Consider the following 72,089-nt stretch of genomic DNA (forward strand, 5'->3'; position numbering starts at 1 on the left):
GTGTAATAGGTAACCTTCCAAATTAATCTTGTAATTATAATTAAATAAAATACCATAAATATTTTATTGGATAGAGTTTGTGAAGGAAAAACATAATTGGTTGAAGTAGGTGGGGGAGGTGCTATATACATAACGCCGGAGACCAAAATTGGGTGGGGGTGGGGTGGGGGTTTGGGGTGCTATGTGGCATCCATAATGCCTCACTACGCATGGTTTAAATATCAACCGGACTGGTTGTGATATTATTGTGGTGATCATCCGGCCTAATCTCCACAACCGATTTTTAATGCCTTAGGTCTATAACATGCTATCATCTAACCATGTCATGTTTAAATCTCCCCATCTTTATGTTCAGTAATACATAAACTCCGGATCTATAAATCCTTTAGACGCCTTCTCTTCGTGTAGAATTACTGTTATTAATTCCTCAGTGGCTTGATTGTGTGATCATTTTTGTGGCTTGAAATCGAAAGCTAAATATGATTAATTAGTTAAAGGTAGTTTAATGTGTGTGTTTGTAATAGTTGTACAAGTTTCTTATTCCATGCATGAAATACATATTTGTAGCACCCAACTTAATATTTGATTTAACTTTTGGTAGTTGGTACCGTGATTATTTTCTCCTTCCATCTTTATTTTATTATTAGTTCCATAACAACAAACTCAAAAAGATGTTAATTTTATATTATATATTCAATGGTCTTCGTTTAAAGATCCTTCTGATCGAATGAGTCTTGGTTAAATGAATATGTACCAGTTCTTCCACAGATAACGTGCACCTACATGGATGACAATAAAGATATCTACCCTCATATCATAGAACATTACATTTAATTTCCTAACCCAAAATTTAAGGAGCACTTTTCGTAAATGCCATTTTGTGAGTGTTTTGTGACCGGTTTAGGCTTAAACTTTGTTTGCGAATGACTTTTGTGACCACGTTTTCAACCAACTACTCTTAGCGACCGCAATTCGGCCAGAAAGAGCATATGATATGGTTAGGTTACGTTATCTCTGCAAGAACCAAGACCTATCCATTATAATGTGTCAAGATAAATTAATATCTTGTTCCATAACTTTGGAGAAAATGGCCTCGGCAAGCTCTTCGATGAAATCAGGGTTTCTTTTTAACGAATTAGCCATATTTTCAACAAACACCTCATCAAATTTCTGCACATCCGTTTTGTGTTCTTTCTCCACGCTTGATTTGTGGTTGTGTTCCCCTTCATAGATCACGACTAGAAGGTCGGCATCATCCACACTTCTTTGTACCTGAAATTGAAGTCCACTACATTTAGTTGTCTTGAAATATTGATCAGTAGATCAAAATGTTATTAAAACACACCTAGAAACGTTTATTGATGGATGTATATCCATTTAACTATTTAAGTTTTTTTTAAATGACCAATAAACATAGAATGTCTAGGTACTTCGTACGGGGTGACCCAATGGCAAAAGACCACTGCCAGCCATACAGAACCCTTAAGCGCCTTCAAGTTATCTCCAGTTCCAGAGAAAACCAACTCGTCCGAAGGCCCACTGGTGGTAACATGCTAACGTATAAACCATATATGGTTTTCCATATGTACATATGGACATATAAATGTAGCAGATATGCATATATACCTATAAACCACATATGTCCAGATTGATCCGAAGGGCGTCCAGTTTAATCCTTAAGCACGTCCATACAAATTACACCATATATTGTTTACCAATATATGGCTTATATATGATCGAACTTAAGGAAGCATGTGTAATTTGTATAAACCAACCATATATGATTTTTACATATGGACGCCCTTCATGATCGACTGGAGATTACAAAGATCTCAGTCTTCCTTTACGAGGCCACCCATGTTCCCCCAAAGTGTTGTAATTGGAGATTGAACTTGGGTCTCCGTTGATAAATCCATGCTTACTACACAACATTAGAAATGACAAATTTAAGTTGTTAGCAGTTTTTATTGTTATCATGTCATAATTTTAGTTTATTTAAACGAGGTTAAATAGACTATTGATAGACATACAACCTTCTTTTTGACTGGGCAGGATGGTGCAAAAGAACACTTGTAATAAGCTCTAGGAGAAGGGTTATCTTTGGTCACTTTCTGCCCATACTTTCTCCATTGATATCCATCTTCTACGACCTACACAACACATTCAACAAAACCTAAATTTCGTTACATATATATATAACTAAAAATCTTTAGTTTTTGCCAGTTACGTCTTTAAGGGGTTAGAGATAGAAAACTAGTGAAATTTGGATTCGAACATGAGACCTTGCTAAAGGACTCGAGCGCTCATCATTGTGCTACCCTTTAAAGATTGTAAAAGAAAATCATGATAACATGTAAAGTACCATGCTTTTTTCAGACGGATCTGTCCGTCTATAAACTTGTGAGATGCCGTTGTTTTGCCTTTTCAACGATGCTTGATGATGATACTCCTTGCTTCCGCTTGTGTTGCACTGATCGACACACTCACTAAACTTTCTTTTGACAGAATTAGATGTCAGTAAATCATGGTCTCTTATTAATTTGTTTACTTGATTTTCGAGGAAATTGTTGTTGTCCCAAACAAGTGTTAGCATCTCCTTTAGCTTCTTGTTCTCTAAGCACATATTTTTGTTTAGCTCTCCAACCGAATCATCATTGATATTCTGATATTTGTATACATACAATGATACAAAACACATATAATACCTAGATATACATATGTATAAACCATATATATACATGCTAAATATTTGTGAGTTGTGTAAGAAGTTGTGCATTAAGTGCATCTTTTTCTGAATCCACTAACATAAATTGATGTTGTGCATTAGTAATTAAGTTATTAATAACTTTGTAAAGCGGACACTTATTTTTCGCATACTTCTCACGAATATATAGCTTAAATTTGTATTTGATTCGGATTCACTAAATATTGATGTGATCGATTTGCATAGACCGGATTGAGATATACTTACATGGATATTATCAGTTTTGTGAAAGGGGGTGACGTTAAGATCAATACCATGAGAAGTCTCCACCATTGTTATTAACCAAGTCTTGTGTTGGTCAAGATAATGAAGAACCCAAGAAGGATATCTTGAAGTTTTTATAGAAAGATATGGATAACAAGTCAAGGTCTTCTTTTCCTTTTTTTTAAAGGTGCTTAGCTATAGGGGATTGGATTGGGATGCACATGGAGAAAGTTCCAGGAAATTACGAGATAGTATATATTTATTGTAAGAAAAGAACTTGTTAGTGCGTGTATACGGCATGCATAGGGTGGTATTAAATAAGAAGAATTTTTGTTTTATTGGTAACCCGGCACAAACAAACTTCGATTGAACTTATTCCGGCCAATGGTGTTGGAGATGGCTCATCGAACTCTATCATTTTAGTTTTTGGATTCAGTTTTACGATTTATGGGTTTAGCCGGTAGAGTTTAACACTATGATTTTAGCTTTAGAGTTTAGGTTTACAGTTTAAGGAGTCGATTACACACCACTGGAAGCCTGGAATGAGTTCAATCAGAATTCAGTTGAGTCAGTTTCAATCCAAAACAAAAATCACTCGTAACATACCTAGATAAAATAGACTTTTTAGATAATCATTTCCCTATATATAATAGGGTTCTTCGGAAAAACATTTTTTTCCTAAAAAGTGTAAAACCGCTCTTGTAGCGATGCATAGCAAATAGTTTATTTTGGATAGAAGGCTTATGTGTGTTTTATGTCAACTTCTACACGTCAATGTATCTTGATTTTCAAGGATCTAGTTTCTTTAAACATATCAAACGATTCTCATCTTCATATTGGTGGATTATATCGTTTGTGAGAATAATGAAACTGGATCATACCTTCTTCCGCGAGAATTGCTAGGAGTGTTTTCAAAACATTACAATGTTTTATTATTCATTTCATCTTAAAAAAGTCTTTTCATTTGTTGAATAAACCCATATATTAAACGGGTATAGTTATACAAAATAATATAATCTGTTAACACATACAGTCGACAATATATATCTTTAAAAGATGAACTTTAACGTGACATTTATAAATTATGTTAAGTTAAATTTTGGAACATTTCTTTTGAATTGTCCTCATTTTTATGTAATAGACAAAAATCAATTCATTCAACGTGCCAAAGATGATGATGATACCGCACCACCACCAACAACGTCGCCATTGTCATCCTCCATCAATAATAACCTTTGGGAAGGGAATACATATAGTATAATATAGTCATCAACCGGATTTTATGAGAGAGAATACATAACTATCATGAACTGCTATTTTAAAAGAAATTTATATATTTGTCTTTCAAAGCTCCAGAAAGATGAGATCTTCGAATGGCCACGATCAACCCAAAATTTAACATATGATTAAGCTTTAGACTTTGCTAAATCGTAGACAACTTATTATATATAAATTTATTAAATGTTTAATTTAAAGTCTTTATCATATAAATTATTGATTAAACTTTTTAGTTTCACGTTTATGAAGCAATGACAAAGACGAAATTTACAACGTACATGTTAGTCAAAAGAAAAAAAGAAAGTTTATTATTTACACCCTAGAACCCTAGATAACAAAATAGCACGAATGGCATGACGTCAGAATATTCATCACCGGTGACGTATAATTAACGATGACATATACCCGCACTTTTATTTCCTAACAACCAAACTATATTATAGAATAAAATTTACATACACATAGGTTGGAAACACGTAACTATTGTGTAAAGATAAAAGATATTAACTCTCCTTCTCAACTAAAGTTGTAAACTTTTTATAGCGAAATATAATATAGAATCTTACGAAATAGTTATGGAGGATATGAATGTGATTGATAATGAGGTGTGAATTTGAAATTGATTGCTAACGAGAACATGAACTGAATTTGACTCTTGATTAACAATCGTAAATGAATATGCGTAGGACTGGAATGAATATTGTGGAAGAATAAATTTTGAATTTGATGAAATTTGATTTTCAAAATACAAGCTTGGACTTTTGAATCCGATGAAGTTTAGTGCATGCATATACATAACTAGAGTAATTATTTAATCACAAATAGAGTAAGAACATCCACAATGTTAAACATTCAAAAACCGTCACATCAGATGTCAAACTTTATCTCAAAAAACTCTTATTTTCACACGTAACACCAAATCTCCATAAACTCATTAAAAAATTATTAAAATTATATATATATATATGTGTGTGTGTGTGTGTGTGATGTGAGAAAGTGAGAGCGGGGGCCACCTTTACGTCCGCTCGTCCGTCTGTAGCAACAAACCCTCCCCAGCCAGACCTCCTTCCACAACGCTTCCCTCTCGCTCGTTGCTTGGCCACATCCTCCTGACCTCTAGGTCGTAGCCCGTTGTGGCTCCTATAAGTGTTTGCATAGTTAGAGTAAGGCTATATTTGGTATGGTGTAACAAATAGATATGAAGTGGAATGGCGAGGAAATTAATAAATGGAGAATAAAATGAAATATATCATTACCATTAATTGTCTTGTTTGGTTAGCTTATGGAAATATTATAAGTATTTTATGTTATTTGGTATGCACAAACAGACGCATAATAGAATACAAATGACAAAAAATATCCCACCTCAAAAAAAAAATGACAATGGCGACGACGGTGTTGGTGGTTAGGAGGAGGCGGCGACAACGGTGGTGTCAAGAAAGTCATAAGAAAGAAGACTAGAATGGAAAAAGAAAGAGTAATTTGCGAATGAATAGTTTTGATGAAATATGATTCATTGTGTAATCGTTGTTTTCATTTCATTGACCCACTAAACACTTTTTTTATTTCATTCCCATCATTCAATTCCGTTTGTCATTTATATGTACCAAACACTACCTAATTATTTTTATAACTAGAGTAGTTATTTAATCATAACTTATTGATTGCTTGTATAACTAGAACAATTATTTGATCAAAACTAGAGTAAATGTTTGCGTAACTAAAGTAATTATATAATTAAATTGTGAACTAGAGTAATTAAGTTGTTTAACTACCATATTTGTTTGTAGTGTTATAAACTTATAATTTCTAATATAGAGTAATTATTTTCATAAGTAGGGTAAATATAAAACAATAGTAATTACTTTATTTAACTAGAGCTTTGTTATATCAATTGATCGAGCAGACTTTATTATATACATTTTGACACGTGTCCCTTTTATCTTTGATTTGTGCACTTTGTACAAAATATGTTATTTGTATTTTATCCAAACACGTATTATATAGACTAAATTGCAGTTTGGGGCGGGAATAACATGCGCCCCTCCCGAGAAAAATGAATTGTTTGGCCTTATTTTATTTAAATAAAACTGAAATATATGTTATATAAAGAGAGAAAAATAAATGTTTGTCTTTATTTAATTAAATTTCAAAGAAATTCATTGCTAATATGATTTTTTTATTCTTTTCTTGTCAAATGGCCAAATGAATAGAAACTATTTGATCGTTCGTCCAAAAGTCGATGCATGTTCGATGGTTTTTTCTAGGAGTACACGTAGATCAAGATGAAAAGTCGATGCATGTTACGAGTTTTCTACTTGTACATGCATGTTGATCAATATTGAAACCATGATCGTTTTACGTGTTGAATCTTTTAGACTTATGACTTGAATACTTGTGTTTGGATGTCTCTCGTTAGTCAATATTCCTTTTATAAAAAGAAGGATATTAAGACTATAAACCATGATCCATTATGAACTAGTGGCATTTAACTAACTAATATTTAATATATATTATATAAGATATTAAATCATTAAATTAGTAATTTCAAAATGTGACAATGCTTACAACACCGGCCAACCAAGGTATTTCTTTGTAAGTTGTAACTATTCAAAATGTTTGTGAGGAACTTTATACATGCGTGTTTACTATCTAACCATTGTGTGTGAAATCATTTCCTCATTTAAAAAAATATTTTATTATGAACACAACTCCGTTCTCATTAATATTTACATTGGAATATTGGGAAGTAAAGTTATATTTTGTTGAAAATGACCAAAAAATTAGTGACAGTAATTAATGTAACAATATAGAAATAACTTGAGAAATAATGATGATAATAATAGTCAGTGGCGGATTCAGAAACTTTTGTCAGTGGGGGTAAAATAAATGTATCATGTTAGAATGTGTAATTCATAATGGGTCCAGTAAAAAAAATTATAATGAACGGTAACAAACGAAATTCCCACAATTATGACACTAAAAGAAGTGATAGAACAATTTGACAAAGCTAAATTGAGTGAATATTGGCTAACAAAGTACAACAAACACAAAAGAATATATAGTTCAACAACCTGCGATTTAAATGCCAATATAAATTCAATTGGATACAAATTAAAAAATAGTAAAGTATAAAACAATTGCAAATGAAAAACAATTGAAGGGTGGCAGTTGAGGGAACAAAAATTGAAGGGGTCTATTTTGATTGGACCTATTGGACCTAGTTTTTAAAAAATACCATATTATTGGGCTAAAGTTGAGTGGGGGTATGTCCTCCCCCTGGGCTTAACATGTATCCGCCAGTGATAATAGTGTTAATAAAAACAATATCAAAAGTATATATAACAATATTAACTAGATAAATTAGTCTTTTATCATACAAATGGTACAAAACAATATGGATAATTGGTTTCTGGTCATGACATAATTGTAATTATATTTTTCAGGTTCCCCCGCCTTTTCAAAACGTTGATAACTTTTTGTACGACATTATTTAAAAAAAAAACAAAAAACTACACCATAAGATTAAGCATTGTTTTATTTTAAATCATGTGATGTGAGTATAACATTTGTAGTTATGTTCACGGGTGATTAGTGTAACTTATGCATAATTTAAGTCTATATTTACAATTATGTCACCGTGTGGATTGATTGGATACATTTAGGTCATCGCGTTGAAATTAATGATGGATGTTCTCTTATACCTTTTGTATCGTAAGATATTATTGTACAATTACTACACCCATATTAACTTAATATTAACTAGACAAAAACCCACCGCATTACGGCGGCATAGTTACGTAAACTCGGTAGGTATCAGTTAACTTCGTTACAACATCAACACTAAATCAATCACAATAATTTTGTGAACGTTCAAAACGGTAATGGCACACGTACAACTTATAATCAATATGACACAAATTTGGTTGGTGTCAGTTAGATTCGTTAAGATACCGACACTAACTCAAAAGTGAATTAGTAGACACCAGTAGCATCACTTATGTAGCTTATGATACAAAAATATAACATATTTAAAAGTCGTTAAAGCAATATTTATTCGATGGGTGAAACCCGAGTGTTAATAAAACCAGTATATTGTGGTGATGAGTCGACGTAAATTAAGTAAATCCAAATAACAAATTCGTCAAATTAAAATATCTAATATAAAATAATAAAAAATGTAATATAAAAAAAAGTAGCAAATGCAAAATATTGCCATACAAGCCTCGAAAGTGGATCTAACACTTTCCAAGCAAAAGCTATATGCGAATGAAAACAGCTAAATTCAATATGCGACGCCAAGCTGAAATCTATACATACTATTAAAACAAACAACAATTTTCACTTGTCAGCATTCTAGACCATCCACATTAATGGCACATTAATGGCACATCAATGCCACCTCACCAATTTCTTTCATACTAATGCAAACTCATCATCTAACTTATATTTAAACAATAACATTTCTTAATTTTTTACTCTAATCATGTTTTTCTTTCTTTCTCTAATAGCTAGATCTTCTTTCATCCTCTCCCATATTCCGGCCAATCCAAATCTATATCTTTATTAATTATTTTCCGTTAAGTTTCTATTATGTATTAAATTCCGATTGTTGATATATGTATTTCCGGCAATATTATATTTCTTCTGGTTATTGTTTCCTCTAATCTTTTTATGTTTCTTTTAATTGTTAACTCATTTTATTAAAATCAGTTCAGGGTTTTAATAAAGAAAGGCGATGTCTACAATTTTTGGACGTGTCATGTTTTTCCGGTAAGTATTGACGGTAATTTTTTCCGGTTATGTGTTATACTTATAACAATGATTGTTTTATATTTATTAGTATTTTTTAATTTTCCGTGTTCTTTTGTTTGACATGCTGTGAATCTATGTTCTAGATCAAAATTATGTTCATCCATCGACGGTATCAAAATCGGAGATTCCATGGTTAAAAACCATATTTATTATTTTCCGGTAAGACATTCAATTTTTCCGGTTACAAATTAAAAATCAAATATTCCATAATATCAACATTAATATTCTACTTTTTAATTTCAGGTCAATGCCAAGACTAATAGATGTTCATTTCTCTGGAAATTCTCCAAAAAAATCCGACATACCATGGTCATTGTCACAATATCGTTTTTCTGGTTACATCTTTTAAATTTTCCGGTTATTAACTATAATTCAAAAAACCATAATATGAATATTAATTTTCTATATTTCAGGTTATTTTCCGACTCATATAATATGATTTCACAATTGATCAAGACTTTATAAGATGTATTTTTATTATATTATCATGTATAGATTTTCTTTTTTGAATATTCATGTATTTCAATATTTCAATTTCATAAATTGTAGTTAAAGCTAAATATTAATCTATAGCTTGATGTATATTTTGTTTTCCGGCGCCTTAATAAATGACACAATTAACTATTCCATTAATTTGAATTATTTAGTTTGATTTTCCTAATTTATGGTCATAACAGAATTCCCATTTTATATGCATTGCCTTTCTCAATTAACTATTTCCTAATTTTGTTGCTTGATACAATTTGTTTCATTCACATTTCATACCCAATTTATTTCCTTAATTTTTAAAGAAAACCGATTAAGGTAACACCACTAACTTAATTATGTAGTTGATTACTTTAATTTTTTTAGTTTCATTGTTTACTTTGTGTTTTCTATTTAAGTTATTTGTTTAGTTATAACTAGAAACTTCCAAACCATACAATAAACTTCTATAATCGTGTATTTTGTTTGTCAAGTTGTGAAGGTAATTTGTTTTATTGGTGAAATTTTGAAGAAGTTGATGTTTAGTAAATTTGACTCCGACATGTTTAGATCTTCTTTTGGTCTCCCCTTTTTATGTGTATATTTAGTTTGTCTTAGTTTAAGTTTGTATTAAGACAATATGAATGGTCAATAATTTGGTTACTAAGTTATGTTTATTATGTGTGTGTGTGTTTAATATGACAGTGAATAATTTAATGATTTTGATGACCAGTTTGTTGCATTTTTTTTAATGCATATGAATTTTATAAGATTGTGTTTATAAAATTATGTTAAATTTTATGATTTTCTAAATGTTTTCTTTTGAAATTTTATATTGTCTATATTTATATGGTAATTATTACATTCACACATTTTGTTTTTAGTTTTACATAATCTTCTAGATATTAATGTTAGCATAAACTCATTATGAAATACATTAACATTTTAGTTTAATACTTAATTAATCAGGTTGCATGGTTTGTTTTGTTTTTCAGGTTCTATAGCAAAATGCTTTTGTTTTTGGACGGAAAATTTTGAAGTTCATACTGGGATAATACGATTTAAATAGTTTCATAAATTTGTTAATATAGACAAGTTTGTGTAACTATTAACTTTTTATTTGACAATGTTACTGTCTAATATTTTGTTTAGGCCATCATAATGTTAATATATGGTTGTCTGTTTATAAAATTTTATGATTGTCTATATTGATTTTGTTATTTATCTATTTTCAACCCGTGTGTAATACGGGTACTATCCTAGTATGTAATAATATAAAATATGAAAATAAGTGTTTAATAGTATATAAGATAAAATAAAGTATTTGATGTTGCGTTTCATTTTTTTAATGACCATTTGAATCACTGACAGACCATTAATTCACCTGCTATCTTATTCCGTACTCATGTGAAAACCCATACATGTAAGAAAACCTCCAGGTCCAACCTGGAATCCCATATTTTTTTATTTTATTTTTTTCCCAAGTGGTACGTGAACCTAAACTTTTTTTTAAATAAAGTATTTGAGTGTCTCACTTTAACAACTTGGGCCGGGATCATTGACGTATCCGATATTACGTGACCCCACATCTGGAATTAATTTATACAGAAATCATGAAATACCAATATTTAAATTTTTTGAAGGGTTTACTTTCTATAAACGTGTAAACTGTAAAGTATAAATAATAAGGGTATGTTTGGTTGAAAGGAATGGAATAAAGGGGGGATTGAATGGGAGAAGGAATGGAATGAACAAAGGAATGAAATGGATCATTACCATTCCTTTGTATTGTTTGGTTAACATATGGGAATGAAATGAATAATTAATTTATGTTGTTTGGTATCCAAAAATTTTTTTAGGAATAAAATAGAAATAATAAAAATATTCCTATACCAAAATATATATATTTTTATGAAAAAAAAACTGGAATGGTGACTGTGGTGGTAGCTCTGGAGATGAAAATGGTGGTGGCGGGGGCGACGGTGGAGACGGTGGTGGTGGTGGCGGTCAGGCCACGGGGGTGGTGGTTATGGTGGTGGTGGTCAAGCGATGGTAGCATTAGTAGTATTGGCGATGGTAGGGTGGTGATGACAGTGGTGGTGGCCAGGCAGTGATAGTGGTGGTGGCCAGGCAGTGGTCGGGTGGCGACGGTGACAATGGTTGCTGTGGTTATGGCGACGATGGTGGCGGTGGTAGCTTTGGTGGTAATGTGGTGGTGGTGGAGGTGATGGCGAAGGTGGTGGTCAGGTGGTTGTGGCGGCAACGGTGGTGGCGACGGAGGTGGTGGTGGTGACGGTGGCGGAGGTGGTCAGATGATGGTGGTGGTGGCGGTGGTTGTTAGATGATGGTTTTGTTGCGAAAGTAAGTTGAAGGAGAAATGAAATGAAAAAAAAGAAGGGGGGTGAGAAGGAATGGTTTTGATGGAATGGGATTCCATGTGTAATGGATGATTTCATTCAATTGTGCAACCAAACACCTCTTATTTCATTCTCACGTAATGAATCATTCCATTCCATCTGTCATTACTGCATAACAAACGCTACCCTTAAAACAATATAATTGAAGTTTCTCTCTTTGGGCCCATTTAATTATTTCTCTTTCTCTTTGTTCACAGAAAGGCCTAACCGGTAAAGCCCAACTTTCACAATTAAAGCATCCCTTTCTTCGTCTCATTAAAGGTATTCATAATTTTCTTTATTTGTCTCGTTACAATTGTTTATTTTTTCAAATTTATTAAATAATTTCTAAGTTACTCATAAACACACAACTAACGTTAATTAACGATATTGATGAACCCAATTTTCAAGAACAATATTGTCATTTGGTAAGCAAAAAAAGTAATCATTCAATCTACCTTGAACTTTGTGTTTTTTCAAACCATAACACTTTTAATAGGACGGAAGGAGTAAAACGGTTTCACCTACTTATGCATCAACATTTGTACAATAAGCATAACATATTTATATGTACCATATTAAGACCAAATTACAACTTTTATCATGTAAATTAAAATTTTCTCACTTTTAGTCTTTTACCTTAACATTCATGCATGAAATTTGTACAATAAGCATAACATATTTATTTGTATTATATTAAGACTAAATAACAGTTTTTATCATGTAAATAAAAGTTCCCGTTTTTCGTCTTTCACCTTAACATTCATTAAAATTACAAATTTTGTCTTGTATATTAAAAGTAGTCTCGCTTTTAGTCCTTTACCTTAACATTTGTCCAAAATCTCAATTAAGTGATACCGTGTGTCAAACATGTGATGGGCATAGGAAAAAAAATGATGCTACAAAAATAGTTATTATTTTGTAACTACGGTTCTTTTTTTTTTTTTGCTAACTAGACTGTAAATGTGGAAGAAAGAAAATAGCCTACTATTAGTTCTTAGACAAGAAGTATTAAAAAGCGCATTCATTTACATAAACATACAGATACACGTATACTACTATTCGCTTTCTATCACAATAATGAAGGAGACGAATCATTTGACGATGGATGTAAAACGAAAACTCGTATAATTTGTATTAGAATGCGGTTTCTGGGATGTCGAACATGTAACCATACTATGCAGCAAGAAGCTTCTTTATGTCCCTCTGCAACACAAAACAACAGTGAATTTGATAAAATTGACATAAATGGGAAAATTCCCATTTTCCTTTTAACGAGTCAAAAGAATAAAAAAATATCAAGAACAATGGATTAAATTTCGTAACTCGTTGCATAAAGTATTGCGTACGTACCTCGATCTGAAGAGGGGAGGTAGTAGGAGGATATCTTTCGACGACTTTCCCGTTTTTATCCACTAAAAACTTCTCAAAATTCCACTTCACCAAATCGCCCAAGAATCCTCCGCTACTTGACTTTAGAAACTGATAAATCGGGGCTGTAAACGGACCATTCACATCAATCTGAAACACACACACATGACATGATATTATATTAGTCCTTTGATAAGTCAGTTTATTTCATAAGTTTGAATATGTTCCAGAATAGAATAACTTTGAACAAAGTCATACATGGAAATAAGTAAAGAAAACCAACCTTGTCAAAGATTGGGAATTCTGCTTTGAACCTTGTACAAGCAAATTGTTTAATCTGATTGTTTGACCCGGGTTCTTGGAACCCGAACTGATTACAAGGGAATGCCAAGATTTCAAGTCCTGCATTTGAAGATTATTTACACTTATTTTCGTATGTTACATTATGTTAATTAACTTATGTTTCTGATCGATTATATGAAACTAATTATTGACAAGTTAATATGATAGCCTCGGATTTCATAGCCACTGACCTTGATCTTTGTACTTGTTATAGATTTGAGTGAGCTCGGAATAATTAGATGAAGTCAAACCACTGAAACGAAAGTAAACTTTAGGTTTAAAAGGTATCATTCATCTTAACTGCATTTAGTTTAATGAAAACTATTAGTAGAAACTACCATTGTGACGCTACATTGACGATTAATAGAACCTTGTCCTTGAATTTGGAAAGAGGGACATCCTTTCTATCAATATCCTGCATTTCAGAACAAATATACCAAAGAAAAAAAATTTGAAATTATAATTTGAATAAAACTTCTTTCACATTGTCAAACAAGAGATGCAAAGTCTATAGGGGCGTGCATAAAACTGAAAAAACTTAATCACCCCAACTGATATAACCGAACCGAAACAAACATTGATGGTTTGGTTTTATGTTTTTGTAAAAATCGAACTTTCGCTTCGGTTTTGGTTTTGCGTGTAATGAAACCGTAAAAACCAAACCGAACCAAACCAAACTTATTGATTCTCATTTTTTATTTGAATTTCAAGTAATTTGTAATAACTAAAGATCTATGCAGTCAATCTCGGTGGTATCTCGGTTATCAGTCCTCATGTGAAATATCGGTCAGAATCTCGGTACCGATAATATCGGTGATGTTGACCGATATTTGGCCGATATTGACCGATATTTCACCGATATATCACCGATATTCCCGATATCAGTGTTTTAAGTCTTAATTCAACTTTTAGTGTTTAATGTTGGTGGTTTGAGTCTTAAACGGTTCCTACTTGCTACAATTGTAAGTGTTTTGCAACTTGCAAAAGGATAATTTGTTAATATTAGGAGAGTATACTGAATTGTTAGTGTTAAAGTGCTATATATATAAATTTTGTATGATATTAAAATTACCGATATCCCATCGATATCTCACCGCGATAACTGATATCTCAAATATCGATCCTTGACCGATATCCGATATTTTTCCGCATTAACAGCTTAGCTAAAGATATCGTTTAACCCAAATACTTTAGCCCAAAAGTAAAATAATCAAATAAATTATTAACAAACAAAAAAAATTAGGCAAAAAATATCTTATTTATGGCCAACTTCTTTTTTTGTCCAAAACATTTTCAAGCCTGAAAAAATAGAAACCAAACCCAACTCAACTAAAACCGAAAAAATCAAAACCAAAAAAAAAAAAAAAACTGGAATTTTGGTTCATGGTTCGGTTTTAGCCAAAAACTGAACCGAATTATGCATATTGCACACTCCGTAATAATTGGAACACACATGTATCTTCATTACAATATAACATAATTCTATTAACTTTTTTGGGAAATTAAGGAAAATAGGCTCAATAAAACGAATGCAATTATAGACGAATCTTGCAAACTTCTGAAGAAATCTTTATTAAAATATCCAATTCACCAGAAAATGGAAGCAAATTAAAGAAAAAACTAAACATACATGAACAAACATATAGGCTAAAATTAAGTACCTTTACAGTAAAATCATAAATACTCTTTCCAGTGGCAGCAGTAGCAAAAACCCCAAATTCCGATTTTCGAGAATCCAACGAAAACCCAGTAAAAAATCCCAGCTTTTAAAGCAAACCCATGTTGCAAAAACCCAGAATTTGATGACCCGAGTAAAGATTTAACAGACCCAGTTGAAGAAGGTAACTGGGTTCGGTTGAATTTAGAGAAATTGAAACATGTGGGAGTGAAATTGAAGGAGCAAGGTACGGATGCCATTGTTGGTTGCGTGGTTAATGAAATTGAGAAGAAGATGAAGGTGGGTTTAGGGGTTTTAATGGAATGAATTGGGGGTTTTGGTGGAATGCTTTAAAATGGAACTTGCTGGTTTGGACATAATATTAGATTGTGAAGAGGGGCCAGAGACAGGACATCCATAAGCAATGAACGGCGGTGAAGATGACAACTCGTAGAAAGAAAAGCTGTTTCTAGATAACTTGCTAAATTTTGTTGTTAACTGTTGTGACGAGACTTTAAACATCAACTTGGTGTTTGGCCTGGCTTTTTTAACAAAGCTCATAATTTTTTTTCTTTTTTTACAAAATAAGTTTAATTTGGTGTTTGGTTTAGCTTTTTAAGCTTATGCTTATTAGCTTTATATAAGCTCATTTGAAGAAGCTTATTTGAAGATGGTTTTTTAGCTTATTTGATTAAGCTTATTTGTTTAAGGGTGTAAATTACTCATTTGTCCTCAAATGGTGGTGGATTAGTAATTATTACTATAACAAATTAAAGAATGTTGGATTTAACAACTTATTAAGACACATAATTAACTTGTAGAATATAAGCTAATTCAAACACTTAAAAAAAGCTTATCAAACAATAGAAAAAAAGCTATAAGCTAATTTTATATATAAACATAAGCTTTAAAATAAAAGCTAGGCCAAACACCCCCTTAAAACAGTATATCATTACCACGTAGGTGGTAGAGTTTTAACTAACAAATGGGGAGGTTTGTGGAAAGGGCGGGCGGAGGGGAGGTATGGGTGGCGATGTGGAGCTAGGTCTACGAATCATGGTTTATGTGGAAGGATCTCCACCAGGTAGAAACTACAAGATTATCCCAAGAACGCCTTCGGCTTTCAAACAGACCTGGATGTGGGGGCACCATCTCTCTCTCATACATATATACATATTATTACAAAACAAGTATATTATTTTTTATTAATGGAGTTTGTGGAGGTTTGATGTTGTAGAAAAAAGTGAAGGTTTTTTAAAAAGGTTTGTAATATGATGTGGCGGTTTGTGAAGTTCTAGCGTTGTCGGCGCTCTAACACACCTTTACACCGCGTTGCGGTTTAAAGCCCGTTACCATGTTAAAGTCCCACTATTTTCTTTTTAAAGCATTTGGGCCTCACAATTTCTTTGTTAAAGCCCCGCTACCATTTTCCACTTTACCACCCGGGTCTTAACGTCCCGACCATGTTGAAGCCCCATAACAACCAGTCTTAACTCTTAAGTTTATCTTTTTTACTTTAGATATTGTATTATTGTTATTGCTATTATGTGGTAATTCAACACATGTCGATCTACTGAAACATTAGAACAAGGATCGGAGTATAAAGACTTGAACGAGTTGAATATATGTGATAAGGACATGTTAACCCGTTTTTGCTCGCTGTAGATATGTACATCTAGTGTAGAAGCAATCTGTCAGTTGTAATGATATGGCATATCGTTCTCTTCGTGAACCAAATTATGTTACTTAGTTGTTTGTAAATGGTTATGTTGTTATTTGTGTGTCGTATATGTTGAGGTTGATTGGTTTCTCGGTGTTCTTAGATATCTAAGTTCTAACTATCCGTTTTATAGGACATATACTCTGAACCGATGTTTGTATCAAAAGAAACAGACCACCTTTCTAAACTTATTTCGTACCATCACGTTTATAAGGTCAAAAATCAAAATAATAGCTATACAATATCACAATTCCAAGAATAGTAAATTTTTGTTTACATATATGAATGTTTAACAAGGTTATGTCTATGTAACTTTCTAATTAAAGATAAGAATTCATATTACAAGTTATGTTAACAAATCCAGAGCTTAGTTGTATTCATTTAATCTAATATTTGCAATCTAAGTTGTTATTCGTGTATGTTTATTTGTATTTACCACAATCAATTACCATATCAGGTTTTACATAGTCATCCAATCAGCTAAAATCACACACCAATCGTTAAATCTATGGACAACCTACTTACCATGCCTAAATTAGGCGAAAAGGGCTTTTGATTTTCTTATCTTTGATCGGTATTCGATGTTGATCAATATGATGTAACCACTGTAGTTGATGTAAACATCGAGTTCTTATGCTACATACTAAAATAGTTTATGTTCAACTGAAACCGTTTGATAGTTCCATTCGATCTAGCCATAAAACACTTGTTGACTTGTTTAAAGACATGAAACACACATGAGTGTTTCACAATAGAGGTTACTCTCTATTGTAACATTTTGCAAAACCAAGAGACGAGGTCTCACCCACCTGATATCTTTCTTTTCAACAACTTCGCTCTAAGCGCCCTTTAGCAATGGATTTGCAACCTTTTTCGAGCAACTTCTTGTTCTTGACGTTTTGCAGTTTGCATAGACATCCAACGAACGTTTCATTACAAGAGCACTCCAAAAGAGTGGAATTATGAAGCAAGCATACATACAACGATACAATAACATTCTTGTTCACCTTCAGAAATTTTCAAGTAAAAAAAAAGACAGAGAAAGTTATCATGTATAAACTCAAATCATAAAGAGAATCTATACGGGCCTAAACTCAAGGCACTGCACAGTAAGTCCTTGAAACCCCATGTCATAGCTGGATAAGCTAAGACGCGCAGAAGCCATTTTGATGGTAGGACGGGTTTGAAATTCGTGTACTTGTACTTCCATCCAACCATCGCTCCGCTGTTTTGGTAGGCCTTTCATTTTGGGCATATTCGATGGGTTCAAGGCTTTATTGTTAGCATTATAGCTGATAACTGGGGTTTGAGGAGTTCGTAAAAATATATTGTGAACTTCCTTAGGGTGTGAATCTTTATCAACCACTAGCACAGGAGGCGGGTTAACATGTTTGTAGCCTTCAGATAATTTGTAGACAAGGTGAACTCCATATGTTATTTGAGGTGATAACAGTTTGGATCTAAACTTGCAAAATATATCAAATTTGGGAAGGTTATACAATAATCAGCCACTTCTTCAAACCTGTAAAAGAACATATTGTGTAATAAACTGTTAGAATTGGATAACATGTATACCCAATAATGTTTTTTAAAGCAAGTGTTCGGTGTACTAGATTCCATCTCATATGTGTCACATGTTGATTAATTTTAACATGACGCCATTCTCAATTTTCTTTACACAGAAAAGGATAGGTAAAAGGACATATCGTGTAATAAAATGCTAGAAAACACACGCATACATATATAGATATATGGTTGGGTTCTTTTTAGAACTCAACAAAATTTAAGAACTCTTATCATATGTGCAAATAGACAAGTTAGATATCTAAGTAAGAGTAGTTTTATCATATATTATAATATTAATTATTTTAGAACTCTTAACAACCAATTATTTTATTTATATATTTTATATATCTATTATTATTTAAGAGTAGTTTTATCATATATTATATATTAATGTATCATTACATATATAAATCACAAGTTTATATATGTGCAAATAAACAAGTTAGATATCAATGTAATAACGGATTTACACAATTGTAAAAAAAAATTTACATACGTGTAGAAACGAATTTTTCCATAATTGTAATTATGAAGTTATGTATAAAACGTAGCAACACTACCCTCAAATAATATAGATATGTAAAAAAATATAAAAAAGATGGTTGTTAAGAATTCTTAAATTATTTAGGAGTTCATAAATGAACCTCCATCCTATATAGATATAATAATAGCATAAGCATATATATATATATGTGTGTGTGTGTGTGTGTGTGTGTGTAAGACTGGGCGTAGCGGGGCGCTTTTCCCACCCAAAACACCCCCTCCCCCCTCTGCCTTGAGGTGTTTGGATGTGGGGGGGCGCTTCCCACATAGCGCTATTGAGGGTTGTTGATGACTGGTCAGTCAAACATAGCTTTTGACAACGGCTAAAACTATAAAAAAAAATTAATTTTTTTAATATATAAACCACAACCCTCAACATAATTTTATAAATTCTCTCTACAATTCCTAAAAATCTCTATACTCAATCACAAAAATATGGATTATCCATCTTCCTCCGTAAAATCAACCGATATTTCGAGAATAACGAGCACACGACCAAGGAGGAGACGGCGGTTACGAGTGCAACTACGCTCGCAGCAAAGTATACGCAATATATTCATTCTTCTTCTCTCTCGATCTCGAGAAGAGACTATACTAAACGAGGCCGTGAGGGCGTGAACGATCGTTTGATGAAAGATTACTTCAATGACCCATCGAGATACAAGATATACAAAAATCCTAAGATTTTCCAACGTCGCTTTCGAATGTCAAAACATTTATTATTGCGCATTGCCGAAATTTGGAATGCGAGCTTGATTACTTTAAACAAAAAATGGGACGCCCGAGAGATGTTAGGATCCACCCATATCCAAAAGGTCACCTCAGCGCTACGCGCGCTTGCCTACGGAAATACAACCGACATCAACGACGAGTACTTAAATTTGGCGGAAACTTTTCGAAAAAATTATTTTACTTGCGTTTATTTGAATTTTTTTTAATTTTTATTTTATATAGGTATAATAAATCTATACGACGCACGTTATCTGAAAAGACCTACTTAGAACGACCTACACCAAATTTACTCGGTGCATAAAAGGAAACACGGTTTACCTGGTATGACTGGGAGTATAGATTGTATGCACCAGAAGTAGTCTAAATGTCCAACCGCAGGGTGAGGCCAATACACACGTGGTGACCAAATATCACCAACAATTAGCCTTCAAGTGATTGCTTCTTGCGACCTTTGGGTTTGATCGGCCTACTTTGGCAGCCCAAGGTCCAACAACGACATAAATGTTTTGAAGGCGTCGCCTGTGGTAGAGGATTACATCTCCGCTACCATACCAGTCGTATCGTTTTAAGCTAACGATAACTACTACCCCCACGGATACTATGGATACTATCTGGGAGACGAGATATATCTGGAATATTCGATTATCGTAAAAACGTTTGGAGACCCGATCAATGAAAAGAGAGAATATTTTAAGAAAGTACAAGTTCGCGAAAGGACATCGAGAGGTGTTTTGGGGTCTTCAACAACGTTGGCATTTTGTGAGAAATCCTTGTCGTTTATGGACATTAGGAAAAATGAGAGATGTTATGTATACGTATATCATATTGCATAATATGATTATCAAAGACGATGGGAGAGTAATATGTCAACATTATATATCGGGATGTTCCACAATTACCTCAAAACGACTTTGGAACAGAGACTGCATAATGATGAGTTGCGTTCTAGTGAGATACATAATTCGCTTATCGCGGATTTGATCCAACATGCTTGGTTAGATTGGATCATTCCAATCAAAGGTGAAAACGTAGCAGGCGAAGATGACGAAGAAGAAGATGAGGAAGGTGAAGACGAGTTTGATGGGGAAGAAGGTAAAGGTGACGAAGAAGGAGACAAGGAAAGTGAAGACGAAGACGACTACTATTTATTTTAAGTACTTTTTATTAATTTTTTCGTTTTTTTATTTTAATGTATTGTTTTAGTTTTAATGTAACTTGTTATGTCTATTTTATTTTTATTTAATGAAATGCGGTTTTGTTTCATTTTTATTAAAAAAATTAATAATAATAATAATAATAGGGCAATGATTGGGAGGGGCATTATCCACTACACCCGTTTTGTGTATAATGCCCCTATGGTGGCGTGGCGCCACATGGCGAACAACGCCCACATAGGGGCATTATCCACTACACATGGTCTAACATTGAGAACCTATGTTAACAAGCTCGCAAAACGTGCACATGTATACAAGAAAAGAGGATGAGAAGTAAGAAAATAACCTTGATTCAGCTAGATACGTCCATTTCCATTTGTCTTCTTCCAAAGCTTCTCTTGCTGACACCGTAACACATTTCTTACCATCTATGTCTAGAGAAAACCACTGTAAACAAATGAATATGAAAGTGCTTGTTTTAAAATCATGAGTATATCTGTATGCATCTTTAACATTGTTGATTTCAACTATGATAGAATGGATCATTCTGATCGAATTTACCTCTTCACCATCATTGATTGAAAATCCCCTGCAAAAAGTATAGTACAAATCCTCATTGGTTTCCCATTGCAAATCTAATTCTGACCAATTGATTATGTCTTCATAATCCACTGGCAATTTGTCTTTCCAATATGTGTCTTGGTTCGATATGGGCTGCATGTGAGCATTCTGTTGGGAATATTTTTCCAAAATAAAAATGTATTTTAATATTAAGTAACAAAATAGAGAAAAATATTTTTGGTTAAAATTTCCATCCCACATAACAGTAGTAAAGCTGATTGTGTTACTATCAAACAACGCTTGTTACTATATGTTTGGTGCTTGATTGTTGTAACGTCACAAGAAACCGGTTAGTCAATAATAACCAGACTGCTAAAAATCATGTAGTATCCTAACATGATTTAGTTATTTAGCAGAGTTCAACCTGCTTAACTATCACCAAAAAACAATTCAACTTAGTATGGCTGATTTAGGATAAATTCATCAAAGAGATCAGATAAGATTTTCTTTGTTTTTTAAACTGTTTTTTTCTCATAATCATAAATATGGTGGATGGAATTTAGTGTTGCTAGTGGTGATGAGATTGGAATTAAGACTATCGGTTGACAGTTGTCAGCTTTACCGTTCTGTCATTGTTAACGTTGATCCCTATAGGAGGAAGCATCTCCGGTTCAATTTCAGATATAATATCACTCAGACGATTTGGAGCATACAAAAGCATATCCAGTCTTTCACACAGCCTCTGGTATGCAAGTACAGTCTCAGGTTCATTCAGCCCATGATTTTTAAGTGCAGTGTCATATTCATTCAGCCTCTGATATATAAGTTCATTCTCAGATTCACTCGGACTATAATAATTAACTGCCAGATCGACTACACGTTCCATGACTTCGAAAGCAAGTGGCAATGCTGGCCCCTCTTCAGGCTCCTGAGTCTCAAGTAGTTCCGCAACACTTGGCATCGTTGGCCGTTTTTCTGCAAACATTTAAATGCAATGATCTATCTGTTGTTGGTTTTAGAGCATCAAATATATATAATCGCTTTCTTTCCACATAGGCACAAAATTAAGAGTTTGATCATTGCTATAACACTCACTTAACTATCAATTTTTCTTAAATGAAAACTAGAAACCCTAGAACCTGCTGAGGGGAAACAAAGGAAGGAAAACTTACAAATTAGAGTAGACCACTGACGAGCAGCGACGTACGGAAGAGGATCGGCGGATGGAGAAAGGCTAGCCGTGTGTTGTGCGGTGGAGACAAAGGCCAGGCGTCGAGTCTGAAGGAGGATGGATCAAAGACATCAGTCGGTACAAGACAGGAGACTTAGTCGTCCAATCCATTACATTACATTTCATTACATTGCATTATTAAAACTTCACAATCCGTAAACCTTTCATATTCTTTTTTTGTTTTTATCATTTTAGAACTATAAATATGTTCATTAAATTTCACACATTCATCTCATCTCCTGCACTTAAAATTATATATAAACTGACTTAGTTAAAAATAATAGATTTGATTTTATTAAAGATATAATATTATGATCATATTGATATAAGTAATGCATATTTTTAATCTCTATAATTTTAGGTAATTAATTATTTGATTAAGAGATTGATTGATATGTTATACTAACATAAATTTCACACTTCTCCCCACAACACCACCTTACCCCTTCCTCCCATCCCATCACGGCGCCTTCGATTATGTCTGCTTCCTTGCTTTCTGAGTCGCCCATTATCGTGGACGTTGATAGCGTGCTTGGGTGCATTAAATCTTTCCCTAAAGGGACTTCGTGTGGGCGGGACGGTTTGCGAGCCCAACACATTTTATATGCGTTGTTCGGAGAGGGGTCTCCGATTGCGGATGGTTTGCTCAAGGCTATCTCTGCGGTGGTTAATTTGTTTTTGGGGGGGAATGTGTCCTAAGGTGTTGGCAAAATTTGTTGCGTCTGCCCCACTTACGCCGTTGCTTAAACCGGACAATGGGATTAGACCTATTGCCGTTGGGGCCATTTGGAGGCGGTTGGTCTCTAAGGTGGCTATGAGGGGTGTCGGGAAGGAGATGACTAAATACCTCGGTGACTTTCAATTTGGGGTGGGAGTCTGATGCGTGCTGTGTAGCTTGTATAAAATATGATAGATTGGATATTTAGCTTTTGCACAAGATCGTGTTTTAAATTTATAAAAGTGATTTCTACAAAGACTAAACACACACAAAATAGGCAAGTGTACCTATCGTATATGTATAATAGTATTGGTAAGAACCAAGTATCGATCCGTGGACACAAAGGTTTCTAATAATAAATCGTTGTTTTACTTCAATCGGAGGTTTTAATCATTTTGAGGTTAATTTTTTGAACTTTTTATAAAATATAAATAATTATTTATATATAATATATATGTGACCAAGATAAGAAATTTTAAACGAATTGTTCAATTATACGAAGGTTACCATCTAAGATCAAGAATCCACTCCATTTTAGCGTTGATAATTAATATGTAGACATGTGATAAACTTACCGTAGCAATATATGATAGATAACTCCTTAACCCAAAGTGAGCATCTTTGGCACTAAGGAGATGATATGCGCATTTTAAAGTCCACCCTTTCCTAATGTCATACCATCTCAATGATGTCAATTTAAGTTGGCAAGTAGTTTTGTTAAGTAGAAAGATTAGGATTGACTTCAATTTCTCGAATACCAATTCTAACAACTTCGGATGATTGTAGTTCATCACACAACCTCACATTGGTTGATTTAAGTAGGTTATGATTACACATTCCATTAACATATGGTTTCTTTAGCTAATTTGATATCCTAAGCAAAGCCATTTTCAGATCACCAAGGTTTAGAAAAATACACCATAACTTAGATCTCATCATTTCTAAGTACAATATAAGGATCCATGTTTCGATAATGTATCAAAGTATTTATATCTTTCAAGAACATGAATCGATTATGAACGATTGCCAAAGAGATTGACAACCACCAACTTTGAATTAGTGATTTAAGATGGTGAAACATTTCTCATCAAAAGATAATTGTAATATAACCATGTACTTAACTAGACTACATCACATGTCTTGATTAATTATCAAGTAAAACAAAACTTCTTCAAAGATTTTAGAAGGTAAAAGGAGTTTAGCTCATAATGAGCATTATGATGAACATTAAGATGATTGATAATAACAAATACATGATTAAACTTAGAACAATCTAACCAAATGTAGATGAATCCTTCTTCTTAATAATGGGGATGATGGTTGATGATGATGATTAGTGGTGATGACCTCCAAACCTTCAAACTCTTCACTAGATCTTCAAGGTGAGTGTTAGTGTGTGTTTTTATAAGAGAGAATCGGATAGAAATCTTTTCAAGGCACACTTGATGAATGCAACATGAGCCAATATTTATAGACAATCTGGATGGTGAGGCACGACCCCGTGCTTGATGAGCACGACCCCGTGTATTTTTATGACATGTGCCAGATTTGTTTTGTCTTTTGTGTGAGCTGGCAACGGCCCCGTGGTTAGCAGGCACGGTCCCGTGCTTTTTAGTGACATGTGCTCAATTCTTCTTTGTCTTTTCTACATTCCCGTCCATGGCCCCGTGCATGCTGAGCACAGCCCCGTGCTTTTGTTCTTAGATTTTGTCTTTTCTTGTTCCATAAGCATGGGGGCGTGTTTCTTGAGACATGGGGGCGTGTTTCTTTCTTTTCTTGTGTTTTCTTCTGTTTTTCTTCGTCTTTTTGCTTGTTTCTTCGTTTGAGGTTTGGTTTCACCTGAAATTACGTTTTATTATGATAAGTAGCCTTTTATGCTATGTTATTAGATAGAAATTGCAGTTTTTAGAGATTATTTGATGCTGAAAAGATGTATATTTCTATGTACATCAGAATCCCCAGTGGGGCTGAGGCCGTGTTCCATAGCGCGAACAGGTTTCTAAATCAGTTTCATTCGGATGGGTCATTGGCTATGCTTACTGTCGATTTCTCCAATGCCTTCAACTTAGTAGATAGGACGACCTATCTACACGAGGTACGAAGTCGATGTCCTTCCATTTCTCTTTGGGTGGATTTTTTATATGGGTAGTCGGCTAGGTTATATGTGGGTGATACTTACATTAAATTCACCACTGGGGTTCAACAGGGGGACCCTCTTGGGCCTCTCCTTTTTGCCATAGTTTTGCACCCACTTGTTAACGAAATCAGAGATCGGTGCAAGCTTCTCTTTCATGCTTGGTACTTGGATAATGACACGATTATCGGGGATACTAGAGAGGTGGCGAAAGCATTAGATATTATCAGGTCTGAGGGGCCTCCTTTGGGTCCTGAATTAAACGTTAAGAAAATAAAGGTATTTTGGCCAACATGCAATGGGGTGAAGGTTTAGGAGGGGTTGTTCCCTTGCGGGATTGGAAGGCCGGTGATTGGCGTGAAACTCCTTGGTGGTGCTGTAAGCCGGGATGCGGGGTTTATCAGCAGTTTGGCTATGAAAAGGGCATCTAGCGCTGTGGAACTGATGAGCTGTCTCCCAAGACTTCGGGATCCTCAATGTGAGCTTCTTTTGCTTCGCTCATGTATGGGAGTCGCCAAGCTTTTGTTCGGTTTGAGAACGTGCCAACCTATGTATGTGGGGGAAGCTGTTTCTATATTTGACAATGGTCTTCGAAGGGCGATTGAGGACATCGTGGTTTGTGGAGGTCCGTTCTTTGGGGATCTCCAATGGAGGTTGGCATCACTTTCGACCCGTTATGGGGGTTTGGGTCTCTGTTCGGCCGAGGATGTATCTACATATGCTTTTGTGGCTTCGAGAGCACAGTCGTGGTGTTTGCAAGACCATATTCTTCGGGGTTGTGATATTTGTGGGTTGGACTCTGATTATAGGTGTGCGATGGATCGTTTACGTACTTTACTTCCAGATTTTGATCTTAGCGGGTTCTCTAATAAGGACATCGCCCCCCCCCCCCCCTAAAGCCCAACATGTTGTGGCGAGTGCCTTATTTAGTGGAATCGTCAAGAGTTTAGAAGTGAAGTTTGATCTATCTCCTCGCCAAAAGGCGGTGTTTGAATGCCTTCGGGCTCCTTGGGCTCAGGATTTTCTAACGGCTATCCCCATTGAAGGATTAGGCCAACGTATGTCGGGTTTGGAGTATCGGGCTGTCCGTAAGTACCGGTTAATGATCCCTATGTTCCCGACTGATGAACCTTGCCCAATTTGTCGCAAGGTCTGTTTGGATTCTTTTGGTGACCATGCGGTGCATTGCAAAGAATTGCCTGGCTTTAAATACAGACATGATTTGGTTATGGATGTTCTGTGTGATGTTCTTAAATGGGCAGGGATTTCTGCTAAAAAGGAGGCCCCTGTTAACTTTCTCACGGATCCTCTTGAAGGGAGTCCACTTTACGACCAGCTGATATTCTTGTGTTCGGGTGGACATGGAGGAAACACGCCTGTGTGGATCTTACAGGAGTGTCTCCTCTTGTTGGGCTCAGGGACCGTGGGTTTGTTGTGGGTCAGGCTGCGTTGAAGGCTGAATCGGGCAAAGTAAGCTTGTTTAGATAATCAGCATGTCTTTCTACCGTTTGCCTTTGATACATTTGGTTTCCTAGCCCCAGAGGCTGTGAAATTTATGAGTAGGGTTCAACGCGTCGTACACGGAACCTCTTCAGCTTCTAGGTCCCAAAACTTCGTTTTTAGAAGGATTGGCTTTGCTATTCAGAAGGGGGTTGCGGCGTAGCTTGTTGCCCGTTTACCTGCCACTCTATTGTAATCGTTTTATAGTAAATTATAATGAAATGGAAAAAAAATTTAAATTTATAATAATTTTATTATACTATTACTATTATTCTACACATATATCAATTTCACTATTCGTCCCTAAAATAAGAAAACAATATAATTTATCATTAATGTTCATATATTGCCACACTTTTCCTCTTTTTTCTCTAATGGACGTTACACTTTTTTGTTAAATCTAGTAATGTCCCACATGAGGACACTTTTATCATAGTGAGCCCGTAAGGGGCACAACCTAGCTGTCATTTGGGAAGATAAGAGGTGGGTGGAAAGGGAGGGAGTGGGGCTATGTGATACTTAAGGTTAAGTAAGTTTTCTTACTTATCAACCTGCGGTTTATATTATAAATAGGGCCATCAATTTACAGGTTGACATGATTATTTTGAGAGTATTGTCATTAGTTTTTGAGTTATTTATTGAACTGGTTCAGTATTGATTAGATATTTGAGTTTACGCGGTACAAATAGTTATTAAACCTACCCCACGTCTTTCACATCTAGAAAGATTTGAACTGACCAAAGGAGCGCAAAAACCACAGAAAGGATGGCGACTTCATCTTCCACTTCCTCCATGGTCGTTGATATTGCTACAATGGATTCCACTCAAACCGCGTCTTAAGCAGATTTATCCAATTAGCTGGCACTTCTCCTTTGCAAAAGAAAAAAAAAGAACCGTGGCTACATTCATCATTTCTTGTAATTTTAACTTATGTTCATTTTGTTCTAATTAAGAACCCTAATCCATTTTCATGTTAATATGGGTGTTTCAATAGGAGTGTTCTTCGTATGTTAATTTGATTTCAATTCTGCATTATCATTAACACCACCAAATTTGAAAATGTATTTCAAATGAATTTAAAATTGATTTGAAATTGACTTATGCAACTATACAAAATCATACCTTTTCAGAACATATTTAGCAAAAAGATCTCATGATACTTAGATAACTTATACGAACATTCATCGAGGATGACAGTCCTGAAATTATGTGAAATGGTTTGAATAATTTGGATGTGTAATCCAAAAGTGATCATATGATATTTGAGTATCAAAAAACATAATTTAGCCTGTTATTAATCACCTATTGCTTCATTACTTCTCACAAATTGGCAATAGCGGAACCATAATAATCTTTTAACCGGGAGTTTGTATAGAAAGATCAGCCTTAATGAAAATCGGAAACACATATTTTCTTATTTCCTTCCCTTACCATCCTTAAATGATACTCGGGACACAACCAATATTTTCTCTCCTACCTTTTCCTTTCCTTTCTTTTTCCTAATGATACTCAGGAACGCAAAGCAAAATTTGATATTTCACTTACAAAAACACCCTCTTATCTGATAGTTGATTTACATATATATAGTTTGAACAATGGATTGCATTTTCAAAATGTATTTTCTTAAAATATAGAAGTTAAATTCAGAGTAAAAGCAAACATTATATAAAAAAGGTCACTAGGTTCTTTGATCGTTTATGATAAACTATACATGTATTAGTTGCATCTCTAAAAACGAATATTAGCGTTGCCGTTCAAGAAAAAGTATTATTAGTTTGAAAGCTGCAGTTAGGTTTTAAAGCCGAAGGACTGGAGTCGCCAAGCAAGAAAGATTGTCCGTAAGGTTTTGATACGTAACAATTAATATACTTTTCACTGCTATTTATTCTGTTATTAGTGTATCACAAGTAGTAGAATGCATAGTACAAACAGAAATACCGAGTAGTATCCACAATAAGGTAGGCTGTCCCATAAGTTGGAGAGGTTGCTTACAAACTGTATATTATAAAGAAGAGAATCTACACGGTTGGCCTAAACTCAAGGCCTTGCACGATAACCCCTTTAAGAGACATGTCGTAACCGGAGAACTTAAGACGTGTGGAAATCATTTTGACAAATTCATGTGCGTGCGCTTTCTTTTGCACCATTTTGATGGCGGCGCGTGTTTGGAATTCATGTACCTGTACTTCCATCCAACCATCGCTCCTCTGTTTTGGAAGGCCTTTTATACCTTTTGGTTTAGTCAACGGGTTAAAGGTTCTTTCTTCTTTTTCATTCCAGCTGATGACAGGGGTTTGAGGGGCACGTAAAAAGATATTGTAAACTTCCTTCAAATCTGAATCCTTATCGACCACTTGCACAGGAGGGGGCTGATCAACACTTTCATGGTCATCCGGTAATTCGTAGACCAGGAAAGCTGCGTATGTTGTTTCAGGTGACAGCAATTTGGAGTTGAACTTGCAGTAAATACCAAACATGTCAAAATTACAACAAGCCACCTCTTCAAATCTGTGAAAACACATATTCCAAAAATGTTAAAATTTGATAACATATATCCCAAAAGAACTTTGAACCGATCTCATATACATGAAATTTGCTCAAACTTTTTATTTTCTATAGAAAAGATCTACTTCTCATTGACGGAGAGAAACAGAACAACTTTAGTGACTCTTATATATAAATATACATATTTAAAAACAGAACAGTTGTGAACCGTTGGCGTCTGCTACTAAAATATATTACCGTTTGGTGTCACAAAATGCACACGCACATGCATGCATATAAGAAAAAGATCGAGAAATGGGAAATAAGAAAAGAACCTTGTTTCTGGTTCAGAGTTCCATGTCCACCTGTCTTCTTCTAAAATGGCTCTTGCTGGCAGCATTAGACATTTCTTCCCATGTTTGTCTAAATAAAACCATTGTAAATACATAATAGGCATGTAAGTGTTGAGATCTAAGGGAATGGGCGATAACAATGTTGGATCCTGAAAATGATAGCTAGAGTTTACCTCTTCACCGTAACTTAATTGAAACCCCTTGCAAAGGATTGAGATCAGCTCCTTCTTGGATTTCCATTGCACACTGTCTTTTGACCGCTTGATCATGTCTTCATAATCGCTTAACATGTCATCAAAATATGTATGTATGTCTAATTGCATATCAACCTTATCCTCCATTAACGCTTCATGGTCTGCCTATGAAACATAACCAAATAAATCAGACTTAACTAATGAAAAGAAGAAATAAACAAAATGCATGAATCTTTCTGCAAAGAAATACGAGTTCTCTTACTTTCTTCAGGGGTCGAAACTCAATGCCCTCGACTAGCATGGTCGGACAGCACTCGGTGTAAAAGCAAATCTCAAGATCAACAGTTCTCTGGTCAGTGGTGAACTGATACAGCTCGGCCGCCAACCATCCGTCTTCTCTCTCGTCTGATACGAATGAAAAACAGCTGCTTAGCTCCCCTTTCAGCTTGTATTCGAGGCCTATATATCGGCTTTGACTCTTGTTTTTGAACACGAGGTTCACAGCGTATGTGACCCCGGGAGACAGGAATCGAGCCTGGACACGCGTTTTGAAACTTGCTCCAACCGGATCATAGCAGCCCCCTGGAAATCTGCATATGATTGAAGAAGCAGCAAAGAATGGCGTACTTGTGAATCACGATCGGAGAAAACAAAAAAGAGTAGAGTAGGACGAGGAAATATCACCTTGAATTACATTCAGACGAGTGTATATAATGCTGAGATTCACTTGCAGAAGTTAAACATCCTGCTATAGATATCATTTCACAGTGTTGTCCCTCCTTATTTAAGGAAAACCACTGTCCATTAAAACAAGGTCAACTTAGTTTTCAAGTTACAGTGTCAGAATTATAAATAGTTACAAACTGGGGACTGGGAAACAGTGATGGTGTGTCGGGTTTTACCGTTCTGCCCCTGTAAATAAGGGTTCCTTTGAAGAGGAGCGTCTTCAGTTCGGTCTCGGGTATGTTACTCAGAGGATCTCCCACGGTGATCATGAGCAGCTCTTTGTAGTTCGGAGGATCTTCCGTACGACTCTGCCCGTATCCTTCAAACAGCATCTGGCAATCAAGTGCAGCTTCAAGTGCCTTCACAACCTGTGACATGCTTGGTCGTTCTTCACCAGATGCTTGCAGGCATTTAAACGCGATGTCCGAATACAATTTTAAAGCATTTCCATCCATCTGTTGTTTCAGATCATTAAAGACAGGCTCTTGTAAGTTATTATTCTGTTTGTAGCATTTTTTCCACATGCGCACGCGACTTGCGCCATATTTGTTACAATATCTCCCAGATAACATTTCAACCAATACGATTCCAAAACAGTAGACGTCTGTTGTTCTCGTCTTGAAAAAGGGCGGATCAAGGTAGGCAGCAGTGTTGGGGACTGTCCTCCTTGAGAGTCCAAAGTCGGAAAGTTTAGCACTCCAATGTGCATCAAGCAGGATGCTGGAAGGCTTGATATCACGGTGGAGAATCCTTTTGTCATTGCCCGTGGCTTCATGAAGGTATGCTAAGCCCCTTGCAGCATCAACGGCTATCTTGAGACGTTGGGACCATGTGAGATGAGCGGAGGTTATATGGCGGTCAAGGCTCCCATTGGGCATATACTCATAGACAAGAATCGTTTCATCAGCCTCGTTACAAAATCCTAGGAGGGAGACGAGATTTGGATGCCTGAGACGGGTAAGCAAGGCGATCTCGGTGAAGAACTGGTCTCGTCGCTTAGGATGGAGGCACTTAACAGCGACGGTGGTAGAGTGAGGCAGATGTCCTTTGTAGACGTGGCCGAAACCACCTTCTCCGATGAGCATGGAGTGATGAAAGTTGTTGGTTGCGGATTTGATCTCCTCAAGTGAAAAGTGACGACATTCAAAGTCCTTTTTGTAGAGCTTCCCGAAAGCGCCACATCCGAAGTTGTTGGTGGTGATGATTTGTTCAAGTGGGATTTGAAGATGGTTGGACTCCTCTTCCATTATTTGTTTGTAGGTCAACAAGTGTGTGTGATCTAAGCAAGTACAGAAGAGTTTAGCCTGCCTCTTTGTATGTTGTTATGTTGTGTCAGATAACTAACTAGCTGCATAAAAAAAGTACAAGAGTCCAGATTTATCTATAATAATAATAACAGTACAGAGAGAGAGAGAGAGAGAGTTGGATCAAATTGTAACCTAAATTGGGCAATCAATCATCACTATTATAAACACACACAGGGTAATTTGATGGGGATAATAATAATAACAATAACAACAAGTAAATACAAAGAAAGAATCAACACAATACAGACCGGAATTGCCTGCGTTGACTTCAAAGTTGAATCAATTATCTTAATTTGAACATTAGAAACCCTAGTACTGGACTTAGGGGAAGAACAACTTACAAATTAAAATTGACGATTAAGACGGCGTGTGGCGGTGCAGAGGAATAATAAGTAGTGCGGTTGAGAAGCAGCGCAACGGCAAGGGCAAGGCGCAACGAATGTTTACAAAGGCTAACGAAGAGGTCCCATAGTAAAAAAAATACCAACATTGAATTTACACGATATAAAATTGGTTGATTAGCGAGTCATCATTTACTATGTTTATAAATGGACAATTTGCTTATGGGCCTGTAAACGAACCGAATGTTCGGTGAACTGTTCGGCGGGAAGTTCTTTTATGTATAATAGAAATTAATTAAATATTATTTGGATAAGTCATCTACTTAAAGATTTTATATTTGTTAATTTGTGTTCATTTAACTGTTTTCATGTATGTCCGTTTATATTTGTTTGTGTTCATTTACATTTGTTCATATATGTTCCTTTATCTTTGTTCATTTATGTTCGTTTAGATTTCAAATAATAAACATAAACGGACACAAATGTTCACTTTTCAAATTAACGAACACAAAGATAAATATTTGTTCGATTAAGTGTTTATGTCCGTTTAAAGTTAAATGAACAAACACGAGCATGCTCGTGTTCGTGTTCGTGTTCGTTTGATTCGTTTACATGTTTTCAATATTCACATTGATGAATAAATCGGTCTCAGTCTCTAGGCTCTACAGTATTCGTTTGTGTTCATGAACCGTTCGTGAACACATTATTTCCTTAATAAACGAACATGAACAATGTCTTGTTTGTGTTCGTTCGGTTCATTTACAGTCCTGTCCACCTCCTTAATTTTTCCTATCAACGTCCCTATGTCATTATTGTTTGGTTGCATCCATCAATTTCATTTTTCGACCCTCTTCTTTCAAAATTAATACCCAACTAGAATTGTACCCGGCGCAATGCGCCGGGCAGTTGGTTGGTATAACCCGAGCGTTATGATGGAAAGTCAACGCGAGTTCGATCAGTATCGGTTACGGTCGTTATGGTATAAACAGCGTTTAAAATCCAACCGTTAAAACCATAAAAATAAATTCGTCAAATTAATATATAAAAACACGATGTTTATTCGGTCGGTAAAACACAAGCATTGCGGTCCCCGGTGTTGTGGGGGTAGGTCGGTAAAACCCATGCGCTGGAAAACCCGAGCATTACGACTGAAAGTCAATGCGAATTCGGTTAGTTTCAACGGTATAACCAGCGTTGGTAAAACCCAATCGTTAAAATCCAAAATAAAACAAATTCGTCAAATTAACAAATAAGAAATCAATATATTTAAAAAAATGTTTATTCGCTCGGTAAACCCAAGCATTGCAGTCCCCAGTGTTGTATCAGTGAGTCGGTAAAACCCAGACGTTGTCGGTGCCGTGCGTTGCGGCGGTAAGGAGACGCGAATTCGGTGGTTGGATACGTTTGATACGGTACCAGGACTAAATAAATAGATAAAACCCCAGCGTTGGTGAAAACCGAGTATTTTCAGTTCGAGCATTGCGGTGGTGAATCGGTAAAACTTGGGAGTTGGTAATACCTGAGCATTGTCGGGTCTGGATATTATGGCGGTAAATCTACGCGAGTTCGGTCGATTTTTAATATGTTCGTTAGGATATTAGACTAAAACCAAAAAAAAAATGGTCTGGCCAATGGTGTGGTGCCACTTGGACCAATAGATGGCCAAGCGGCACCAAACTTCACAATTATTAATACCCAATCTCTTATAATAATAATAATAATGTAACTTGAATATCTTGGAGATATATCTGCAAGATGAAATGAAGATGCATGTGGTATTTATAACATAAAATATTTTTTTATTGTGTAGGAGATAAAGCATTAATATTATTGGTTTAAAAATTGTGTTAACTTAATTATATCTAACACTCCTGCTTGGATGACATATTTTTTCTTTGACTATGAAATAATGTTTCATAAAAACCCCTACAAAATAAAGCCCAGTGAAAAAAATACTTTAGTCAAGGAAAAAATAGTGCAATTTACAGCTCCTCCTCAAGTTGTATTTGTATGTTATTACATTCCCCATGCATGTCGCAATCCAATATCATGAACGTGTTTCCTGAAAGAAGTTGTAGAGAATGCTTATATGACCAGCTGGATGACTGCAAGATCTGGACATATTTTGCTTCAACATGTACATCCTTAATCAGCTCTTGAGTATATATGAAAAGAATCTTGGAGGTATGTGTTTTGATATGCCCGTTTTTCATCAAGCCACGATATCCTTGTAGACTGCAATTGAACTTCCATCTTTCTCTAGTCTACAAGAAGTTAATATGAGTCGTGTCATATATCATAGCCAACACACTCTCCAAAAGCTTCATGTAATGTAATGACCTCAACATGATTTTAGGACGTTGCAATAACAAATGAAATTGCACACAAATAACCTTGCATGCATATGCATAACCAACCAAACCCTTCTTTTGAAACGTTAGAATAAATCAACAGTCCCTAAAAGGTATCGTAAAACATGTTTAGTCCCATTCCAATGTCTGTTTTTCATTACCCTAGTTCATATCCTTCAACAAACCACGTTTTATTGTTTTATTGATTTGTGATATTGAAAATGATTACAAATCCAATCCTAGATCAACACCATTATTGTTAAGAGTAAACTAGGAGAAAACCAACTCGGAAACCCTAGGTTTTGTAATTACGACAATTAACCATCGTAATTACGCAAGATTAGTCTAGCATTTCTTACTTCAAATTCATCGTAATATTTTTAACCAAAAAAATACAACACATCTATGTTTCCACTATGCATTTGTGGGTAAATCACTTGCACTCACAACGAGTGTAGGGTTTGTGTATCATATGTTCAGTTTGAGTTCTATTGTGTCTAAACTCAATCATAAAGACTAAAGAAGAGAATCTATACGGGCCTAAACTCAAGGCACTGCACAGTAAGTCTTTGAAACCCCATGTCGTAGCTGGATAAGCCAAGACGCGCAGAAACCATTTTGATGGTAGGACGGGTTTGAAATTCGTGTACTTGTACTTCCATCCAACCATCGCTCCGCCGTTTTGGAAGGCCTTTCATTTTGGGTATATCCGATGTGCTCAAGGCTTTATTCTTAGCATTACAGCTGGTAACTGGGGTTTGAGGAGTTCGTAAAAATATATTGTGAACTTCCTTGGGATGTGCATCTTTATCAACCACTTGCACAGGAGGCGCCTTAACATCTTTATAGCCTTCTGGTAACTTGTAGACAAGGAAAGCTCCATATGTTGTTTGAGGTGACAAAAGCTTGGACCCGAATTTAGAAAATATACCAAATTTGGGAAGGTTACAACAATCAGCCACTTCTTCAAATCTGGAAAAAGACATCGTGTTAGAATTGGACAACATATATACCCAATAGGAATTTAAACGTGTTTCGTGTACTAGAATTCATTTTATATGTGTCACATGTTGATTAACTTTAACATGTCGGCATTCTCAATTTTCCTTTTTAGCAGCAAAATGTTTTAAAATATGAAAATTCCGGCTAAAACCTGGAAATTCCGGCTTGAAATGGAGGAGAAATACCTGGAAGGAAGCGGAGTAGAGCCTTTTTGGTGTTCTCATTAATAGTACATGGGGTTTAAAGTATAGAAAAGCTGCAACAAGATCATTTTTTTTATATTATAAAGTAATATTGTAGCTATGCACTGTTTGCAATTTGCAGCTCTGCTGCTACTGCTAGTGTGCTAATGTCACCTTAAGATTACTTTTTTATAAATAATGATAGGTTAATTTAAATAAATGTTTAATTTAAAACTATTTGTTATTGAACTATTAAAATTATATTTGAAGGTTTTATGAATCTTTTTATCTTTCTAATCCCTATATTTTAAAAATTTTAACTTACTGTTTAATTTTTAAATTTTATGCGTATTACATAATAGCTTTTGCTTTTCACTGCCCACCGCCCCAAAACCGCAACCCCCGCCACCACCAGTGTCTCACCCAGCCATCTTCCGGGATCGCTTGCGTGCCGGAAAGTCGAGTTGCAGGTTTCCGGCGAGCACCATCTTCATCATATCTCCAATGGTGCACAATCTTCATGATCTCCATCACCTTTTTACACCTCTGAACCATCTCCATTTTCTGAAAGACAAGATAGCCGGAAAACTCAAATTCTCCGGAAAAAATAAGGTCGCCGGAAAAACGAGGTCACCGGAAATGGAGGCTGTGTGTTAAAAATAAAATTTCTGTTTTACCCCCTCAACTAATTTGAATAACATTTTTAGTCCAAAACATTAACGAGGTTAGTGTTCATTTAGACGGGGAGTGGTACATGAAAATAAGGTGAAAGTTGGGAGTGGTGGGTGACAAATCGAAAGTTGGGAGTGTTATCTATCAGTGAAGTAATGTTGGAAGTATTAAAAACCAATATCCCTTTTATATATGAATAATAGTATTATTTTTCTAATACATAACATATTTTTCATTTTTTTCATTTAAGTGTGTTTTTTTTTTCTTAGGCCCTCGCTTTTTTTTGTGCTTTGCGCCTAGGCCCTAGGCGAGACCTATGCGCCTTGAGTGCGCCTAACGCTTTTAATAACTATGGTAGTAATACTAATAGAGCTGATTGTATTACTATCGAACGAAACTTGTTAAAAAATATGTAGGTAGGTAGGTATTGTAACATGAATATATATATCTTTATGTAACATTAAGAACCTGTTAACTAGCTCCCAAAGCGTACATATATACAAGAAAAGAGAATGAGAAGTAAAAGTTAACCTGGATTCAGCCAGACACATCCAATTCCATTTGTCTTCATCCAAAGCTGCTCTTGCTGACACCATAACACATTTTTTCCCATCTTTGTCTAGAAAAAACCACTGTAAACAAATAAAAATGTAAGTGTGTGTTTTAAACTTATGAGTATATACGAGATTTAAGTGTACAGGCATGCAATATATCTTTCACAATGTTGATCTCAACTATGCTAGAATTTACCTCTTCACCATCATCGAGTAGAACCCCCCTGCGAAAAATATAGTACAGATCCTTTGTGGTTTCCCATCGCACACCGTCTTTTGACCACTTGATTATGTCTTCATAATCCGCTGGTAGTTTTTCTTTCCAGTATGTCTCTTTGTGCGACATGGGTTGCATATGAGCGTTCTGTCGGAAAAAATTTCCCAAAATAAAAAAATAAAAATGTATTTTAAAAATGACAAAGTAGATAAATAAGTTTTTTTTGTTAAAATTATCGTTCCACATAGTATAGTAGTAGAGCTAATTGTGTCACTATCAAACGAAACTTGTTAGTATATGTTTGGTGCTTGATTGTTGTAACGTCACAAGAAACCAGCTAGCTGTATCTCGTTTTCTCTAACAACCAGATTGCTAAAAATCAATCTAGGGTCCAAAAATGTTAATAGTTCAGCTTGCATAACTATCACCGCAAAATACAATGTCGATAAGGAACTCTACATAGTACATATGTTGCATCACTGTATATAGGAAGTGATTAGCCACAAACCCTATGCACAACATCTGATTAAACGGTGGAGCAAAATTGCTTTAAGGAGAGTGTTAGCTTTAAGGGTAGAGAACACTCTCCTTAAAGCAATAAGCACTCTCAGTTTATATATATAGAGAGAGAGACACACACACATATTTATTTAACATCTCCAAAAGAAAGACAGCCTAAAAACCTTCACAGAGAAAAATAATGTATATGAATAAGCTGGTGTTGGTGAGCTTACTTTCTCGGGTTGAAACTCGATGCCTTCTACTAGTAGATTTGGACAATGCTTGGTGTAAAACATTATTTCAAGATCAATAGTTCTCTGGTGACTAGTAAACCGATACAATTCGGCCGTCAACCATCCATCTTCCCTCTCACCTGGTAGGAATGAATAAGATGTTCTCTTCTTCCCTTCACATTCGTGTTCAATGACTATATATTGTTCTTTATTCTTCGTAATTTTGAACACAAGGTTTACAAGGTACTTGATGTGCGGTGACAAGAATTGAGTTCTTATGTGTGTTTTGAATTTTGCTCGAGATGGTTCATAGCAGCCCACTGCAAATCTGCAAAAAGAAGCATCATATGTCTTTATACTTACAGAATGGTGCATCACGATCAGAGAAAACAAAAGGGAGTGGGAGTAGGAGTAGGAAATATCACCTTGAACTATATTCAGGCGACTTTACAAAACGCTGAGATTCATTTGCAGTTGAAGCCAAACATGCTGCTATAGATATGATTTCACAATTATCTCCATTTATATTACGTGAAAACCACTGTCCAATAAACAATTCAACTTAGTTTGGTTGTTTTAGGATGAATTCATCAAAGAGAGAAGACTCTAGATTTTCTTTGTTTTTAAAATGTTTTCTTATAAATATGGTGGATGGATTTTAGTGTTGCTAGTGGTGATCGGATTGAAATTAGGAATAACTATTATAGTATTCAGCTTTACCGTTTTCTCATTGTCAACAAGGATCCCTTTAAGGAGAAGCATCTCCAGTTCGCTTTCAGATCTATCATTCATAGGATCTGCAGCAGTCAACAGCATCTCTGTGTAGTCCTTTGGCAGCTTCACTCTTTCATAAAGCTTCTGATATGTAAGTGCAGTCTCAAGTTCTTTCACAACTTCTGGCATCGTTGGACGTTCTTCAAGATTCTCGCGCAGACATCTAAATGCAATGTCTGAATATGTTTTCAAAGATTTTTTATCTATCTGTTGTTTCAGATAATCAAATATAATCTCTTGTAATGTGTTCTGTTCATAGCTTTCTTGCCACATAGGCACAAAACTATGAATTTTACCATCTCTCTTATCAAAGCATAATTTCCCGAATAATATTTCCAGTAATAGCAAGCCAAAAGAGTACACGTCTGACTTTTTCGTTAGGAAGTACGTCTTCAGAAACACTGGATCACTGTACCCAGGGGTTCCTGCAGGGTTGCTGACAAGGCCTATCTGCTGCCAATTGGCAGGTACTATCTTTGACAATCCCAAGTCCGAAACTTTAGCATTCCAATATGCATCGAGTAGGATGTTGGAACTCTTTATATCACGGTGAATAATTGTTTCTTTAGAGCCCTTGGCATCGTGTAGGTAGCTTACTCCTATCGCAGCATCAAGGCATGTCTTCACACGTTGTGTCCATGTAAAAACAGAGGACTTTAAATAGCGATCAAGGCTTCCATTAGATGCATATTCGTACACGAGGATCATTTCATCAAACTCGATGCAGAATCCCAAGAGAGCAATGAGTTTTTCATGCTTATGACGCGTAAGTACCGTGATCTCCAACCAGAACTCACGGTCTCCTTGCCCAAACTTACGATTCAAACGCTTAATAGCAACCATGCTACGCCCCTTAAAGTGAGACAGTTTTCCACTATACACTTGCCCAAAACCACCATGTCCGATGACTCTGGCTTCATCAAAGTTGTTAGTGGCCAATAGTATCTCTTTAAGTCGGATTTGAAGATGCTCAAACTCCTTCATGAAGGACTCCATTACTTGTTAGTCAACTAATAATAAGAAAAAGCAAAGAAAGTATTACAAGCACGCATAGATGCACTAGTTGAACTTTAAAAGAAAGAAAAAAAAGACTAAACCAACAACAAAGGTGTTTGTAATCACTGTAATTAGCTAGGAGTGCGCCTTACACCACTAAACTTACTAACTTAAAATTAATGTAACTGAACAAACCACTTAACTTGTTATGCTAGTTTTTTCGGATGACATTAACTACCAATATAATCCACTTTGTCCTTCATAAACGTAAACAGATTCGTAATAAAAAAAACAGTTGAAAGTGTTATTATTGTGTAGCCTCATTTCTGTATAGGAATAACTTTCTACCCAAAAAGGCATAATTCGTTTTACAAAAAAAATTTCCATATCATCAGTATGTGTTCTCAGTACAAGGTTGATCAAATGTTAAAATTGTAATTGTAAATAATTAAAAGTTGAAAAGTAAGTGAGAAATTTGAATGGTTAAATGGGAAAAATAATAGTAAAGATCATCAATAGTTGATAAAATAAAAATACAAACAATCATCAATATGTAGAATTAACATTTTAGAGAGGGTCGTTATACTCAAACACCACCCCCATGGTGTGTTCGTATAGGGGCCATACGAGCCGAATAGGCTCCAAAGTTTGCACCGTGTATATGGTGTCCAAATAACCTATATGGTGTGGGAATAACCTATGGATGACAGATAAAACAGAAATAAGCAAAGAAAATGAAAGTAAGTATGTATGCCGATTTGCGTTGACTTCAATAAACAAAGAAAAACTGACAAGCGACGGTGGCCGGTGGCAGACGATCGGGTGATGGACGACGGATGCAAGGCATCGAGTGTTCACACTTTTGCTTATTTCTTAATCTCTCCAGTAATTACAATTACACAACGATAGAAACTGCACAGCAATAGCAACAAGCAGGAAGGAAGGAAGTCAGTCAAACATGTTGTTTTTTCATATATTGAATTTCTGTTTTTCATAATTTAAATTAGACAAATAAAATTTCATTCAAAATAAATATATGACATTATACTATATATATACTATATATATATATTAAAACCATGCACGAAGAGGAAATTGGATGCTACAGGTTCATGGTTTCTATGCTTATTTGTTGTCTTCATTTTTAATTCTTTATCTAAAAGATATAATCTAAACAACTTAAAATCATTTTAAAGGGTTTATCATTGTCTTTGGTTTCTTGGTCATTTTGTGGGTGCACACCATATGTTCGATGAAATGCCATATGTATTTGTTTCTGTGTTTTAGTTTGTTTTCGCATTTTGAAATGTTGTTGTGTATTAACCTTTGTTTTAATAGTTGGTCATTACATAGATGGTAGATTTCTATGTCTTTGTATTGTTGTCTTGCATGTCACTTATCTGTTTTTGCATTTTGAGATGCTGATGGTTTTATATTCTTGATTTAAGAAATGAGCAAACGGGTACCAGTATCTATTCGGTAGTGCAGAATCGATACCGGCTTTTGACGTATCTGAATCGGTACAATAACGGTACCGATGAGGTTCGGTTAGGTATGTACTAGAAGTTTTTTTTACCCGATTAGCCCATATGCAACAAAATTCAGAATCATAGTTAGATTTTTTTTTTTGGTTCTTTAAAATCTGTTTTTTTAGTCACAAATGGTCTTATATTTTATCTAAGTTGTAAAGATTTTTATACTGGATAAGCTACACATTTTATATTTACGTTGGTTTTGCATTCACTTATGAATTATCAATTATAATCACTTATTTGAAAAAATAAAAGAAAACAGGTTGCAACATGCGTAATTATGTTATGCTTCATTAGTTTCTTACCTTTATCACTCCGCTTTACACATTTCTTCAAATATATATCACTTCGTTCATTATTATACTGGAAGTTTTGTTAACCAGTTAACACATGTGATGTTTACTTAAATTTTTTTAGTTTGGTTTTGATGTTGTTAATTTTTTGTGTTTTTATTTTTTGCTTACGTCTTAGGTGTTTGTTTTATGTTGACTTACATTTGCGTTTTGTTGATTGTTGTTTTAGGTTTCTGTTGGTTGTTTGCTCTTTTCGGCTAAAGGTACGCACTTATCGTTCATTTATATTTAACCTTTGTTCTATATATAAGTTTGTAGTTATTATGTGTGCTTTAGAAGTTGCTTTTGTTTAGGCCTTAGATCTCCCTTAAACATTAGGTATTTAGGTAAGGTTATGTGTGTTTTAGCTGTAGCATTTTGTTTGGGTTTCTTGTAAACATTAAAAATTTCGGTATTGTGTTTTGTTGTTATTGACATGCCGCGAGGAAAAAGACCCAGAATTGGGCCATCATCATTTACTAATTATAACCAAGGCGAATCCTCTAGGTCGCCATCTTATCACTATGCGCTAACGCGTGATGAAAATACGAGTGCGTCTGAGTATATTGATATTGGCAACTGTGACAACGTCTGCGAGTTTTGTGACGCTTTATTTTGGTTTGATGAACGTTCTGTCGCAACTTCAACGAGGCATCTTCTCAGATACACACAATGTTGTAAAGGAGGTCATGTTGCACTACCCTATCCTAGACGACCTTATACGTCTATTATTCATTTGCTTCAGCAGCCAGACTTTATGTCAAAAATCCGTGCATATAACTCCGTCTTTTCTATGACGTCTTTTGGTGCTAAGATTGACGACACTATAAACCAAGGATCTGGACCCTATGTCTTTAAGATAAGCGGTCAGATTCACCATTGGTTAGGTACCCTTTGTCCTCCCCCTAATCAGAGACCGCGTTTCTTACAAATGTATGTCTATGACACTGACAATGAAATTGCAAACCGACTTCATCCTTTCTCTTCAGGTGATCAACCCTATCTTTGTCCTCAAAAAGTTAGTCTCCTTCTTAAGATCTTAGAGTCAACAAACAAGGTGGTTAAGCTATTCCGTACGGCTAGGGATCTTTGTTTGTCGACTGATGTGCCTGACTTTTCTGTATGTCTTTACGGTTCATGTCAAAAAGTTTCTTATGACATGCCATCTCCAGGTTGTATTGGTGTGATTGTTACTGATCCTGATCTCTTATGTACACGATACGACATTGTAGTTCGACACAGGGAAGTTGGGCCACAACGTATAAGCAAACTTCATCCTTTGTATATGCCGTTACAATATCCTCTTCTTTTCATATATGGTGAACGAGGATGGTCCCCTGACCTTTTTCTTCGGGTAAACGATAGCACACGAGAGAAAAAACTTACCATGAATATGTACTATGGCTATTTACTACACGATCGATGTAACATATATACGCTACTTCTAAGGGGGGTCGGCTGCTACAACAGTATATTGTTGACGCCTACGTGTGTATAGAGGAGAGCCGGCTTGACTATATAAGACTCAATCAAAATGTTTTTCGTAATGAGTTTCTTCAAGGCGTACGTGACGCTGTTCAGCGTGGTGATACCGAAGGCAAGGAGATTGGTATGCGCACTGTGTTACCATCGTCTTTTGTCGGTGGTCCACGGTACATGTACAAACACTATCAGGATGCTCTTGCTATTTGCAGAGTATACGGTAAACCTCAGTACTTTATTACATTCACATGTAATGTGAAGTGGCCTGAGATTGAAAGATATATGTCTCGATTCCCTTCGCTGAGGTCGCAAGATCGTCCCGATATCATCGCCCGAGTCTTTCACATAAAACTTCGGCTACTTCTAAACTTTATTAAGACCAAGAAACCGTTTGGTGATATTGTTGCAGGTAATGTTCCAAATGCATGTTTTTTGCATTTATCTTTATCTTTTCTTCCCTAATGCATCCTGCATTGATGTCGATATTATTGTTACTTCAATGCAGATTTATATACTGTTGAGATTCAAAAGAGAGGCCTTCCGCATTGCCACATACTTTTTGTTGGGCTCGTAGGCCTTGTTGGCCCGGTTTATTATATGAAGTCAAAAGAGGAGACGGGTGTGGGCGGTCTGGCCCAAGCCCGGCCCGGTTTAGATTTCTTGCATAATAATTTACTAACCCTAGTTCAGTCTCTATATAAACAACATTATGTACTTGTAATATTTGGTCACTCAATAAAGATATACCTAGTTGCCACCCGTGGACGTAGGTCAGTTTAGACCGAACCACGTTAAATCCTCGTGTTCGTTTACTGCTTTCGTGTGTGTGTTCAGTTTCGTGTGTGCGTTTAATCCTAACAAGTGGTATCTAGAGCTTAGGTTCGGATCACACGAAGAACACGGTGAACCAGTTCCGCGTGTCGCCGCCGCACCAGTGATCGGGGCTAGGGTTCCGCCGCGTTACCGCTAACTGCTGCTAGGGTTTCGCTGCCACCAGTTGCCACAGGTCAGATTCAGGTTGTCGATCTAGGTTTTCAGTGTTGGCAGCTAGCCGACGTATCCAGCGATCGACCGGAAGGTTGAAAAGGTCAGCGCTAGTTTTTTTTTGGGGTTTCGTAAAAATAAGGTGTTTGGGAATTTGGTGCTACGTGAGATTATACATAGGCAGATAACATAGCCGCCACCCACCTTTGCAATTGGCTTCATATATTGGTTTTCACAACAGAAAAAGACAAAAGGAAACAGCAGAAGTTTTGCGAGTCGAGATCCTACTTTGCAAAGTACGAGTCAATAACAACGAATCAAGATCCTATTTTCGTTGAAGAACAGTTTCAAGTCAGAAGAAATTTAAAGAAACTTAGAACCAGTGCCAACCGCGTTTGTCAGGTTTATCGTTTCAGTTTAAAGTTTCGGTTTCTGATTTACAGTTCGTTATTCCGCTGCACGTTAAATAGGTTGATTGTTTAACAGAGTTCAGTAGAACAATCGTTAAGTTCAGGCTCGTGTTGCTGTGTCTGTCTCTGTTTTATCCAGTTTTTCGTTTTAGTCATTGCTATGGCAGAAGACGGAAAGGTTTCGATACAGAAGTTTGACGGACAGAAGTTCGGTTGGTGGAAGATGCAGATTGAGGCACTACTTTGTCAGAAAGACTTGGATGTAGTGTTCGAGGATGAAAAACCAGAAAAGTTGTCAGAAGCAGATTGGAAGAAGTTAAACAAGAAAGCTAGGGCTTGTATTACATTGTCGTTGTCGGAAGATGTGGCGTTTAACGTCATGAAAGAAACCACAGCCCGTGGTATGATGGACGCACTATCCAACATGTATGAGAAGCCTTCGGCAGCGAATAAAGTCTATCTTATCCGAGAGCTAGTGACAACAAGAATGAAAGAGGGTGGGTCAGTTACAACTCATATCAATAATCTTAATTCGATCTTGTCCCGCTTAGTGTCAGTTGACATTAAGTTTGATGATGAAGTTCAAGGCCTCTTGTTATTATCCTCTTTGCCCGACAGTTGGTCGCAAACAGTGACTGCAGTTTGTAGTTCGTCTACAAATATTACTTTCGATGGGATTCGAGATCTGATTCTGGGAGAAGATTCAAGACGCAGAAGTTCAGGTGAATCATCAGGCAATATGCTAGTCACAGAAGGTAGAGGTAGGGGAAAACAGCGAGGCAGTGGGAGCAGGAAGAGGAGTCAGTCTAAGACTCGTAAGGATATTGAATGTTGGGGTTGTAAAGAGAAAGGACACTTCAGGAATCAGTGTCCGAATGGTAAGAAAGAGGTGAACGTTACAGAAGACGACACAGATGACGGGGTTAGTAGTGATGAGGCTTTGGTTTGTAGTGTTGAGAGTAGCGTTGATGCTTGGGTGATGGATTCTGGTGCATCGTTTCATGCCACTCACTGTAGTGAAACGATGAAGAATCTTAAATTTGGGGATTTTGGAAAGGTTCGACTAGCGAATGATGATATTTTAGAGGTTACGGGTATGGGAGACGTTGATTTGATAACTTCAGCCGGTACTTCTTGGACTTTGAAAGACGTGAGGGTTATTCCAAGTTTGAAGAAACGTTTGATTTCAGTTGGGCAGTTGGATGACCAAGGGCACGATGTTAAGTTCGGGAATGGGCAGTGGAAAGTAGTCAAAGGGAATCTCGTGGTTGCTCGTGGCAAGAAAATGGGTTCGTTGTATATGGTCGATATGTCACCGAAAGGAGTGGATCCAGTTTTGGTGAAAGACAAAGTCCGGTTCACAGAATCTCGTGGGCAGAAGAAGGTTCGTTTTGCAAGTAACAAACCCAGAGCCAAAGTGAAGATTCAGGATGAACGAGCTAGGAAGGTTAAATCAGTTGGGGGACATCGTGACAGTGGGAGCACATATCGTGTTTCAGTTACAGTTCCAGGTCGACAGTGGATTAAGAAAACCAGTATTCCAGCTGTAAAAGTCTCTCCAATGAATTACTTGCTGAATATGGAGAGTGTTTGTTCTCAGGTTATCTCAGGATCCGGTAGTTCGTTACAGTGGGAGCCGGTAGGGACAGAGAACGGGTCAGGGGCAGTTTCAGCCATGACTGACGTGTTGGAGCTCCGGGGAGCTTCAACGGGCCTTCAGGTTAATTGATGAGAAGGCGGTGGCAACTAGAAGAAGTTTAATGTTCAGATTACAGAAGTACAATCATGAGTGCAGACGAGAGTACTCAAGGCCTCCGAGTGGGAGATTGTTGGGTTCGTAGGCCTTGTTGGCCCGGTTTATTATATGAAGTCAAAAGAGGAGACGGGTGTGGGCGGTCGGGCCCAAGCCCGGCCCGGTTTAGATTTCTTGCATAATAATTTACTAACCCTAGTTCAGTCTCTATATAAACAACATTATGTACTTGTAATATTTGGTCACTCAATAAAGATATACCTAGTTGCCACCCGTGGACGTAGGTCAGTTTAGACCGAACCACGTTAAATCCTCGTGTTCGTTTACTGCTTTCGTGTGTGTGTTCAGTTTAGTGTGTGCGTTTAATCCTAACACTTTTGTGGGTCACTCCTTCGTGCATAATCCGAGACGCTTCCGATATTGCTAATTTCATCTCAGCTGAGATACCAGATCCTTCAATTGACCCACACCTGTACAACATAGTCACAAAGCTTATGACTCATGGATCGTGTGGACTTCTAAATCCAAATTCGCCATGCATGGACTCTGGATCTTGCTCTAAGAGCTTTCCCAAACACTATGAGCCAGAGACTTCATTCGATGATAGTGGGCGTGCACATTATAGACGAAGATCGAATGGTTTCTTTGTAAAAAGGGGCAATGTAAATATAGATAACAGATACGTTGTGCCTTACAACCGTACTTTGTCTTTGCATTTTATGGCTCACATAAATGTTGAGTATTGTGGTTGGAGTATACTCATCAAATACCTTTTCAAGTATATATCAAAAGGTGTTGACCGTATTCATTATCGTATTTCTAAGACACCAAATTCAGCCGATGTAGGAAATCCAGCTCACGCTACGAGCATCAATGAAATTCAGAATTTTGTCGATGGCAGATTCATCTGTCCACACGAGGCAGCATGGAGAATATTTAACTTTGACATTCATGTTAGAAACCCTGTCGTACAAGTGTTGGCTGTCCACTTAGAAAACATGCAGAATGTTACATTTAGAGACAATGACCAACTTCAAAATGTAGCAGATAACCCATTTAACAGAAGAACAACCTTAACAGAGTGGCTTTCAAACAATGATAGGGATAGTAGTGGCCGGCATCTCAAGTACATAGATTATTTGACAGAGTATAAATGGGATGCATCATCAAAGGCATGGTTAAGGCGGGCCTCAGACAAAGCTCCTGCAATAGGAAGGCTAATCTACATACATCCTAGCTGCGGAGAGACGTTTTCTTGCGCATGTTGTTGGGTTATCAAAAGGGCTGTAAATCCTTTGTGTCTATACGAACAGTCAATGGTGAGGTATGCTCAACATTTCGTGGCGCATGTGAGAAGTTAGGCTTACTTGGTGATGATGTTGAATGGTCAGCAGCGTTTGAAGAGGCTTCAATTTGGGCTACAGCAGCAGAATTGCGCGCGCTATTCACTCAAATGTTTCTTTTTTGTGATATAACAAATCCTTTGAACATGTGGAACGAACACTGGCATAGGATGGTAGATGATGGACAACGGAACTATGGCATTGTGAATGAGGAGGATCTAAAACAGTATGTTCTGTACGAGCTAGAGTTGCTACTTCGTTCTGGTTCGCCATCTAAGTCGTTAACAAATTGCGGTCTGCCTTTGCCTAGACCTGATTTGCTTCAACAACTACAAAACCACCTCTTAATGGAAGAAAGAAACTACAACCGACGTATACTTTCTGCTGAACACCAGGCGGCCCGTTTAAAGCTCAACCCTCAACAAAATATAATATATGAGGCTGTCACGTCTGCAGTTGCTTCAGCACGTCAGGTATTGATGTTCGTGTATGGTCATGGAGGAACATGCAAAACCTTCCTATGGACAACAATAATTTCGGCTTTGAGATCTAATGGCAGCATAGTGTTAGCTGTTGCTTCCTCTGTCATTGCGTCATTGCTGCTTCCATCAGGTCGTACAGCGCACTCGAGATTCAAGATCCCATTAGACGTCACATAAAACTCTTTATGTCACATTAAGAAAAAGACACAACTTGGACAATTATTAACAGAGATGTCTCTTATCATTTGGGACAAGGCACCAATGAATAATCGAAGATGCTTTGAAACTCTAGATAGATCTCTTAGAGACTTATTCGATTGTCAAGCTAAATATTTTGGTGGAAAGTCGGTCTTACTTGGTGGTGACTTCAGACAAACACTTCCAATAGTACAAGGTGCTACAAAGTCAACAATTCTTGCTTCATCTTTACCAAGATCTTATCTGTGGAACGATTTCAAGGTGTATAAATTAACCGAAATGCGCCTCCAAAGACCAAACATCATTGCTGCAGAACAAAATCTAATCTCGACATTTTCATCTTGGTTGGTTTCTGTAGGTGACGGAGAAATCGGTACCCCAGACGATAGCGAACCATAAGACGTTAAAATCATATGTATACCCGATCAATATCTAATACCCTATACAGATGATGCATTAAGAGAGCTCATACACTTTATATAAGACAACGATACATTACAAAACCCCGATGCAACGACTCTTTCAAGGAAGGCTATCGTCTGCCCAACAAACAACATGGTCCACGAAATCAACTCCATGGTTATCGATATGGCTGCTGGGACAACTAGAACCTACACAAGCATAGACTCTGCTGTTCCTAATCCAGGAGACAACACTGATATAGAAGTATTGTACCCATCGAGTACCTTAACCTTCTAAACTTCAACGATCTACCAACACACGTTCTTGAGTTGAAAGTCAATTCTCCTATTATACTACTAAGAAACCTCAACCCTAATGGCGGGCTTTGTAATGGCACATGACTTATAGTGACTCAACTGTTACCTACAATCGTGGAATCCCAGATAATGACAGGAAAGTTTATAGGTCATAAGGTACATATTCCGAAAATATCGTTAACGCATAAGGACAAAGAACTACCATTTGAATTCAAGAGGAAACAATTCCCGCTACGACTATGTTACGCAATGACGATAAATAAAAGCCAAGGTCAATCTCTAGACAAGATAGGAATCTACCTACCACAACCAGTATTCAGTCATGGCCAATTATACGTCGCACTATCAAGAGCAACAGCACCAAACTCCATAAAAATTGTTATTGTACCACATGGTTACGACGATCCAGCTTTAACAAAAAATATTGTATACTCAGATTTTCTAAAGGAAATAGACATTGCAGCAAACTAGACTAGCAGATAACTTAACATACACTAATTATACACACAAATATACGTTTACTTCATACTTATAGATACACACAATATACACTTTGCTTCAATTGCTTATACTAACGACTTACATCACAGCATGACAGACAATCCAATTTCGTTGAACACAATTCGTGTCCGTGACATCAAGCCACGATCAAAACCTCAAATGATACAAATACGGGTTATAAACAAATGGATACCGAAATACCAAAAAGAAATCTGCTATTTGTTTGTCGACCATCATGTAAGCGGTCAACTTTAATCTTAATAAATTTTATCTATTCTTTATTCTGTAAGTTTGACAACGTGTTTAAATCCAACTTTTTTTTTTACACAGGGTGATGCTATTGAAGTCCTAGCAGATCTTAATCAACAACAACATTTTGATGACATACTCAAGGTTCAAAGTTGCTATACGGTCACAAATTATGTCTCAATATATGCAAGGAACGTAAACAAGGTAGTGGACCACAATGCATCGTTGCGCATCGGACTGAAGGCTCGCTTCATACCTCTCACTGATGTAGACATACCGAGCTACTGCTTCAGTTTCGCAACCCATGAGATGCTAAAGACATATCGAGAGCATCCAAGGCCACTAGCAGGTAAACAAATTTATATAAACAACTAAAACTTGCGATGCCTTAGGTATATGTAGCTTCTTTTAGTAGTGTTCCATCAGCATTTTACTAAAAAATTAAATAAACAAACATTAGTAATCATGTAATCGTGATCATAGGGCTGTTGTGAGAATTCTATTAGTATAGGTTCTGTTCTATAACATTGTAGTTAGTTTACATAATCATAGCAACATTATATTTCTACCATATTAAAGGCAACAAAAGTTTACAAAAGTCAGTGTAGTCATTGTCTAATTAGGAGGTGCTGGTAGCCAAAAGAGTTTCTCCCCTGTTTCAGTTCCTAGGCTTTTTCAGTTTCGGTTTTTGTTACCTGCTCTTGTCATTGCCATATAACATTGTAGTTAGTACATATAATGTGCATCAATTAAAAAGGAGGAAATATAAGAGGACCTGTGAAATTCACATCCTTTAAATGATGGCATGCATCGGTGTTGTGGCCCGGGGACCTGTGAAATTCACAATATTTGCCACTGTTTTGCGGTCCCTTGTAGTGTAGTTGTTTGGGGGGCTTGAATTGGACATTCTCAGTACTTAACACCTGTGAAGGTGTTTTAGTGAGGGGCGTCCATATTCTTGGCAGAGGTCTGCTAGGATCTCTGCCGCCCTCCCTCTTGTCACCCTCCCCGCGATTACGAACTTCTTTTTGGGGCTGTGGTGAGGTTGGTTGCGCTTGTTTTTCCGCGGAAGAAAAACTTGTTGGCTGCAACCTGGACCATACAGAGTTCTGTTTGGCCCTCTTATCTTTGCCGCGCGGTGACTCTGCCTGATGCGCTCTTTCTCTTGCCCTATCTTGGGCAATCTGTTTCTCATTTCTCGCGAAAACTCGCGATGCCTCCATTAACTTGGCCCACGTGGTGGGCATACCATCTTTGCTTACAAGAGCCCGGCGGAGTTGGTCACTGCGCGCGCCTTGTATAAAGGCCACGCGCAGGAGCTGCTCAGTTATGCCCCCGATTGCCAGGGATTCCTGATTGAAACGAGTGATGTAATCTTCAATCGTTTCATCATTCCTGCGTATGCAGTGCATGATGTCATCAGGATCGCGCGTGTGCCTGCGCTGCTGTACGAAGTGGGCTTGGAACTTTTCTAATAGTTCCTCGAACCCATCAATTTGCCCTGTCGGCAAGCTCTCGAACCATACCCGCGCTGCGCCCGTGAGGCAGCGAGCAAACATATGACACCATGTTGGCATCGTCCAGCTCTCTAGGTTTCCCGTGTTATAGAAACCTTGCAAAAAGTCATCTGGATCTGTTGTGCCATCATATTTGCCCAGACCACTTGGCATCTTTGTCTTGTGCTGGATGGGAGCCTGCGCGATGCGCGCAGTAAACTTTGAGTGTTTTACCAGGATGGCTGGTCTATAGGGCGTGGTTACGTCCACTTGCCCTCTGATCGGTGGGCTGTACGGCATGTGCAGATCCAGATCTGCTCTGGCTCCAGGCGCCATGTTCACAGGCGCGCGAAGCTGTGAGCCTCCTGCATGAGTATCCCGTGTCTTCCTCATGCTATGCACTTCTTCATCACTGAACTCAGTGTGTGCAGTGTGAACAGAATGTCCCTCTTCCGGCGCGCGCGGCCTCTTTGTAGTCTGCTTATCAAAAGCTTGCCTTTGTGCTTGGTCGGCTAGCTTCTTCTGCTTGACCATGTCGTTGTATTTTTCAATCAGACGCCGCTGCTCGTTTATGAGCCATTCATTCGGATCATTTGCTTCATCTTCTGGACCCATTGGTCCTTTCAGCTTCGCGCCGGCCATATTTTGTAACGTGTGATCGTCTGGAGGAGTTTCAGTCTGGCCGTGAGGGGTTGTGACGAAGGGACGGTTGCTGGTGGTACGCGTAGAATCACGCGGAACCCTCAGAACCTGCTGTCCGTCGTTAACACCCTCACGTTCAATATCCTCCAGAGCTTGATCAACGTTACGAACTCCAGAAACCATGGTGATTGATTTTTTTGTAGATCTGGATGAGATCTGATTGCCGTTTGTAACAGTGGATGGCGCCAATGAAGAAACGTGGATCTACTCACTGGTAGCAGATCTACTTTCCTCGGGTATGATTAAACTGTTTCACCGATGGTTCCTCTGAATCCGTGTTCTTCCACCTACAAAATGAACAGCGCCGTTACTTACCCCTCAGAAAGGGACAGAGGGGTCCTCTTTGGGGTAACCCTCCGGCGTGAGAATCAGTATCTTTGTGGAGAAGATAATAAAGTTTGAGTCAGTGAATCTCAAGAGTATTGCTGAATCGCTGAATACTCTTGATTGTGTGACTGTGTGTTTTCTGTAACTGACTGTGAGTGAATATAATTCAATATGATTGAATGTGATATCACTGCTTGTAACTGTCAATGATTGAGTATGAATGAATGTGTCATCAAAGTGGAGTTGATGCTGTATATATAGTGCTAGGGTTTCCACTGGTTGGGCTCAGCCTCGTTGGCCTCCTCCAACCGCACTGCGCCACGTGTCCTCTGGGACACCTGGCGCTTTCTCGTTGGTTGTAATCATGTGGTAGCACATGTGTCATGCTGAGTTGTCGACCTTTCATTTGGCAGCTGTCAACATCAGCATATTCTTACTCCTTAAAAAGATGCCTTCTGGAAGATTGTCTGACGTGCACAATCAAGGTTGCCCTGATCCTGATTTGGATAAGGACAAGGTTGATTATGTGTACGTGTGATATGCGCCCATCCTGAGGATGCGCGAAGTCTTCTTTTTATTCTCACGCGCAGATATTTCATGCGCAGGTGTGATATGCACGAGCGTGTGATATGCGCCGCGCGCTGGTGCGCCACGCGCATATGTGACGCGCGAGCATATGTGATGTGCAAGAGCATGTGATATGCGCCGCGCGCATATGTGATGCGCGAGCATATGATGCCTGAGCATGTTTTGTATGCGCCATGCGCCTGGGTTTTGGGTTTGTGCCTTCATAATGTCTTTATCTTGTGGGTTGACCCGCCTTGCTTGGTGTTGAGGCGGGTACATACCTCTTCAAGCCCCCCCAGTCTAATGTGTGTCTTATCTTGCGCGAGCATGGTAAGATAGATATTAGACTCACTGAATTGTCCTTTTATAGGGGGTTTTGTCGTTTTCTTGGTTGTTTCCATCGTCGCGCGAAGTTCTATCCATTTGGTTGAAAACGAAAGGTCCAAACACGTGGTTGGTTGGTGATGACGTGCGCCGTAAACGTGTCAGACGTTTCGTGTGCTCGAGGTGCTACAGTTGCCTTTCACGTCCCCTCACACAGCTGTCTTGAACACGTGTCGCACTCGCATTGGTTAGTACCTGCGAGTGGGGGCGCGTCTCTGTTCCGTGGCAGGTCGGTTACATCTTTTTGTCCCCTCACACAGCTGTTAGGGACACGTGTCGCGCCTTCGTTGGGTTGCCCCTGCGAGTGGGGGCGCGTGAAATCCGATCAGCTGCCACATTTCTCTCTCCTGGGCCTATAAAAGCAGGCCCTTAGGAAATTTTTATCTTCATCTTCATTGTTGCTAAAATTCAAGTTTCTGCTTTCACATTCTGGTTTGAGTGTTTACATCGATTCGAATCCTCGATTATCGGCTATTACAGTTGTATGTCTGATAGTTCATACTCGTCTAGCCCTTCAATCACCTCCGTTGCCTCTCGAAGACGCCGTGTGAAATCTGTGGTGATGTCGACATTGAAGCAAAAGGGGAAGGGGAAGAAGGTTGTTGAGACCACATCGGAGGAAGTAGGGAGGACCAAGGCCACCAAAAGGTGGAATGAAATCCCCTGCAAATTGAAGCAGGCAGATCTCGACAACCTCATCACCTCTCAGGGCTTTCCCACCCTGTTTGGCTGCATGTTGCCTAGGTCCGGGCAAACGGCGGCGGACCCGCCTGCCGGCTATATATCTCTATATAGCCACTTTTTCACCCAATGCAACCTTCGTCTCCCGATGACAAGGTTTGTGGGTGCACTGCTGAAGTTCTATGGGATTCACATATCCCAAGTCCATCCGTTTGGACTCGTGCGCGTGACTCACTTTGAGTTCATGTGCAAATCCCAGCGCGAGGAACCCACTCCTCGGCGCTTTCAGTATTTTTATAAGGCCAAGATCCAAGACAATTGGATCTCTTTTATTCCTCGCAGTCAGAAGGTGAAGTGCTCCACTGTTTCATTCAAGAGCCTTCATGACTGGTCTGAGAGGTTTTTTTACATTAAGGCCGGTGTGATCCCCATCCGTATGACCATGCGCTCTATCACTTCTGCGCCTGCGGATGAGGGTGTCCTCAAGAACCCAACTGGCGCATGGGTTAAGAAACTGACCGCCGAACCATCCCCCGCGAAGAAAATTTGTGAGGAGGCGCTGGTTGGGGTCGGCATGAGCAGGCTCTGGGCCGACAGCGCGCTTGAGCCCGTTATCCAAGTCGACGGGTTGTGTAAGTTTTTTTTTTTTTTTTTTTTTTTTTTTTTTTTTTTTTTTTTGCGCGAACATCGTTCTTTTGCTGATATCATTTAACTTGGCTTTGCGCAGTCACCAAGGATTACATCCTTGCCGCTTATGATGAACATGTGGAGGGCGGCTCCGTCGAACTTGGCGCTGGGGAGGTTGGTTTCCCGGATCGCTTCGATGACCTGTTCATCCCAGTAGATCTGGATTTTGACTTTGACGGTGACGCGCCTGGTAAGCCTTCGCACTTCTGCTCATTCCTTTAGAATACCCAAGTTTATTAACAGTTCTGTCGCTTGTTTTTTGTAGATGCGCTTGAAAACTACGAGCTAGAGCTCGCGGAAGAGGAGGAGGAGGAAGAGGAGGCGCCCCTACTAAAGCGCAAAGCTAAGGGGAAATCTGGCGCAGGGGCCAGTAAGAAACAGAAGAAAGATGACACCCCTGTCGCTCATCCCCATGCTCAAACGAAGGGACGTAAGGAAACCCAGGTGTTTACCACAAAGGTTTCTTTAGCTTCTCTGCCTGTGAGAGTGGGCAGACCTCCTGTCCACTTGAGGTATGGTGGCGTCGCCTCCTCCTTTCGCGCGGCTGAAGAGAGAAGTAGTGCCGCGCCTGCAACAGGTATACTTTATTTATCTTCATCTGGCTGAATTGTTACTAAACCTTTGCTCCTTTAAATGTTTGCAGAGGCAGGGACGGTAACAGATCAGCCGAAGGCGGCACAAGGTGCCACGGCTGCGCCGGGGACTCCATCGAAATCCCCTGTTCTACCCTCTGAAAAGGGTAGAATGGATTTTATGGCGATGTTCGATGCGCGAACAGAATTGCGCCAAGGTAAGTTTTGCACATATGTCTTCTGAATTTTTCCCTTTGGAGTCAGTCATAAACAATTTTTCCTTGTTTATTTATTCATAGGAGTTGTAGCTGGCGCAACAGTTGCTGGTGATACTCCTGGCGCCGCTGCCGGCGCCGCTGGTTCTGGTCCTGCTCCTGCTAGTGCTGAGTCTCCCCTTATTGGGATTACCAAGGAGCAGGAAACCGTATTGCGCGCCGAACTGGCGGCGTCGAGACCTCCCTCGCCTCCTCCTGCACGCAGCCCTCCCCGCGAGGCTGGTTTGGAGCCTTCCAGGTCGCAGGAGAAGAGGCCTGTTGAAGAAGACGAGGAGGACGAGGGGGTTCAAGTTGAAGACTCCTTGGGAGACCGCGCCAGCCCTGCGATGCCGCAAGTGTTCGCAGCGCAGACTTCTGGTGGGGCTGGCGCTGACTTTCCTGCTTCATCCCCGCAGGTATGTATTGATTTGTTGGTCCGCTGCGCGTATCTCCATATAAGTATGTTTTATGACTTAGAACTTTTCTTGTGTTTTTGCAGGAAGGTGACCACGTTTACCGCCCGAGATGGAATATTAATGAAGAGATTTCCTTTCAATCCATGGGCGTATGCGAGGACTTCTGGGCTCATGCCGTGCCTCCTACTGAAAGGAGGTATCAGGAGGAGCGCACCCGCTCGGACTTGCTGAACGACCATGTTTTCGCTGGGTCGGCTTTCTTCGCTGCTTCCCAAGAGCTTCGTCGTGATTATATTAAAGTACGCGACGCTCTTGTGGAAGCTCAGCGAGAGGCTAAGGTGGCCGCCTGGAACCTGTCTGATGCTCGCGCGCGAGCTGAGAAACTCCAGGCGGAGCTCAGTGAAAACCGAGCAAGTGCCAACACCGCATACATCAAGCGCGGGCATGAGCTCCAAGCTGCGCGGGAGAAGCAGCAGTTGGCGGAGGCCGAAGTTGCCAAGTACGCGCGCAGAGTGCGTGTCTTGGAACAGCAGGCCGAGGCGCGTGACCAAGCTATCGTCCAGAGTATCACTGAGAAATCATCACTGGAGAGCGAGGTTGCGCGCCTGAAAAGGGATTTGGCGGCCGCGCAGGCCGATAGAGATGAGGCCTTAGCGACGGCGGCGTCTAGCCAGGAAGCACTTGGTGCTGCGCAGGCGGAGAAAGAAAAAATTTTGGCGGCAGCAGCGTCTGATAAGGAGGAACTAAAAAAGACTAAGGAAACTGTTGAGTTATTAAACTCTCAGGTTCCTGCCCTCGAGACGTCTGTTGCTGGCCTCGCGCAGGATCGCCAATGGCTGGTGTCACAGGGCATGGCTCGCTGCGCTTTGGCGATGAAATATTCCGCCGAGTTTCAAGCCCTTGTGATGGACTGCAATGCCGCCGCGCGTTTGGTGGGCCGAGCTGAAGGGTTTACGGATGGGTATGAATATGGCATGTTGAGGAAGAACCCATCCGAGTACCCTTACAAGAGCGATGCGGCCTGCGCGGACATGGCCGCGGTGGGGGAAAAGTATATGAATACTCCCATCCCCATCCTTATGCAGGTACCTTGATCTTAATGAGTTTTTCTTGACTAACTTTTCTAAGTGTTTTGTACTCATTACTTTTCTAATGATTTACAGATAGCTGCGCTTGCTGACCAGCCCGACCTCGGCGCGCTAAAGAAGTTGCTTGATGATTGCGAGAGGGCTGGTGGCGATGATGGTGGCGCGGGGGATGTTGCCCCTGCCAGCGGCTCTGGCGCGGCGAAAGAATCTGGTCCTGACACCGTTGTGATCGAAGACTCCAATGAGGAGGAAGAACTTGACTATGGTCAGTTCGGGGATGAGGAGCAGACCGCGCCAGATGCTGCGGGAGATGATGAGGGTGATGAAGCGGCTGACGTCGATGTGGAGACTTGAGAAGCCCTTCATCAAATTTTGTATATTTATTTTTTTTTTGTTTTTGTACTTGTAATTTGTAACTCCTCATACTTGTAAATTTCAATGCAATGGAATGAAACTTGTTTTCTCCTTCTTTCGTCTCGTGCATTTCCATTCATCTCTTCATGTTTGCTTGTATAGATATAAGATATGGTTGCACGTTAAAATAAGAACAAGGTTGTAAGGAAATTATTCACTTAACCATAGTCCTATTTTGTAAGTGGTTTCGCAGTATCTCGTTTATGCTGACATGCGCGATAACTTTTCACAATTCCTTTTTCGCGCGTCATAGTCGCGCTGTTTTTACATGGAAGTATGAGTTTTAGCCATTACATGTCAGCATGTGTTAGTCAGATATCCACTTTGAATCCTCGCGCGATCTCGACCTGAGACCTTAATAACTATGTTATGGCATGAGCTTTGCCTTAGGTTTAAGGAGTTTTATGATCAAGCTGCGCGGGATGTAAGATGGATGTTTGTGAGTGTTTTGAGCTAAGGCTCTTTGTTTTGGGCTAAGGCCCTGACGTATTTAGAGTTAAGACTCATTAACGTGTTTGAGCTAAAGCTCGTAGGTTTGGGCTAAGGCCCTGGCGTTTTAGAGTTAAAACTCGTTAACGCGTTTGAGCTAAGGCTCGCGCATGTATGTTTTACTTCGTTTTATTTTGTTTTGAATTCAATATAGTGTTGTCATATTGATCCAAATTAATAAAGGAAGTGTGAAACACGTATGCAAAGGTAATAGAACAAATATTGAAAGATAGCGCGACAAATATTGAAAGATTGCGCGAATCATCATTCATGATGGCTTAAAAGCCTTGATTACATATTTGAACTTTTTACATGAAGCATTTTCTAAGTTGTGCCGCGTTCCACGCGCGCGGTATCTTTTTTCCCTTCAAATCTTTTAAAGTGTACGCGCCTTTCCCCAAATCTTCTGAAATTTGATAAGGTCCCTCCCAATTGGGGGACATTTTTCCTGGGGGTATCGCGCGACTAGCTTCATTGTTTCGAAGGACAAAATCATTTTTCTTGAAGTGGCACTCTTTAACGCGCTGATTATAATATTTTTCCAGCTTTTTCTTGTATCTGGCTTCATTAATGATAGCCGCTTCTCTGCGCCCTTCAAGCAAGTTAAGGTCCAATCTTCTTTCGCGCTCGTTATCAGTTTTGCTCATCATGAGTACCCTATGGGATGGGCATCCAATTTCTGCTGGGATCATAGCCTCTGTCCCATAGGTTAGGCTGAACGGGGATTCGCCATTGCTAGTTTTGCTTAATGTCCTGTGCGCCCACAGGACATTAGGTAACTCTTCGACCCAAGAATGGGATTCTCCCTCCAACCTTTTCTTCAGCCCATTTAGCAAACTTTGATTCGCGCGCTCCACTTGACCATTCCCCTGAGGGTGGTAGACGGACGTGAAGATTTGGTTGATGTGCAATTCTCTGAGCCAGCTTGATATCTTCCTGTCAGTGAATTGTTTGCCATTGTCGCTCACAATTTCCATGGGAAGGCCAAAACGGCAAATGATGTGGCTCCAGATAAATTGCTTCATCGCCTCAGCTGTGATTTTTGCTAGTGGCTTGGCCTCAACCCATTTTGTGAAATAGTCTATCGCCACTACCAAAAATTTCACTCGGCCTTGCGCTTGCGGCAGGGGCCCCACAATATCAATGGCCCATTTGTGGAAAGGCCATGCGGAGGTGACTGGAATCAAGTTGTTCTTTGGACGCATGGTGTTTGGCGCATAGCTCTGACATGCCTTGCATTTTTGTATTTCTTTTAGCGCATCCAAGTACATGCCTGGCCAATAGTAGCCTGAGCTCATCGCCTTGGCAACCACCATGCGCGGACCAGCGTGAATTCCACAGATTCCTTCATGAATCTCCCTAATCACATAGGTTGCTTCTTCAGCATCCAGGCACTTCATGAGCGGTCCAAGATAAGAGCGCCGATATAATGTACTATCAAGTAATTCATAGTTCTGTGCCTTGTGTCTTATCTTTCTCGCCTGTGCGCGATCATCCGGTAACTTCCCCTCCTTCAGGAATTCCATTATTGGAGTTATCCAGGATGAAGGAGTTGTATGAATTACAAGGACCGATTGCGTTTGCACTGACGGGCTGCTCATTATTTCCACCCTGACATCTTTGCCAAAGTGATCAAAATTAGTTGATGCCATTTTACTCAACGCGTCAGCGGACTTGTTTTCGCTGCGCGAGATGTGTATGATTCTGAAGAAGTCAAACTGCTCAACGAGCTTTTTTGCCTGCTCTAGATACAGAGGCATTGTGTTCTCCTTGGCGTCATATAGGCCGTTGACCTGAGCAGCTACCAAGTAAGAATCAACATGCGCCTCTAGTCTTTTAACCCCAAACTTGCGCGCGATGCGCAGACCAGCCAGCAGGGCTTCATACTCAGCCTCATTGTTGGTACTCTTGAAGTCCAACCTGATAGCATAAGTATATTCATGATTATCAGGGTCCACCAGTTTGAGGCCTGCGCCGGACCCTTCGCTGTTGGAGGCTCCATCAGTGAATAGCCTCCAAACATCTTCTTCATCATTTGCTCGCGGAGGGTCTACCTCGCGCTGAGCTTCTTCAATCTTTCCCTCTGGGATTTCCGTGATGAAATCCGCCAAAACTTGACCCTTTATCGCTGGACGGGGCTTATAAGTGATCGTGTGTTCACCTAATTCCAGCGCCCACTTTGTCAGCCTTCCGGAGAGCGCGGGGCGTCGCAAGACTTGCTGGATGTTGTAACCAGTCAGAACTTCAATAGGATGACCATTGAAGTATCTATGGAGCTTGCGCGACGCGTGTGTTAGTGACAAAACTAACTTTTCCATGATGGAATAGCGCGTCTCAGGGTCTGTGAGCACCCGACTCACATAGTATATCGGCGTTTGTATCCCCTTGCGATCCACCAATAATACTGCGCCGATCGCGCGGTCTCCAGCTGACAGGTACAATGTAAGGGTCTCGCCAGGAAGTGGAGCTGTGAGCGCTGGCAACTTTATGAGACATTCTTTTATCTCAGTGAAAGCTTGCTCAGCCTCAGGCGTCCACTTGAATTGGCTCTTCTTCAAACAGTTCCTCAAGGTGTTAACGAATGGAGTAGATTTGCTGGCGTGGTTCGCCAGGAACCTGTTGATTGACACCAATCTACCATTCAGCTTCTGAACCTCTTTCATGGTGGATGGTGAAGGCATGTCAAGGATGGCTTCCACCTTTTCAGGGTTCACCTTGAAACCATCCTTAGTGACCATTACACCAAGAAATTTCCCCTCTTCTGCGCCGAAAGTACATTTGCTCGGGTTGAGCTTCATGTTAACCTCCGTTAGGCGCTGAAGAGTTTCCTCGATGTCTTTGAGCATTTGTCTCTCCTCCCTGCTCTTGATCACCAAATCATCGACGTAGACTTCTAGATTTCTTCCGATTTGTTCACTGAAAACCGAATCCATAAATCTCTGATAGGTTGCGCCCGCATTCTTTAAACCAAAGGGCATTTTTGTGTAACAAAAAACACCCTTGTCGGTTCTGAAGGCCGTCTTGTCTTCATCCTGTGGTGCCATTTGAATCTGGTGATAGCCTTTGTAGGCATCCAGGAAACATTTGAGCTTGAATGGCGCCACGGAGTCCACCTTTGCGTCGATGTTTGGGAGGGGGTAACAATCTTTCGGACATGCTTTGTTGAGGTCCTTGAAGTCAATACACATTCTCCATGACCCGTTGCTTTTCTTTACCATCACAGGATTGGCTACCCATGTCTGGTATCGAATCGGGCGGATGATGTTTGCGCGCAACAGGTCCTCCACTTGCTCATTCATGGCCTTCGCCTTTTCATCCCCCATGATTCTCTTTTTCTGTGCAATTGGCTCCACCGACTTAAACGTGTTAAGAGAATGTTGCGCCAAGTCTCGCGGTACCCCCGTCATATCGGAGTGTTGCCACGCGAAAACCGACGTGTATTTTGTGAGCAACTTTTTCATTCTCAATCTCGTTTCGTCTGAAATGGTAGCGCCAATTGTGACCGTTTGCTCTGGAAATTTGTGGTTTAAAATCCACTTCTCTGGCGCATTGTCAGCCATTGTAAGTTTCATTCTCCCTTCCCGCGGCGTGTTTGTCACTGCGCACAAATGATCGCGGTAAACAAATGCTACGCCTGTTGGTGTAGGGATCCCCAAAGCGCCGTGCGCTGGCGACGGTACAGCATTAAATTGGGCAATCGTTCCCCTACCCAGGATCATATTGTGGCATGACGTGGTGGGCAAGACCAAGAAGTTGACAACTTCGGCTCGCTTGTGCTCAGCATCCCCCATAGTTAGTTCAAACTGAATCTGGCCTAGGGGATGTATGATTTCATTTGAGACACCACAGATTGGTGCGTTCACAATTTCGAGCCGCGCTTGGTCTGCCGGGTCTAACTTTCTGAAACACTACTCATACATAATGTCAGATTCGCTTCCAGTGTCCACCAGGACCTTTGACACTTCGTAATGAGCAATGTGTGTGGTAATGACGAGAGGACTGCTTATTGAAGGGCCTCCCCTGATTCTTGGGAAGATGACTTGCTGCTCGCGCCAATCTCCGTGGATTTGCGCGCTTCTCTTTCTTGACGTCTGCCCTTGTCGTCCCCCCTCAGCCACACAGATTCTTTTGTACTTCTTGCTGGCAGAGGCTCCTTCCGGTTGCTCATCTTCTATTTTTTGGTTTTTTACCAAGTGAGCCAGCCTGCCTGACTTTACATCCTTCTCGATCGCATCCTTTAAATGATGGCATGCATCGGTGTTGTGGCCCGGGGACCTGTGAAATTCACAATATTTGCCACTGTTTTGCGGTCCCTTGTAGTGTAGTTGTTTGGGGGGCTTGAATTGGACATTCTCAGTACTTAACACCTGTGAAGGTGTTTTAGTGAGGGGCGTCCATATTCTTGGCAGAGGTCTGCTAGGATCTCTGCCGCCCTCCCTCTTGTCACCCTCCCCGCGATTACGAACTTCTTTTTGGGGCTGTGGTGAGGTTGGTTGCGCTTGTTTTTCCGCGGAAGAAAAACTTGTTGGCTGCAACCTGGACCATACAGAGTTCTGTTTGGCCCTCTTATCTTTGCCGCGCGGTGACTCTGCCTGATGCGCTCTTTCTCTTGCCCTATCTTGGGCAATCTGTTTCTCATTTCTCGCGAAAACTCGCGATGCCTCCATTAACTTGGCCCACGTGGTGGGCATACCATCTTTGCTTACAAGAGCCCGGCGGAGTTGGTCACTGCGCGCGCCTTGTATAAAGGCCACGCGCAGGAGCTGCTCAGTTATGCCCCCGATTGCCAGGGATTCCTGATTGAAACGAGTGATGTAATCTTCAATCGTTTCATCATTCCTGCGTATGCAGTGCATGATGTCATCAGGATCGCGCGTGTGCCTGCGCTGCTGTACGAAGTGGGCTTGGAACTTTTCTAATAGTTCCTCGAACCCATCAATTTGCCCTGTCGGCAAGCTCTCGAACCATACCCGCGCTGCGCCCGTGAGGCAGCGAGCAAACATATGACACCATGTTGGCATCGTCCAGCTCTCTAGGTTTCCCGTGTTATAGAAACCTTGCAAAAAGTCATCTGGATCTGTTGTGCCATCATATTTGCCCAGACCACTTGGCATCTTTGTCTTGTGCTGGATGGGAGCCTGCGCGATGCGCGCAGTAAACTTTGAGTGTTTTACCAGGATGGCTGGTCTATAGGGCGTGGTTACGTCCACTTGCCCTCTGATCGGTGGGCTGTACGGCATGTGCAGATCCAGATCTGCTCTGGCTCCAGGCGCCATGTTCACAGGCGCGCGAAGCTGTGAGCCTCCTGCATGAGTATCCCGTGTCTTCCTCATGCTATGCACTTCTTCATCACTGAACTCAGTGTGTGCAGTGTGAACAGAATGTCCCTCTTCCGGCGCGCGCGGCCTCTTTGTAGTCTGCTTATCAAAAGCTTGCCTTTGTGCTTGGTCGGCTAGCTTCTTCTGCTTGACCATGTCGTTGTATTTTTCAATCAGACGCCGCTGCTCGTTTATGAGCCATTCATTCGGATCATTTGCTTCATCTTCTGGACCCATTGGTCCTTTCAGCTTCGCGCCGGCCATATTTTGTAACGTGTGATCGTCTGGAGGAGTTTCAGTCTGGCCGTGAGGGGTTGTGACGAAGGGACGGTTGCTGGTGGTACGCGTAGAATCACGCGGAACCCTCAGAACCTGCTGTCCGTCGTTAACACCCTCACGTTCAATATCCTCCAGAGCTTGATCAACGTTACGAACTCCAGAAACCATGGTGATTGATTTTTTTGTAGATCTGGATGAGATCTGATTGCCGTTTGTAACAGTGGATGGCGCCAATGAAGAAACGTGGATCTACTCACTGGTAGCAGATCTACTTTCCTCGGGTATGATTAAACTGTTTCACCGATGGTTCCTCTGAATCCGTGTTCTTCCACCTACAAAATGAACAGCGCCGTTACTTACCCCTCAGAAAGGGACAGAGGGGTCCTCTTTGGGGTAACCCTCCGGCGTGAGAATCAGTATCTTTGTGGAGAAGATAATAAAGTGTGAGTCAGTGAATCTCAAGAGTATTGCTGAATCGCTGAATACTCTTGATTGTGTGACTGTGTGTTTTCTGTAACTGACTGTGAGTGAATATAATTCAATATGATTGAATGTGATATCACTGCTTGTAACTGTCAATGATTGAGTATGAATGAATGTGTCATCAAAGTGGAGTTGATGCTGTATATATAGTGCTAGGGTTTCCACTGGTTGGGCTCAGCCTCGTTGGCCTCCTCCAACCGCACTGCGCCACGTGTCCTCTGGGACACCTGGCGCTTTCTCGTTGGTTGTAATCATGTGGTAGCACATGTGTCATGCTGAGTTGTCGACCTTTCATTTGGCAGCTGTCAACATCAGCATATTCTTACTCCTTAAAAAGATGCCTTCTGGAAGATTGTCTGACGTGCACAATCAAGGTTGCCCTGATCCTGATTTGGATAAGGACAAGGTTGATTATGTGTACATGTGATATGCGCCCATCCTGAGGATGCGCGAAGTCTTCTTTTTATTCTCACGCGCAGATATTTCATGCGCAGGTGTGATATGCACGAGCGTGTGATATGCGCCGCGCGCTGGTGCGCCACGCGCATATGTGACGCGCGAGCATATGTGATGTGCAAGAGCATGTGATATGCGCCGCGCGCATATGTGATGCGCGAGCATATGATGCCTGAGCATGTTTTGTATGCGCCATGCGCCTGGGTTTTGGGTTTGTGCCTTCATAATGTCTTTATCTTGTGGGTTGACCCGCCTTGCTTGGTGTTGAGGTGGGTACATACCTCTTCAATAACAAATCCCATTAGTTATATCTATGTGACGTTTTGACGTTGGTTAGTACTTCGTGAGCCGTGAATATCTTATCCAAAAATGTTGTGTTTTTAGGTGTATAATCATTAGATGAATTTCTTGTACTCACAAGCTTTTCTCTTGGTTAATCTCTCAAAGTTTAAAGAGTTTGCCTAAGGAGTGGATAGAACGTTGTTGTCTGCTATATAGTAAAAATATTTATGTTACAAATACTACAAACATTGTTACTTCTTGTAGCAGATATAATATATATCCGATATATTCAAGTTACATTATTATTATTATTATTATTATTATTATTATTATTATTATTATTATTACTAGTTTGAGACCCGTGTATTATACGGGGAATTAATGAAAATTATAATATTTAAACATTAAGCAAAATACAATGAATAACTCAATTATCATATATTGTTAACACTATTACAACTTACATTAAAATTTACAGGACTTGCAAAGGAAACATTACGCAAGTATTTTAAAAATAAGAAAAATTTACTTGTACACTACATTTGTGGTTGTATTGGTTAAATTGCTTTGTTTATCAAGAATCAGAATCTTTAGTCCACACCTGCTTGTAACTCTTGACAAGCCAACATATAGCTGTCCATGTGAGAACCTGAGTTCTTTCAAGTACAGACCAACTCTAGATAATGATTGACCTTGGCTTTTGTTTATGGTCATCACAAAACATACGGCAAGGGAAAACTGTCATCTTTGAAACTTATATGCTATTTTGTTGTCTGTTGGAGTAAGTTGTGACATTCGTCAATTTCGGGTCACTTTAGTATTTGTTTTATTATGTAAACCCGATGTGTTTGTAACCCGAACATTTCAAATATATAAAATATTGGATTTTTGTCATTTAAAATATATAAAATATTGGATTTATATTTGTTTTATTATGCATTGTTTGACCATTTAAGCATACTCATTTTCATGCAAACCATAAAATAACCTTTATAACCATCTCTCCACTCTTTCCCTATATAAACAAGCTCATCTATTTCATTTCCATCTTGTTCATTTCCCATCTTTTATCTCCCAAACAAAGAACACAACTTCATATCTTCAAGGTTTCTTAATAATCAATCAAGAACCATTCTTTAATTCTTGTTTTGTTACTTAAGCTTGTGGTACAACATATATATATATAATATACACCCCTTGTTACCTTTGGTGGTCACTTCTCCGGTCTCGGTCGGTGGAGTGTCGGGCCTCGTAAGGCAATGCTTCATGGAGGACTTACGTAGTCCTTGATATATATATATATATATATATATATATATATATATATATATATATATATATGGTGGGATCTAGAGAGAACTCCTCTTAAAGAGAGAACTAATAAAGAATTTTTTTTAACTATTTAAAAAAAATTATTTTGTGATTTTTTTTCTTTCCTCCTAATAAGATGACATTGTTCCTAAAACAAACCTGTCGATGTAATGCGTATGTGCATTAATGTGTATTGTATATATAAAACAGTGTTTTATTGCATATAATACAACACAAATACATTATCTAACACACACTATTGAATATATGCAATACGACACTAATAATTATATGCAAAACACATTATCGTATATATGTAATACAACACTAATGCACATATGCACTATATCGATTTTTTTTTAATTTTTGTATATAATATAACACTATTGCAAATATACAATACAAAAAACTATATATATGCTATTCAACACTATTTCAGATATCAAAATGCACACTATTGCACATATGCATTATAAAAAAAATCGATGTATTGCATATAAGCATTACAACGTTAATTTTTTTATTTTTTATTTATTTTTTTATTTTTATATTTTTTTGTGGTGAAGAATAGAAATATATAGGAAGGATGAAAGAAAGAAAAATTAAAAATATTTTTTTTAATTAAATTAAAAATACTTCATTATTAATTTTCTAGTTCTCTTCATAAAATGGAGTTCTCTCATGATTCTCTCCATATATATATATATATATATATAACTTGTTTATACATATTAACCATGCTTAACTTCTACTCATTTTAGTTTATATATCATACTTACGAAGTTCCATGGTTATGGGTTTGAATACACTAGTCTCGGTTTAACCGTAAATAGCTCTAAACCGTAAACCAAACTTTGTTTACTAGTTTTGAAAATAATTGTTTAAACATGTTTATTGTTGGATTTAAGTTTATAAAATCATTTTTATAAGTTCTATGGTTATGTGTTTGTAGAATCTTACCTCGGACTTAACCTGAAACAAGATCTGAACCGAAAACCGAACTTTCATTTAAAGACTTTATTGTTAACTTTTTGGTTGTAAAACTTAATTATGATCATTTATAAATTATTATACAAGTTCTTTGATATTTGGGCATGTGGCAACCATCTATGAACTTATTGTGAGATGGAAACCGAACTAAACCAATTTTCACTCGCTTAAGACACACAAGTGTGTTTTAGTTATCAAGACTTGTATATTTCTTTAATAATCATTTATAAACTGATTTTAAATATTTTATTAAAGTACTTGGAATGTTGAATCCAACTTGATCTTATAACAAAGTTGGACCGACAAAACCGAACACTCGCTTAACGTACGTTGTTAGTTCTAAAACAATAGAACTACATGCTTGGTTACGTCTTACTTGATTTTTATGAGTTATCTCATAACATTTAATATTTTGGAAAGTTGACTTTGGGTTTGACCAATTATCAAGACCCGAATCAACAACCCGAACACTCTTTAAAACCCGTTTTAGTATCAATATTATAAAGGGACTTGCATTCTTGCATTTTTACCCACCTTATTACTTAACATAGGTTGAGTAAATATTAAGGCTAGATACTTTAACCCGGTTTCGATCAAACTTATATATTTAAAGGACTATTGTTATAAATTTTTAATTATTTACATTTTAAACCTTAAACTGTATACATTTCTTAAATTTTATTTTAAAGTATTCCTAAAACAACCTTTCTAATTCAAGACTTTTTCTTTTATTTAGGCTTTGCTCGTTAAACTCCGTCCTTCCAATTTCCCGTCTTTTACCGATCAAGTTTTATACTTGAAAGTGAGTACTTTCATACCCCGTTTTCCATCTTTCGTTTTGGGGGTGATATTGCATATTATTCAAACTAAATGCTTTATATTTGAGTCTCAAACCACAAACTTAATTGTATACTTTACTTAAATAAATTCTCAATTTGGTGTTATATGCTTACATGCTTATATGTTAATGTGTTTACCGCTTTTGGAAGGTTGATTCATAAATCCTTAGCTATTTGGTATTCTCTTATAGCAATGTGTCGTTAATGTATTCTTATTAACGATCTCATACGAAATCCGAATCTATTTGGTATTCTCTTATAGACGGTGTCGCTAATGTATTCTTATTAGTGATCTCCTTTATCCAAATTATTGCTATTATTTATCGTTTCGTATACAAATTGTGGAATTTCTTATTATATACATATTTGTTCAAAACTATGAATTGCTCACCAACCTTTGTGTTCATAAACTTTATTTTATGCAATGTTACAGATTTGACTTTTGGTTGGCTCGAGATTGTGGAAAAACGCTTCAAGACCGTTAGGATATTAGCAAAATGAACAATATATTATTTGCTATATTTTGTTATGATTGTCGTATGAATATTGTTATGTGACTTTATGATTTTCGTGAAATTAAATGAGTTGATTAAATATTAAACACTTTAAATGTGTCTTGTGTATTTGTCCATTCACGTTGCACCCGGGCATGTTCCGCCGCCTTTGGTCAGGGTGTGACATAAGAGATGATCTTTGAATAAAAAATCTATGTCCAATGTGAGTTCCAAAAATATATTTTGCTTCAACTACACAAGTAGCTAAAGATATAATTTGTAGTCGAGTACTGTTACATAAGCATACTTGTAACATCCTAAAATTTTAATGTTGAATAAAGAAAGTTATGTTTAGTGATTTCGCGTTATTGATTAATTAATATCGTGTAAGGAGCGGATCATGGACTTAGATTAATTGAGATGGGTTAAATGAAAATGGGCCTTAGGTCCATGGGCTTTAAGGGATATAAATATCCCCTAAACCCTAAACCATCACTCATTCCATCTTATTCTCTAACACACTCCAAAACACACACACACACCACATCACCGCCATACGGCCGGCGGCCGAGAGAGGAACAAACAAGATCCGAGAGAGAGAGAGAACGATTAGTTGTGATTAAACAAGTTAAACGAGATCCAAACGAGCACAAAAAGGTATGTTCTTGATATTTAAAGTTTAAAGATCCAAGCTTTATAGTATACACGGGGTATATAAACGACCGAAAACGGTTGGGGAACGTAGTGGATGATGTTGAACCATAACAAGGGTGTTAAAATCGCCAAAATGCTTGATGAAAACCAAACCCGCGGCTAAACTGGGCAACTTCGCCTTCAAAGCGATAACTTCGCCTGAGGCCAAGTTCGCCTAATTGATAACTTCGCTTACGGCCAAGTTCGCCTAACTGGTAACTTCTCATGAGGCCAAGTTCGCCTAATTGATAACTTCGCTTACGGCCAAGTTCGCCTAACTGATAACTTCGCCTAAAGCTAAGTTCGCTTAAGGTTTAACTTCGCTTAAAGCTAAGTTCTCCTAAGGTTTAACTTCGCTTAAAGTCAAGTTCGATTAGGAAATAAATTAAAAACCTAATGAAAAATGTGTTAAGACAGTTAATTAAAAACCTAATGAAGTTATCAGTTAGAACTCGCCTAACTGATAACTTCGCCTAAAGCTAAGTTCGCTTAAGGTTTAACTTCGCTTAAAGCTAGCTCTGCCCCTTGGACCCTGCTAGGGGCTGCCGCCCCTAGACCCCGCTGCCAGGGGCGCTGCCCCCGGACCCCCGTTCGTTGTGGGTCATATAAAGATAGAAATGCAATATGAGAAGTGATAGTTAATTGATACGTATACTTGTTATACAGTCAGCCGTGCACAACTGAAGAAAGGGATTACGATTAACGGTGAACGTAACCGTGTTTAGGTGAGTTCTAGCCCCATTTATGTGTTATGCTTTCGGGGCTGTGTGCATACTCGATATGTTTGTTAATACGCTTATCCTAAGAGATAAGTGTATACCTTATGTGAATGATGTGATATGTATGAATGATTGCTTGATGGTACGTGAACGATCTTCGGATATTGCACGTACTGTCAGGTTGTAACGCTATGTATAAGGTAAGTATGATATGTATGCTTATGTGTATGAACGTAATAAAGTTAATAAAATAAGGAAGTGATGGTTGTATGGTTGTATGGTTACGAAAAGGGTACCGAGCCCTAATAATACTCAAGGTATGATGTATGGTTGTATGGTAACGAAGAGGGAATCGAACCCTACTAATATTCGAGAACTAGGGAACCGAACCCTACTAATATTCGAGGAAAGAGGGACCAGACCCTTATAATATCTGTGATGTTAGGGACCAGACCCTTATAATATCTGTGATGTTAGGGACCAGACCCTTATAATATCTGTGATGTTAGGGACCAGACCCTTATAATATCTGTGATGTTAGGGACCAGACCCTTATAATATCTGTGAGGTTATAGGGCGAAAGGCTCTTTAAAACGTAGGATTATGTATGTAAAGAAAATATGAATGAAAGTATGAAAGTATGAAAGTATGAATGAAGGTATGAATGAAAGTATGAAAGTATGAATGAAAGTATGAATGAAAGAATATAAGTTTATGTATATTTTATAGTGTATGATTAACTAGAACTCACTCAGCGTAGCTGACTTTTAGTATGCACGCATGTGAGTAGGATGAGGCAGCTCGCTTGAGGAGACACGTGGCACTGAATAAGAGGATGGCATCGAAAGACTCAAGACGTTTAAGTTTAATGTTTCGTTTATTTTGAAAGACAAAATGATGTTTTAAGACAAGACGTGTTTTGTTATGAAATGTTTTATGAAAGTTTTTAAATTCCGCGAATGTTTTAATTAACTATGATATTTAGAACTGCGTTTATGAGTAAATCCAACACGAAAGTAGGGTTACCGGTGACGGGGCCTTACAATACTTTCTTATTAAGATTTCTAAGAAGCATAACAGGAACACCAACTTTTAGCACAAGCTTGTGGTTTGGTAGTCCGGATATTCTTAGACCATTAAGCAGTTCATGCGAGTATAAAGTTGTATCTATAGTGTCATTGATATATGCTTCGACTTCATCACCTGGAAAAAAACTTGAGCACGCTATCATTAATTTCATCAACAATTTCGTTTGTTGGTGCAAGTATGGCTCTATCCTGAAAGTAATGTTGGTTCTCATAATTCTGTAGAATATCAGGATATACAAAGTCAAAAAGTTTTGATATAGGATCAACAGAATCTTTTATAAGTAGATCGTCAGGTATATCTACCGTTGCAACAACATTATTAGTGTTTCGGTCAAAAATTGGCAAAACAACTTTTGATCAAATTAGTGCGTGAGGTGGAGTGCTTGTTGATAATAAGATCGAACACAATGATATGATTACGAGGGAAAAAACCCTTGATTATGATAATCTTCGTTTCGTTCAAGAGTTTATGACGTAATCTTTAGTCGAATCACTTCGGTTAAAGATTATGAACTTAACTTTTGGTCGAATTAACGCTTGATTATTATGATATCCGGCACAAAAAACCCCCGGACGGTGAAAACTATCACCGTCAATATTATTAATAATAAAACCGGTGATTACAAAGGTTGGAGCTGATAAGTGATCGTGAGCTAAGTGATACAATGATTACCAGTAGCTAAACAAGTGAGTTGTGTGTGGCCTAATGATTTTATGAGCTCAATATATAATAAAAGATTACAACTGATATCCCGATTATTCCGGAAACCCTAGTGTAACAACTCGGGTTTTCAAACTTATACTTTTACCCAACTCGGCTCAATGCTCGGGTTATTCTATAAAAATATTTCGTTATCGAGAATATTGCTATTTAAATTAATTATATATTATGTTTTTTACAACTTACACATTTGGGCAATTTTAACCCAAAACTTAAACTTTTACCCTAATGTGTTTCCATCTGTTTTCCTCAGGGACTAAAATGCAAATATTATATAATATAATTACATTACCCAGATTTTGCATCCCTTTGACCC

General features: G+C 38.3%; 3 protein-coding genes and 1 pseudogene across 6 annotated transcripts; all 4 read right to left on the minus strand.

Moving 5' to 3' along the window:
• Positions 1–773: 773 nt before the first annotated feature.
• Positions 774–3,201, minus strand: LOC143635199 (putative WRKY transcription factor 40). Its single transcript, XM_077103082.1, has 4 exons — positions 2,972–3,201; positions 2,363–2,662; positions 2,034–2,150; positions 774–1,272 (listed from the first exon to the last, which is right to left on the minus strand). Exons 1-4 carry the CDS (start codon positions 3,035–3,037, stop codon positions 1,048–1,050), a joined length of 708 nt encoding a protein of 235 aa, XP_076959197.1. The 5' UTR covers positions 3,038–3,201; the 3' UTR covers positions 774–1,047.
• A 9,694-nt stretch (positions 3,202–12,895) lies between these two features.
• LOC143635253 (putative phospholipid hydroperoxide glutathione peroxidase) lies at positions 12,896–15,779 on the minus strand (annotated as a pseudogene). Its single transcript, XR_013154017.1, has 6 exons — positions 15,297–15,779; positions 13,974–14,050; positions 13,827–13,888; positions 13,577–13,695; positions 13,276–13,443; positions 12,896–13,128 (listed from the first exon to the last, which is right to left on the minus strand). The product of XR_013154017.1 is annotated as a putative phospholipid hydroperoxide glutathione peroxidase (transcript).
• Positions 15,780–17,898: 2,119 nt separating this feature from the next.
• Positions 17,899–40,081, minus strand: LOC143635252 (putative receptor-like protein kinase At5g61350). 2 transcript variants are annotated; one of them, XM_077103133.1, is made up of 6 exons: positions 38,989–40,081; positions 38,694–38,809; positions 38,269–38,596; positions 37,514–37,681; positions 21,354–21,454; positions 17,899–18,534 (listed from the first exon to the last, which is right to left on the minus strand). In XM_077103133.1, exons 1-6 carry the CDS (start codon positions 40,036–40,038, stop codon positions 18,447–18,449), a joined length of 1,851 nt encoding a protein of 616 aa, XP_076959248.1. In that variant the 5' UTR covers positions 40,039–40,081; the 3' UTR covers positions 17,899–18,446. The 2 variants fall into 2 exon arrangements, with proteins under 2 accessions (XP_076959248.1, XP_076959247.1); XM_077103132.1 differs by lacking the exons at positions 17,899–18,534; positions 21,354–21,454 and adding exons at positions 35,314–35,879; positions 37,295–37,395.
• On the minus strand, positions 28,993–32,303 carry LOC143635251 (uncharacterized). 2 transcript variants are annotated; one of them, XM_077103130.1, is made up of 6 exons: positions 31,085–32,303; positions 30,867–30,979; positions 30,445–30,772; positions 30,162–30,347; positions 29,971–30,071; positions 28,994–29,659 (listed from the first exon to the last, which is right to left on the minus strand). In XM_077103130.1, exons 1-6 carry the CDS (start codon positions 32,153–32,155, stop codon positions 29,170–29,172), a joined length of 2,289 nt encoding a protein of 762 aa, XP_076959245.1. In that variant the 5' UTR covers positions 32,156–32,303; the 3' UTR covers positions 28,994–29,169. The 2 variants fall into 2 exon arrangements, with proteins under 2 accessions (XP_076959244.1, XP_076959245.1); XM_077103129.1 differs by having other exon boundaries at positions 28,993–29,659; positions 29,971–30,347.
• Positions 40,082–72,089: the final 32,008 nt, after the last annotated feature.

The sequence above is a fragment of the Bidens hawaiensis genome, unplaced genomic scaffold (genome assembly GCF_021521415.1).
Source record: "Bidens hawaiensis isolate Kalapana, Puna unplaced genomic scaffold, B.hawaiensis_p1.1 tig00007413_1, whole genome shotgun sequence".
Lineage (NCBI taxonomy): Eukaryota > Viridiplantae > Streptophyta > Magnoliopsida > Asterales > Asteraceae > Bidens > Bidens hawaiensis.

Bases quoted from the DNA above. Each gene is read 5' to 3' on its own strand.
- LOC143635251 (XM_077103129.1), bottom strand. From the start codon at position 32,155: ATGGAAGAGGAGTCCAACCATCTTCAAATCCCACTTGAACAAATCATC. The intron at 30,773-30,866 runs GTGATATTTCCT...AATCATATGCAG, and splicing joins TCGTCTGAATGTAATTCAAG to ATTTCCAGGGGGCTGCTATG. The intron at 29,660-29,970 runs GTTCTTTTCTTA...GTGTTTTCACAG, and splicing joins AACTCTGAACCAGAAACAAG to ATTTGAAGAGGTGGCTTGTT.
- LOC143635199 (XM_077103082.1), bottom strand. From the start codon at position 3,037: ATGGTGGAGACTTCTCATGGTATTGATCTTAACGTCACCCCCTTTCAC. The intron at 2,663-2,971 runs GTAAGTATATCT...TACAAATATCAG, and splicing joins ACAAAACTGATAATATCCAT to AATATCAATGATGATTCGGT. The intron at 2,151-2,362 runs GTACTTTACATG...TGTGTTGTGTAG, and splicing joins ATCCGTCTGAAAAAAGCATG to GTCGTAGAAGATGGATATCA.
- LOC143635252 (XM_077103132.1), bottom strand. From the start codon at position 40,038: ATGGAGTCCTTCATGAAGGAGTTTGAGCATCTTCAAATCCGACTTAAA. The intron at 38,597-38,693 runs GTGATATTTCCT...TTCTTTTTGCAG, and splicing joins TCGCCTGAATATAGTTCAAG to ATTTGCAGTGGGCTGCTATG. The intron at 35,880-37,294 runs GTTAACTTTTAC...GTCTTTTTCCAG, and splicing joins ATGTGTCTGGCTGAATCCAG to ATTTGAAGAAGTGGCTGATT.